At 39.2% G+C, this 56,177-nt stretch overlaps 2 protein-coding genes across 4 annotated transcripts; both read right to left on the reverse strand.

Annotated features, from left to right (window-relative positions):
* Nucleotides 1-554: 554 nt before the first annotated feature.
* On the reverse strand, nucleotides 555-4,910 carry c7hxorf56 (chromosome 7 CXorf56 homolog). The gene is made up of 7 exons (XM_010895405.3): nucleotides 4,726-4,910; nucleotides 3,788-3,905; nucleotides 3,519-3,560; nucleotides 3,053-3,197; nucleotides 2,774-2,863; nucleotides 1,383-1,475; nucleotides 555-917 (listed from the first exon to the last, which is right to left on the reverse strand). Exons 1-7 carry the CDS (start codon nucleotides 4,847-4,849, stop codon nucleotides 855-857), a joined length of 675 nt encoding a protein of 224 aa, XP_010893707.1. The 5' UTR covers nucleotides 4,850-4,910; the 3' UTR covers nucleotides 555-854.
* A 6,739-nt stretch (nucleotides 4,911-11,649) lies between these two features.
* stard8 (StAR-related lipid transfer (START) domain containing 8) lies at nucleotides 11,650-52,886 on the reverse strand. 3 transcript variants are annotated; one of them, XM_010895401.4, is made up of 15 exons: nucleotides 52,755-52,886; nucleotides 51,649-51,682; nucleotides 39,952-40,023; nucleotides 36,955-37,036; nucleotides 34,157-34,220; nucleotides 32,213-33,552; nucleotides 29,231-29,404; nucleotides 28,781-28,940; nucleotides 28,360-28,558; nucleotides 27,688-27,898; nucleotides 27,181-27,295; nucleotides 18,485-18,706; nucleotides 13,622-13,839; nucleotides 13,229-13,405; nucleotides 11,650-12,831 (listed from the first exon to the last, which is right to left on the reverse strand). In XM_010895401.4, the coding sequence occupies exons 1-15, from the start codon at nucleotides 52,797-52,799 to the stop codon at nucleotides 12,714-12,716; spliced, it is 3,231 nt and encodes a 1,076-aa protein (XP_010893703.1). In that variant the 5' UTR covers nucleotides 52,800-52,886; the 3' UTR covers nucleotides 11,650-12,713. The 3 variants fall into 3 exon arrangements, with proteins under 3 accessions (XP_010893703.1, XP_010893705.1, XP_010893706.1); XM_010895403.3 differs by lacking the exons at nucleotides 51,649-51,682; nucleotides 52,755-52,886 and adding an exon at nucleotides 48,589-48,873; XM_010895404.4 differs by lacking the exons at nucleotides 36,955-37,036; nucleotides 51,649-51,682; nucleotides 52,755-52,886 and having other exon boundaries at nucleotides 39,952-39,996.
* Between the last annotated feature and the right edge of the window lie 3,291 nt (nucleotides 52,887-56,177).

Raw genomic sequence — 56,177 nt, forward strand, 5'->3', positions numbered from 1 at the left:
CATTTGCGAATAATCGCACCAACTGTTGTCACCTTTTCACCAAGCTGCTTGGCGATGGTATTGTAGCACAATCCAGCCTTGTGTAGGTCTACAATCTGGTCCCTGACATCTTTGGACAGCTCTTTGGTCTTGGCCATGGTGGAGAGCTTGGAATCTGATTGATTGCTTGCTTCTGTGGAAAGGTGTCTTTTATACAGGTAACAAACTGAGATTAGGAGCACTCCCTTTTAAGAGCGTGCTCCTAATCTCAGTTCATTACCTGTATAAAAGACACCTGGGAGCCAGAAATCTGATTGAGAGGGGATCAAATACTTATTTCACTCATTAAAATGCAAATCAATTTAGAACATTTTGTACATGCATTTTTCTGAATCTTTTTGTTATTATTCTGTCTCTCACTGTTCCAATAAACCTACCATTAAAATTATAGACTGATCATTTCTTTGTCAGTGGGCAAATGTACAAAATCAGCAAGGGATCAAATACTTTTTCCCCTCACTGTATTCCAAGTAATGCAGCCCAGCCAACAAGACAAAACAAACACGAAAAACAAATATTGTTACAGTACATCATGTTTAATTATAAATCGACATACACATTATAAAGAAAATAAAACAGGCAAAATGCTTCATAATACATAAAGGAAGCAGCAGGCAGTTTAACCGGTAGAGCATTTGATTTGTAATTGACGGATTCCTAGATCAAATCCCTAAGCTCTCATTCTACTGTTGAGTAAGGCAGTTAAACTGAGTTTCTCCCAGGTAGTTGCTGTTAATGAGACTGTTGCAAAAAAATAATCAAAATCTATATACACATTTGATTATAAAAAGTATGTACAACTTTCCTACATCTCTCTATTTAAACTGGTTATCAATGAGGGTGCCTTTCATCTTGGCTTTCTTTGCCTCCAGTTCAGCCTGTGGATAGAAAAAAGTACATATTAATATGTAATATTTTAGCCAGTTGGATTTATTGTTCAGGACACTGCTTAGAGACACCAGAACCACAACTTACCAAAACATAATACAAAAATACATCAGCTGCCAGAACATGAATAATTATTTTATAGCTAGGTTCTGCGGTCAACTTCAAAAGACTCAGTGACTCGCAAAGGATGTGAGCACAAAGTACTGAAAACATGAATCTCAAAAAAACATACCCTTTTTGGAAAACAAAAATGTATAATTGTGCAATACTGGTTCATTATCTTAATCAGTAAAGAAGTAAAGGACCCCTTAGTAGCAGTTTTGTGACAAACATCTTTAGTAAGGGATTTTTCTTAATGTTAAGGATTTTGCGGTGGTAATTAAGACATAAACACTCACCCCCATCGGAAATCCTATCATAAAGCTCATGCAAATGACAGGAGTTGGAATACTCACCAGCTCTTGCAGTCTCTTTTTGCTCATCCCCTTTCTTTCCAACTGCTTCTCAATCACTTTAGCATTCTGGGCGTATGAGTCAGCAATTTCTCTCTAAAGAAAAGCAAACAAATTATAAAATGTTTTGGGTGTTTTTTTTTAATCCATGGTAAGGTGTAAATGCATTGTTCTCATGAAGGGGTAAATTGCTGAGAATAAGTCAATGCATTAACTGACATTAGTTAACTTGTTAAAAGCAGCAAACAGAATCTCTCCTGAATTTAAAACAATGACATTGCCTTCCTATATAACACACAATAATGATGTAAGAGTAGGCCTCATTTGTTTAATCTTGCATTATAATATTGACAGATTTGACAAGGCATTGTATTATCTTGCAACCTATAGATATAATTCCTTATTATTTTTATCAGCTTGAATAAGGCAAGGGGGGGGGCATACAAACACACTCCCTAGCCTGGCTGTTTGTTCCAAATGATAAAGGCAAGCCAGGAAATGTGAACTAAGGTGGTTGTACAAATGCAAGATTTGTTTTCAAGTACTATAGTTAGTACTACCTTGTTAGTTCCTGTGTTAATCCCAAAAAAAAAATATTATTCCATTAAGGCTAAGTTGTTATATTGAACAGTTATAACTAATACATAATCACCAATATTATTTGCATTATCGTTGTTGCCTTTATGAATGCATGTCTTTTTCTTAGCTGTACAAAAAAAAAAGTATTTGAGAGGCCACCAGACACAGCAGGGGCAGAAGGCAGGATTGTATGCACAGCGCAATTCAAGGACGTTAAACACTTCAACAAAATTACAAATAGCTGATTCTTAACGTATCGTGGTAAAATGTAATAACCAAAGCCTGTGGTTAGGTTCTTTGGGAAGGATTGATTTCCAAAAGCTCTCCGCAGTTGCTCTTCCTAAATTTTGTATTTTTCTGTTGCGGTATGTTGATAGTCAACCACATTGTGTATATTTTTTAACAATAAGTGTAAGGCCAATGGAAAACAGGGAAATACAGGAATAGACCATGTGGCATCAGGCCTGACTTTTTGCTCACAGCAGTGCATGGTTGTGAATGAAGTTCAAATATAGAAAACACATACACAAAAACAATGGCTGCCTAACATCTTCGATAGATGGTGTTACTACTCTACATAGGCGAGTCAAAGTTCAAGACGGGTCCTCCTATGCACTTCAAGAGGCTGATATCACACCTGCTGAACCAAGAAGTTCCTGAAAGGACATGAACTGGATCACCGTAAAACAATAGATTGAACTCCCATCCTACCACAAGGCGTCACTAGAGTCTGACGAGAGCCCTGATAAGAGAACCCTGTCTGACATCCACATGTTCAAGTGTGACACAAAGAAACACCATAACAGCCAACCCACCGCCTCAATTTCTTCTTCCTCCTCATCAATGGTAGACACTGTGACAGAGCTGAATTTTCCCATGTCTTTGGTCCTTTTTGTCATCATTACCTGAAAAAAGTAATAATGAAAATTTTAAATATCAAAGAAAGGATTTTTTATCAGATGTTTATCATTGAAGTCTTATAGCTGTTGGACTTTCAATGAAGCATGAAAACAAAATACACATGATTTCATCTTCTCCTTTAATTCGCTCTGAAATAGTGACAAAAAAAACTCTGGTATAATTTTGTTACACACCCTGACTTTTTTAGGAGGCTCAGGCTTCTGACTGTAGACACTGGTGTTTCCAATTCCAAGTCCAAATTTGACAACAGCTCCATCAACAATAAATGTAACCGGGGTATTTTTTATTTGGTGTTGATAGAAAAGAAGTAGACCACACCTGTTCAGAAGGAAATCAACAGAAGACAGGTAAATCGATAAATGTTTTCTCTCTTTTGTTCACTTCTACTGCATTTTTTACATTGTGACAAATAACAGTTGTAAATAAGTGATCTACTCAGACACTTTGGAAAACAACTAAAGAACTACAGGAGAAAAAAAATAAGCCACATAAAATCTCTTCTAAATACCAGTACAGCATCTATTTACATTAACATTAATCAATCGTGTTATAAGTCTTTTTCAAATAGCCTCTGCCGCCAGAGGTTCAACTGGGAGCGCTAAAAAAAAAGGTGAAATAATACTCTAATATTGTACTTACTTTCCACATTTCTTGCGATACTGCCGTTCAATTCCATCTGCCCTGTGATTAAATTTTTGCAAAATTTAACTACAAATCATATCAATCTACATGGCTACATTCCCATTTGCCATTTTCAGAAACATGTCCCTGTTCTAATTGAGCAATGTCAGCCTAATTTATCACATTTGGAGTCAAACTCATGCAGACTGGTTGTGCAAAAGGTGTTTAAGTAGCATTCTGGCTAATAGTTTTATATACCAGACAGAATAGTTGCGATTTTCCTGTACCTTTTAATGTATACATTCTCATCATCATCAACATTACAGAACTTATGTGCATGTTTGGCAGCATCTATTACTCTTGCTTTGTCTCTTGGTCGCATGGGAAGTTTCTCCAGTTGACAGTCTGCAAAAATAAGGGCAAATAACATCAGTTGTACAAATACAATTTCTTTTAACGTGACAACAAATTCATTCTTACTACCCAGTTAGCTGCAAATAATTTAACCAAAAGCTTCATTATAATAAACAAAGACCCTCCATATTGGAAGGCAGGGGATTCCAATCTAAAATGTAGTGCGCACAGGTCCATGTCTCTAACCACCAAGCTTGTGGTTAGGCACGCATAGGCACACAAACAGCCAACAGGCGTTTAGCATTTTCGTGTGCCTTCGCTTGCTTTGCCGTTGGCTGGGCGCTTATGTGTTTGTCTGTTCCTAAAAGGTTTTTGGTTCTTATCAACGAAGGAAGTTACATTAACTAGCTTATGTGGCTAGCAGTATTAGGTTATTGAAAATAGACCAAATAAACCATCATTCAAGTTCTTCTATAAGGGGAGAATGTAGCTACAGGGTAGTAACAGAGTAGCTACAGGGTAGTAACAGAGTAGCTACAGGGTAGTAACAGAGTAGCTACAGGGTAGTAACAGAGTAGCTACAGGGTAGTAACAGAGTAGCTACAGGGTAGTAACAGAGTAGCTACAGGGTAGTAACAGAGTAGCTACAGGGTAGTGTTTGTATTACGACGTAGTATATTAACTGCTCAGCAGTAGGCCTAGTATTCTCAACAAATGATACACCTTCCTGCTCATGTTCCAAATTTATGAAGGGAATACTTGCATTTAAAAGATCTCCATACCAAACATGGATAGCGAGAGAAACATGTTAGCTAGCACAGATGCTAACGTGGCTACATAGCTGCCACGCTAAATAGTTATAACTACTCACCGAGAACCAACACCATTTGACCGCACAAACAATAATAAACATGAAGGGGCTTTTCTCCGTCATCGTATTCCTCTCGATCTCGGGTGTCTGAACAAACAACACTTCGCGAAACAACCTTCGGCATAGTTCCTATACTATTAGCTAGATGGTTCAGTCCTGTTCTTCATCAGTGTCTTTTGAACAACATTAAAGAAACACCTCCGGGTCACAAAAATCTGGAATTTTTCAAAATAAAAGAGACCAACGTATTACTTCAAAATTTAGATAAATTGAGTTTATTCATTGTTTAAGAAAATGTACCTCTCAAAACATTGACAACAATTCAAATATGATCATATTCAAGAGTAATTTCGATAAAAAGTGGGTATTAAAACACGTTCCAGGGGCAAAATTCAGACAATACCAATGACTGAATATGGAATACATGCTTGTTCGCAACCAACTAAAAGGTGCATTTAACGCCACCTACTGTCACGGAGTTCATTGTCTGAATCTCAAATTGCATACTACACACTACGTATTACAAAAGTAACCTACGTACTGTTTAGTATAGTAAGGTAGAATGCCAGTATTGGGACCGATTGGGTAGTAAACTGACTATTTCCTATTAAGTTTACTTCCACCACAAATAGCATTTATATGTTAAGACGAACTTGACATTTCCAAATATATTTCATTTCATGGTACAATAACGTTCGTTTTTCTTTCATATGTGAATGACATTGATGCAATAACTATCAATATAGGTGATGGTAACTGACTTTTTCGTAAAAATGAAAAAACTAGACAATCGTGGAAACCCCTCCTCTTTTACTGTTCAATGGGTTGTGGACTACAGTACCCAAAAAGCATGTGGATGCATACTTTTTTCATACTATTTTCAGTGTACTATGGTTTGGGACATATTAACCCTCTTACATGCTAATCTGGCATACTATGTAGTATGCAACTATGTGATTTGAGAATTAAACAGTCTTTCTTCTGCTTCTGTTTTTGGATGGCAGATCACATCCAACTGAAGGTGCATATACCGCCAACTACTGCACTGGAGTGTGAAAACGGTTATGGCCTTCCTACTTCATACTTTTATAATAATTCCTGTATTCTTAAGAAAACTCCTTTATAACTACCTCCTTCCCTGTCCCACCCCCCAAGAACACTATTCATGTCCCACCCCTTCTTAGCCTCCAGAACTGTGTCATACATTTGCTCCTCATCTACATCAGAAAAAAACTAAACAAGCTCCAATGTTTCCAACACAAAACACTCATCACACAATCCTGTTTTCCCATAACTTTCAAAGTGACGTTCAAACGCGTGTGCCCATACCACAACATGCTCCATACCACTTCCTCTCTCCAACACTCCCCAGTTCCCATTTCTGCCCTCACAGACATATGTACTCTATAAAGAATTCTCCCTTTACTACCTTCACCCGTCTGTCTTTCCCTCAATCTTGTCCAGTATGCCAATGCTAATTTATCTCAACTCAATCTCAGTGGCTGTTCCCCCGTATCCACCTGCAACGCCACCCTCACACAACATCTAACCAAATACCAACCTGGTCCAGCCTCCATGGCTCTATTAACCAAGCACTCTTTCTACATCAAATGTATTTATTTATGGTTATTTATTTCACCTTTATTTTACCAGGCAGGTCGATTGAGAGCTATATCTCATTTGCAAAGACGACCTGCCCGAACCGTGGTGAAATCAGTTTTATATTTGAGATTCAAGACATTCATAATTCGTACCTCCGTTCAGGCTTCCTTCCACATTTAGGGACCATGGTAAAAAAGTAAACCAGGTACTTTGCAAAATGTCAGCAGAAGATCATAGTATTAAAAATAACACTCATCAACACCAATCCACATGCTAAATACTATACCACATATGGTCAAAAAGGTCTTTATTGATTTATTACTAATCAAACACGCTAAATTATATATTTAATCAATGGAAACATATTTAATTCTATATATCTTCAATATATTTTTCAAAAATGGTCATAGAAACTTCCAATCTGATTGAAATGTAATAATAATCAGTTTAATACAATGCTTAGTTGTGTATAGCTAAATATTCAAACTTGGTGTGATGCTAATGTGTGATTTTTTTTTCTAAGAGGTAGTATGTCCCAGTCAGTCCCTACAGTAATCTCTTTCTAATTTAACGAGTTGAATGTGATGTATCAACCCTGTTATACCTGTTGTTGGTTTGGATGTTAGCTAATGTAGGGAACTAGTTTCGAGAACCGTGGATTTTCGACTTATTGGATGCAGAACACTGAACACATAGTACTTTGTGGTGAAGCTGCTTAATGACACAGCCTGTCACACAGAAGACCCTGGGTCAAATCCAGCTGAGAGCACCAACATTCATTCCTTCTTATCGTGGGCTGGGCAAACTAGGCTTGCCTGGTTTATGTTCTTGTTTCTTCATCTTCTTCTGTGGTGTTTTAAAGCAGTTAGCATCCGACATTATTTGTGCATTACCCTTCCCTACTGAGCAGGAGTGTGGGCCAAATCCTGACAGACTAGATTATACCCTATACCTTTTTCAGACTAATGGAATGCGGTGCCTTGAAAGCAATTTGGTAACTGCAGATTTGTATATCTGTAAATGGCTCTGGCACATATAGGCACTTGGTTTACCCTCATAGTGAGAGCAGTTAGCACCTCTATTGCTTGGAAGACTTGATGTCGTCTCAATTGAATTCATCAAATTATATGCTTTTTATATTCTTACTTGAATGTGTATAGCCCATTACCTGTCACAGGACTCAATATTATTCTCTCATGGGAAGTAATTTAAAACCAATTTATTGACCAATGTTTTGTGTGAATACATAATGAAAAACACAGATGTTCAGGTGAACAAATGCTTTTGCATACATAAATGATATATAACACTATGTAATAAAAAGAAATAATCCTGGGTGGTATGTGTGGACGGTATAACGAGAACATGATGGGAGACTACATTTCAGGGCTAATTTGTGAAAGTAACTTACAGTATAATCGTAAATCTTGAAAAACTACTCATTTCAAAATCTTTTGTAGTCACTTTTGTATTACTTTAGTCGAAATACATGTTCATTTGGATTCATATGTTGTTTTGTTTCTGACTTTATGTGAATGAAAATACAACAATTTGCATTTTAAAATATAGGTACATTTTAAAATATCACTGTCCTGGTCACAAAAGCAAAGCTGGTCAGGAATAATAGACATTCTCTATACTTTTGAGGCATAAGAAATTAGGAAATAACACTTACTATCCAGGAACAAAAAAAATAAATAAACATTTGTTTCACAATGTAATTAAATGTATTGTACAAATATATTATAATTAAATAATGTTGAATAATTCAACAATATTTAAATGTTTATTAGTTGTGTACTCTTTACAGAATGAGCAGTATAATACAAATATGTAGTAAATTGAGAGTAAAGACTAAACAATGTGATTAAGTATATTAATTAATTAATATTTAAAATGGAAGTTAGGTATTATTGATTCTATGTAAATCCATCAGTACAATGGTTTGTTAAGTCTTGCGAGAATTCTAAACTACACTGTAGTTCAGAAAATATAGTTTTGTTTTGGTTTGTCTCTAAGCAGCTCAGCCAGCTAGTATTGGCTTGGGCTAGGCCTTATTGATATGAACAGACGGTATCTGCCATTGAAATGTATTGGACAGAATTTTTGAATTACTGCAGAATCAAAGAATTGCATTTTTCAAAGGTGGGATGGTTTTGGAGGGAAAATGATTAGGGCAATTAGTGCTCCTAGTAGGCTCACAGACATGTTTGACAGGGTTGCTTTCAAACTTTGCGTTTAACTTGAGAAAATATTTTAGCTATGGGAAATAATAGTTGAACAATGTCATTTGGAAATGTGTTTTGTTTTTGGAAATGTGTTTTGTGTATGGTCACTCTACCTTCATTTGTTGTGGTTAGGTTACTGCAAGAATACCATAGCTGGGTTGGTGGGCTGTGTGGATGTTGCTGCTATCACATTATTTTGAGCTGCTCAACTAATGTTCTGTGTCAGGACAAAGCCAGGCCAGATTATGTGAGTGAAGTTATGCTGTCTGTACTCCCACTCATCACTCAGCAATCGAAACAAATTAAGCACACTGCTCTCCAGATCCACTGCACGCCTACTCTGGCTAGGGCTTGTTTTATTAAAATGGGAGATCCTAAACCTATTTGATTCTCTTGCATTAGAGCTAGATTATATGTTGGGCATATTAAGTAAATTATGCTGTGAATGAAAAAAAAATATTACTCAGTTCAATATAGTGTTTTAGTAGATATTTTCTCACAATACCCACGGTTTTCAACAGTTCCTGCTGAAAGGAGAATTTCCTCCCATGCTTATGCTTTTTAGCGGACTGAAGCAGGTTTTCTCACAGTATTTAATGTATTTTTCTCCTTACATTCTTCCTTAAATTTTACCAAAATGCCCAGTCTTTGCTGATGAGAAAGATTCACACAGTATGACGCTGCGACCACCACCATACTGTATGGATCATGTGTCCTGAAGCATGGACAATGTGTGGTTAGTGCCACACACAGCCCTTAGAATTTAGGAAAAAATGTAGGAACATTTTCCCATATCGCAGCTTGGTCACTCTCAGTCCTTTTGCTAAACTCCAGATATGCTTTTAGATGGTCAATTTTGAGTAATGTATTTTTTTCCACACTCCCATGTATTCCAGTTTTACGTAAAGCCCTAGATATGTTTGGGTGGTGCACCATTACTCCACTTCCAGCCGCAGCCACTGAGCTCCTTAAAAGCGTTTTAAGGCCTCTCTGTGATTTCACTTACCTGCCTATTTGAGTGCTGAGTTTTGAGTGACGGCTATTTCTTAGCATTGCCTGGGTGGAGTGATAAAGCTTCCACTTTCTGACCTGAAGTGATCCAACTGTGCTCACTGAGATTTCCAAACACTTGGATATTATTTTGTTTCCCTAAAATATCCTTAATTTATACTAACTTAATCTCTAACATCTATACAATCCATCTGTAGAAAACATCTGTAAAAATGTCTGTAGAAAACTTTAAATAAATGAATAATAAATATTTTCCAACATATAACCAATGTCTCAATAGTTTATTTTCAATTTAAATGAAATCAAATGAAATATCAAACATAATGTAGTGCCAATATAACAGCCGTGTGAAAGAGTTGGTTAGAGCTCTGAGTACTATTCCAAGGCACTGAATATAACATATAACTTTTACTGTTATTGCATGGATAACCATTTTATTATAGCATCCTGTTTTTTTTTGGTGTATTCCTAATATAACATGGTTAAGTGTTGTGTCCAGGGACTCTGCAATGCATCAGAACCAAGAACAGCTCTTAGCAGTGGGATTTTGTCGATATACCACACCCCCTTGGGCCTTATAAGTCTGGGGTCACTTAGAAATGTCCTTGATTCTTAAAGATGTTTTCTTTTTTTTGCCCATTAAAATAAAATAAAATAGATCAGAAATACAGGGTAGACATTGTTACTGTTGTAAATTACTATTGTAGCTGGAAACGGCAGATTTTCAATGTAATATCTACATAGGCGTACAGAGGCCCATTATCAGCAACCATCACTCCGATATTCCAATGGCACGTTGTGTTTGCTAATCCAAGTTTAACATTTTAAAAGGCTAATTGATCATTAGAAAACCTTTTTGCAATTATGTTAGCACAGCTGAAAACTGCAGTGCTGATTAAAGAGGCAATAAAACTGTCCTTTAGACTATTTCAGTATCTACAGTATTAGCGTTTGTGGGTTTGATTACAGGCTCTAAATGACCAGAAACAAAGAACTTTCTTCTGAAATTAGTCAGTTTACGCCTACTTTCTGTTCGACCACCGTACAGGCCTTTTCACTTTTGAGAGGGACAAAACATTACTCTTTTATCACCTAGCCTAAGTCAGAACATTTGTAGAATCAGCATTCACTTTTGCATTATTTTATCTTCTTCAGCAATATAACCATGCACTAAACATTGTCAAATAGACAGAAACTATATTATGTGGAAATAAGATAACTGACTAAGTATGGATTTTAATTCATTAATTATGTTTGCACTAGAGAAAAAGTTGAACCCTCAAAAAAGTGAAGAATTGGGGGCAACTTTTCCTTGTAAGAAAATTATGAATATACAGTAGTAGGTCACCAGTGGACATTATGCATTCGGCTGGCACGGATTTACGTATACTATATTATGTATTCCCCTGAGACCAGGTTGATATATTATTAATACTATGCATGTCGTAGTTCAATTTACTTGTCTTTTCCCCTGTTATTCGCTGTAATTGCGAGACAGAAGAAAACTGTGTTGGTGGAAACACTAGTAGGCTACACTAAATCCTCCCCGCAATAGTGCCTCATCAAAGTCAATGGAAAATATTGCAAGATTGTTGGCTACATATAAAATTATTCTAATTAACAGAAAATATATTTGGAGAAGAAGATGGAGAGTTTAGCACATTAGGTGTATGCAACCTAGCGTCGCATGAATTACATAAATGTGTACTGTAACTTGTAAACTGCAATTATGTTCACATCAGCAGTGAAACTACACTGCTGATTTAAGCATACTTCTGAAGTACATCCAATGCCCTTCTAGTTCTCATTATGCTGCATGCTCAACAAGGAAATCAACACCTGAAATCTTACACACGGAAGGAACCCACTCTCCTGCCGTCTACCTTGATTGAGCACACAGGCACTCAAGCCGCCAAAGGTAGTCGCTAGAGTGCAACAAGGCAAGGCCACCATATTTGATTAGTAACCCTCCAATCCAGACAATGCTGGCCATTGTCTGTGGAACCTAAAATATTTTAAAAACATTAGGGGTGTTGGTGCGGAGATTACTTTTCAATAAAGCATTCGAGCTCTTGTTAATGGGTCAGTTTAGGGGATAGAATCCTGTGCGTACCACCTTTAATGTGAAATGGGGTCAACCATTCAGACTTTAAAAGATAGGAGCAAAAGGAAAAGATTGATTTACAGGAAGTCCGGAGTAGAGTCCATCGTTGATTGTTAAAATAGAGATAAACACTTCAGTAAAACAAACAGTGGATGAGGATACACAGCTGAAGCATGGCCAGGACATCATTTTAAGTCATACCCTAACCTACCACCCACTAAGGTGCCTAAGTCAATCAAATGTTTACAGAACAATGTGCTTTTTGACCATGGATTACAAGGTCTGCTCAAACAGTTTTTTATTTTCATTTTAAATGTATGTAAAGTCGATTTATCTATGTGCTGTGCTTGTCAATTAATGTCATTTTTTATGTCATGTTTGTGTCAATGTTTTTTGTGAATCCCACGAAGTGGACCACCTTGAAAGAAATACTAACTAAATCATAAATCCTGAGTATGTTATAAACACTATGGCTGGTTCTGAAATTTGAGACACATCTAATCACAATAGTCAATTATATATTAACTCTGAATTTATCATAAAAAAATAGCATATAGTACAAACATAGATGGTTGCAAAACACCTCTCCTGAGTCATTGTGTAAAGCAGGTTGCACCTTAAAACATTCCATGTGATTTTAGCATCCTCACTTTAGTCTGGCTCCTTTCACAGCAGCATTAAAACAGTAACTGATATGTAAGTATCATAAGCAAATTGTACTAAACTAAGCTTGCCTTTAACAACATTGGATTTTTTATAAAGAAATGTAATATTTTATTTTCATCTGAGCACTTTTGGATATGTTAGTGTTAGTTAATACATATGGTTTAGAATAGATTTCTAAATATTGCTAATAATTCCGCAATGTCTCCTAATGGGTCATCACTGTCACCTGCGATTCCACACCCTGACAGGCCCCTGTTGATTACACCTTGGAGTGTGTCACGGAAATGTAATATATTGCTAGAGGTGGCACTCTAAATTTGAGTCCTTGTTAGCCACTGGAAGCATGTCTGAGTTTGGCTGTCAGGCCGCCTCAGACCTTATAGTTTTGTCTCGGTTCCCACCGCTGTGAGCACACAGAAGGAGTCCCGTATCCGAGCTACTTCGACTGCACAGAGGTGGCCAAACACTTTGTTGTACCACTCAGGAGATCGTCCCCTGAAAAATCACAACACAAGGTCAAATAAGATATTCTGTCCCAATTATACACTTCTATAGACAAAGGATATTTAAAAGGCATTTACATTTAGAGTGTCCTTCTTTCAGCAAAACGATGTTGCATAATTATATATATTTCTTTATGAAAAGGTGTAAATAAATTACATGAGCTTTTGGTCAACATGTCGTGGATTTAATCAGTTAATTATCAAACTCTCCTTCAAGTATACACTTCTATAGACGAAGGACATTTCCATGGAATTTTATATTTTGATTCTCCTTCTTTCAGCAAAAGCATGTGAATAGGTGCAAATAAATTACTTGAGCGTTTAGCTATCAAACTAATAAAAAAGTGTGCAATTAATATGAATACATAGATTAATTCCTGGTTTCCTACCTGAGATCTGCTCTGCAGTAGTGTGTCAGCCTGGACCGACCAATCCCAGAGGACTCAATAAGGACACGTGAGGTCAGTAGCACTGCCCGTAGCCCTGCCTCCAGGTGATTGTTGTCGTGGTCCACAGAGGAAGACACTAACAGACACAAGCCACTAGACAGGTCACAACGCCACCGCCTAATTAGGAGAGAAATACAGCAAAATATAACATTCATTACATTTTTGGTGTCAGTTAACAGCATGAGACTTTCTTTTTCTCAATGAGCCAACATGTTGACTAACTCCTCAGAAAAGAGAAGAAACAGGTATGCTTGGCTTCTTCTTTTTACCCATGCCTCCCAAAAAAGCAAAACAAACAATTATGAAATAACTAATTTTGCCTGCCATATGTACCTCAGCACCATAAAGTCCCTGCGCGGATGAGGTGCCATGCAGTCTGTGACATAGTGATAAACCTCTGTGTTGTTCTCTAAAGCCTCGATAACACAGCTGTGTAACAGGTCGTCATCCCACAGGTGGCGCTCTCGCATTACTCTGTGCAACACAGTCTGAGGCGGTGCCTCAATCTCCGTGGTCGCTTTCCAAAGACGGATGGGATGGCCGTCACCTACCTGCGGAGAGCAAATGGACTGTGAGCTTATGGTTCAGGACTGACAAGCTAGCTAACATGCCTTCCCTTTCAAAATGGACAGAATTGATTTTGTTGTTTATAGAAACAAGATTCTTATCCAAGAAATAAGAATTCCTCAAAAAAGTATTATTATTAACCACAAACTCATTCAAGGTTATTACTTTCTTTTTACAATTTTCCACATTGTATAATATTATTGAATTATAATTCTGAAATAAGACATATGGAATCACGAAACAACCAAAAAAGTATTAGACAAATTGCCGATAATTTTAAGTAGATCACAGCTTTGCACAATCTCTCCATTCTCCCAACCAGCTTCATGGGGTATTTATTCATTTCATTTATTAGGTGTGTCTTGTTAAAAGTAAATTTGTGGAATTTCTTTCCTTCTTAATTAGCACTGACCGTTCAGACAGAAAACCAGGGTGTTCATTGATGAGTGATGTATCAGCTGACACCGGGGATCGCTCAAATCACAATATCAGATTTCATGCTGACTATTTAATAGTCAGGTTAGTCACTCAGTCTGATGTGCACTGGTCTTACTAGCATTCAGGTGCGAAACCATCCACCATCATATACCATCACCATCATATCATATACACCATCATGTGTTGGCAGTGAGTTACCCCAGGGGAGAACCTAAAGCCAAGACCTGTGAAATGATTGTGAATGTCTCCAATAAATGGTTAAACTAATACATGCCATTTTCTGTTTGAAATGCATTTGAGCCAAAAAGTTGTGTTGTGACAAGTTAGTGTTACACAGAAGCCCACCACTATGCCTATAGTGTAGTAGTTCATATTATGGCAAGAACAACTCAAATAAGCAAAGAGAAACTTAAGTCCAACTTTAAGACATGAAGGTCAGTCAGTACGGAAAAGTTTAAGAACTTTGAGGGCAGTCGGAAAAAACATCAAGCACTATGATTAAATTGTCTCTCATGAGAACTGCCACAGAGTTAGTTCTGCTGCAGAGGATAAGGTCATTAGAGTTACCATTCTCAGAAATTGGCAAGTAACTACACCTCAGATTGCAGCCTAAATAAATGGATCACAGAGTTCAAGCAACAGACCCATCGCAACATCAACTGTTCAGAAGAGACTGTGTGAATCAGTTTATGGCCTTAATGGTCAAATTCCTGCAAAGAAACCACTACTGAAGGACATCAACATTAAGAAGATATTTGTTTGGGCCAGACAATACAAGAAATTGACATTAGACATTTACATTCAATTTAGCATTCAAACCTTTTACAGTGTTTTAAAGGCATTTATGCCAGTGTCACAGAAGATGACAAAAATATACATTAAATCAAGTCACTTGATAGATCAACGTTAGTTTCACAAAAATGTACTAAGATTAGGAAAGGTTACATAGGTCGTCTTCTGAACCCAATGTATGTCATTTTAAATACAGTTAAATATAGTTGTATTTTTTGTGGATGGGGCAATACCAATCATACACTCACCTAAAGGATTATTAGGAACACCATACTAATACTGTGTTTGACCCCCTTTCGCCTTCAGAACTGCCTTAATTCTACGTGGCATTGATTCAACAAGGTGCTGAAAGCATTCTTTAGAAATGTTGGGCCATATTTATAGGATAGCATCTTGCAGTTGATGGAGATTTGTGGGATGCACATCCAGGGCACGAAGCTCCCGTTCCACCACATCCCAAAGATGCTCTATTGGGTTGAGAGCTGGTGACTGTGGGGGCCATTTCAGTACAGTGAACACATTGTCATGTTCAATAAACTAATTTGAAATGATTCGAGCTTTGTGAAATGGTGCATTATCCTGCTGGAAGTAGCCATCAGAGGATGGGTACATGGTGGTCATAAAGGGATGGACATGGTCAGAAACAATGCTCAGGTAGGCTGTGGCATTTAAACAATGCCCAATTGGCACTAAGGGGCCTAAAGTGTGCCAAGAAAACATCCCCCACACCATTACACCACCACCACCAGCCTGCACAGTGGTAACAAGGCATGATGGATCCATGTTCTCATTCTGTTTACGCCAAATTCTGACACTACCATCTGAATGTCTCAACAGAAATCGAGACTCATCAGACCAGGCAACATTCTTCCAGTCTTCAACTGTCCAATTTTGGTGAGCTCGTGCAAATTGTAGCCTCTTTTTCCTATTTGTAGTGGAGATGAGTGGTACCCGGTGGGGTCTTCTGTTGTTGTAGCCCATCCGCCTCAAGGTGGTGCGTGTTGTGGCTTCACAAATGCTTTGCTGCATACTTCGGTTGTAACGAGTGGTTATTTCAGTCAAAGTTGCTCTTCTATCAGCTTGAATCAGTCGGCCCATTCTCCTCTGACCTCTAGCATCAACAAGGCATTTTCGCCCACAGGACTGCCGCATACTGGATGTTTTTCCCTTTTCACACCATTCTTTGTAAACCCTAGAAATGGTTGTGTGTGAAAATCCCAGTAACTGAGCAGATTGTGAAATACTCAGACCGGCCCAACCATGCCACGCTCAAAATTGCTTAAATCACCTTTCTTTCCCATTCTGACATTCAGTTTGGAGTTCAGGAGATGACCAGGACCACACCCCTGAATGCATTGAAGCAACTGCTATGTGATTGGTTGATTAGATAATTGCATTAATGAGAAATTGAACAGGTGTTCCTAATAATCCTTTAGGTGAGTGTATATAGCAATACAAAACTATATGTTCTGTAGTAGAGCAGTACAGATTAAAACAACTAGATCAAAGCCATGTTAACGGTATTTCCACTTATGTGATGTGTTATATAACCATGGTTTAAATCTGTCAATTTCAAGCCACTTTTGGTCAAATTCAGACTGCCAAATGCTCGCTCTCTCCTCTCTTTCATTTCCTCATCGTTATGCTTTCCTCTCTCCTTTGTTCTATTCTGTTCCTCATTCTGTCTCACTATCAAGATTTTGCCTCTTCCCTGCCTGGTCAAATATATTCCTTAATTTAAATTTTATTAAGGTAATGAGATAGCTAAGGTTTATAGCTGCTTGTAAAATCACACACATTTTCCAGTGCTTAACTAGCACAGTAACAGCTGACATTGTAAGTATAGAAAACTTCATTTAATTGAGACTGTCATTAATCTTGTTGTAACATGACACTCTCTCCCATCTCCCCCTTTCACTGTGGCTGCTGCAGCTTTAAATACTTTTTTTTATGCCAGACAAAAACTGTTCATGTTGCATGAGCAACTTGCCAGCCTGGCAAAATAGTACTGTTGCTAGCTAGCTTGCTTTGCCTAACATCAGAGTTTCTATCTCAATAGAGCTGTAGATACAATTGTGGCAGCAGTATCGATACATCTAAATGTGGGGAGAATGTTGTGTTTGGTTGAATACCTAGCAATATAGCTAATTGATATCATCAAGCAAAACATACAACCAGTTCCTTGAACGTACATTTCTCCAATGACTGGCACACTCCCCTACAGTACCTCGGTGTGTACACTGAAGTGATTTATGTTTCGTGCAGCAGGAAGAACAAATGTTTCTTGCTCCGCTGGTCTGCATAGAGCATTCTGGATTCAACAGCTGGCTCCAACTATGAGGACAGGGCACTCAGTGTTTTTCAATTTACACTTGCAAAAAAGAGTACAATAGCTCAATAACATAAAGAACATTGTTGTACCACTGCCGATAACATACCAAGCAAATTAAATTCACGTCTAACACAACACTATTTCGTTTTTTCTTTTGCTGTGGTGACAATAATTTTGCTGTAATGGAGCACCCCTGAAAAAACAACGCAATGGAAACACTGGTTCCAATATTTGTCAAGGGGACATACTGTATATTTGACTGTATACCGTGTAATTTCTTTCTTCTTCCCTTTACATAATTTTCTGTAATGACTGTCTATTCCCTTTTTTCGTTTTGGTTGTTCTTTTTTTTTTTTTTATTGACGCTGAAGTGGAGCTTCAGCGTCATGCCACCATTCCCTTAGGGTACCTCATAGGAGAACAGTGGGGCTGTTTTCCCTAATCCCTAAACACAGCCCAAACCAAGAGTACCGACAAGCCACACCTGGAGTTCATAAGGGCTCGTCAGGGCAAGGATAAAAGGGACTCCCAGACAAATATAGAGAAGAGAGTCAGGAAATGCTGGCTGTGTTTCTGTATGTTCCAGAAAGAGAAGGCGATGCAGACTGAGCCGACTGCCAAAAGACAGGTTTCCCTTGCTGCGGCCTGCACTCAGCTACCCTCGTTGACCCCCTTGGTCGCTGCAAGTAATTCTTTTCCCTTTTTAGTTTGTGTTTAGATTTATAATAAACGCCCAAGGGCTTCCCAGCTGCTCCGCGTCAGGCCTCTTTGTTCTTCATAGTGCTGCAACCCGTACTGGTAACTTGATGCTATCACAACTGTACTAGGACATACATCTGTGTTAACCTCTGTATTGTATTAAAATTGACCAAAACTTGATATCAGTTTTTACCATGTTGTCTCTCTTTATACAGCCTTTGTGGCAAACAGAATTGCTATGGCTAGAAGCACTTCTGCCTGAGGCAAAACTAATATTGGTATCTATTGTTCTATAATTGATCTGAGTAGTACATAGGTTTTTTGAGAAAGCATTAGCATCACTATGTAGCAGCGTTACTAAGACATACCTTCTTGTATGTCAACTCTGTGTTCTCTGGGCTCTGGGCACTGTGCCATCCTTTGGTCTTTTCTGTTGCCTCCCTCAGAAGAGCCTGGATGTTATCCTCCAGGTAGGCTCTGTAATCAACAGGCTCACCCTTCATGTTCAGGCCCATGCCATGGAGAGGGAGTGGCTGGGCATCTGCTGCAACGTAGGAATTCCTTGACTGTAACATCATCTCATGAGGAATCTGTCACCAAATAACAGGGCAATTGGGTTATTTTTAGAATGAAATACAGAGATTTATATTTAGCAGTTGCCATGTACAGTATGTACAATACTGTGAGAAAGTCTTAGGCCATCTAAGAAAAGAGTTTCATGTTGGTGCAGTAAGTTGTTATTTGACAGTTAAACAACACTAGACGTCTTTAGAATAAATACAACCCTGTATTTATTCTAAAGTGCAATAATTTAAGAATAACATTTCTCAATGTAAAATTGCTAAGAGTTTGGGGATCTCATCAAATACAGTTTGGTCCGGAGATAATTGGACACTGACTGACACAAGTTTTGTTATTTTGGTAAACAGCCAAATAGTTAGAGGTAAATTAAATTGCAATCCCTCAGCTTTAATTTCAGGGAGCTGTCAAAGGAGCTCTCAATGCATGTGAAACAGGTCTTCCTTAGGCTGCAAAAGAAAAAACTTCAGAAAGAAAGCAGGAACAGTAGGAGTGGCCATATAAACTGTTTGGCACTAGGTCACTAGTGTTTATTGATGATGTGACAGAAGACAGAAGCAGCTGGATGAATTCTGAAGTGTATAGGGATATATTGTCTGTTCAGATTCAGCCAAATCCAGCGAAAATGATTGGATGGAGCATCACTTTACTGATGGACAATGAACCAAAACATACTGCGAAAGCAACTCAGGAGTTTTTTAAAGCAAAGAAGTTGAAAGTTCTGCAACAGCCAAGTCAGTCACCTGATCTCAACCTGATCAAGCATGCATTTCATTTGCTGAAGACAAAAATTAAGGCAGAAAGACCCACGAACAAACAACATCTGAAGACAGGTGCAGTAAAGGCCTGGCAAAGAATTGCAAAGGAGGAAACGCAACGTTTGGTGATGTCCATGCGTTCCAGACTACAAACAGTAATTGCCTGCAAAGGATTCTTGACAAAGTTTAAAAAATGAACATTTTATTTATGATTGTGTTAATTTGTGCAATTACATTTGATGCCCTGAAATAAGGGGACAGTGTATGAAAATGGTTGCAATTCTTAAACATTTCACACAATATTTTTGTTCAACCCCTTGAATTAAAGCTGAAAGTCTGCACTTCAATTGCATCTTGGTTGTTTCATTTCAAATCCATTGTGGTGGCTTACAGAGCCCAAATTATGAAAATTGTGTCAGAGTCCAAATATTTCCAGACCTGACTGTATGGTTAGGGATGGGCGGTACATGAGCATCTCAAAAAATTTGAATAACCTGAAATAAAAAATTGACCCTGTAATTCTAATCAAAAAGTGACACCTTATATTATAGATTACATATAAAGTGAAACATTTCAAGCCTTTTTTATTTCAGTCTTGATGATTTCAGGATTTCAGTATTTCAAATCCAATATTTCAAAATATTAGAATAGAAAATATAATACAGAAATGTTGACCTGAGAAGAGCTCTAATCAGCTAATTAACTGAAAACACCTGAAAAGATTTGTTCATTTATGAACAAGTATGTTCATTAATGCCTCAATACTTGGTTAGGGCTCCTTTTGCATGAATTACTGCATCAGTGCTGCGTGGCATGGAGGCAATTAGCCTGTGGCATCAGCCTGTGAGGTGTTATGGAAGCCCAGGTTGCTTTGAAAGCAGCCTTCAGCTCGTCTTTGTTGTTGGGTCTGGTGTATATCATTTTCCCCTTGACAATACCCCATAGTTCTCTATGGGGTTCAGGTCAGGCGAGTTGGCTGGCAAATCAAGCACAGTAATACCATGGGCAGCAAACCCGTTACCAGTCATATTGGCACTGTGGGGCAGGTGGCAAGTCCTGCTGGAAAAGGAATTCAGCATCTCCATAAAGCTTGTCAGCAGATGGAAGCATGAAGTGCTCTAAAATCTCCTGGTAGACAACTGTATTGACTCTGGACTCGATAAAACACAGTGGACCAACACCAGCAGATGACATGACACCCCAAACCATCACTGACTGTGGAAACTTCACACAGGACTTGAAGCAACTTGGATTCTGTGTCCTCCAGACTCTGGGACCTTGATATTCAAATTAAATGCATAATTTACTTTCATCTGAAGAGAGGACTTCGCACCACCTAGCAACGGTCCAGTTCATTTTCTCAGGTAAGACGCTTCTGACATTGTCTCTGTTCAGGAGTGGCTTGACACTAGGAATGCGTCACTTGCAGCAAATGTCCTGGTCACGTCTGTGTGTAATGGCTCTTGATACACTGACTCCAGCCTCAGTCCGCTCCTTTCGAAGCAACCAGACATTTTTGAATCAGCTTTGCTTGACAATCCTTTCAAGGCTGCAGTCATCCCTGTTGCTTGTGTACCTTTTCATAACACATCTTTTCCTTCCAGTCAATGTTCCATGAATATAATTTGTTACAGCACTCTGGGAACAGCCAGCCCTTTCAGCAATGATGTTCTGTGTCAATGAGTGTCTTCTGGACAACTGTCAAGTCAGCAGTCTTCCACATGATTGTGGTTGTGTGTACTGAAGGCTCAGGGAGTTAATTAGCTGATAAGAGCTCTTCTCAGGTTGACATTTCTATATTGTTTATTTTTTATTCTAATATTTTGAGATACTGGATTTTTTATTTCCATGAGCTGTAAGCAATAATCATCAAGACAGAAACAAAAAAGTCTTGAAACATTTCACTTGATCTGTAATGAATCTACAATATATTAAAGTGTCACTTGATTTGAATTAACTTTTCCACAGTATTCAAATGTATTCAAATGCACCTGTATTTATGACAAATGTATTTCAAATATGTATTTCAAATACAAAATAGGATTTTGTCATTTGTATTTGATAGGGTTTATGAAAATGGCTTCATATTTTGTATCAAAATACTTTTGTGTTTTGTATTTTGTAGTTTTAAAATACTGTAAAATACTTTGTGAGAAGTCTACTGTACCTGATGACATCATAAAAATGCTACCTCTGATTGGTGTCTACTCAGTAATTTGCCCAGATATGTTGAGATCAGAACAGAAAAGATCAAGGTGAAGAACTTGTAGGTTGCCAGCTTTCCATCAATTTTCAGCATACATTCAACAGTTCATGTTAAGTTTTGGTGTTTGTTTGAGTAGCCTAGGCTAAATCGTTTAACAATTTACGTAATGTTCTAGCTAGCTATTTGACCCTAGTTGCAGCCTTCACAGTTAGCTTGCTATTTTCAGCCTTTGTTAAGTTTTTATCAGTTGTGCATGAAGATACGAGATAAGGTACGAGATTGTACCCTAATTGAAGTAGCTGTTTAGTAGGATCATGATATTGCATACTATTGCATACTTATTACTTATTACTTATTATATTTATGATTAACAATCAAATTATTGATTACTTAGAAACTAGTTGCTATGAATAAACGTGCCATCAGTTGTCTTCTTATGAATTATTTGTTTGTCTTTGAGTCAGTGTTGCTGATGCAAAGTAGGCCCTTCATTACCAAAGACCAAGTAACTCAATTAGGATACAATTATGTATGTTTGCAAAATCCTTTGCAAACTGTTAGTTAAACATTAAACTGCTGGTTATTTTAAAGCTAACCTTCATCTGCGTGACCACAGGGATATGTGAATATCTGATCTGTTAACTGGCTACATATGTCAGATTTTTCGCATGACTCCTTAGGCACAGAAAAGCTGTTGCTATCAAACATTGTCTACTTAATCAACTGTACTGGTGAAGGGATAGATCAAATAGACCGATAGATGGAATCAACTGAGTCAGTGTACTGGTGAAGGGATAGATGAAATAGACCAATAGATGGAATCAACTGAGTCAGTATACTGGTGAAGGGATAGATGAAATAGACCAATAGATGGAATCAACTGAGTCAGTGTACTGGTGAAGGGATAGATCAAATAAGCAAATAGATGGAATCAACTGAGTCAGTGTACTGGTGAAGGGATAGATCAAATAGGCATCTTGAACTTCTTCCTCTCCTTGAACTGCCACCTTAACGTGGTGGAGGGGTTTGAGTACCCGAGTGACCCTAGGAGCTATGTTGTCTGGGGCTATATGCCCCTGGTAGGGTCTCCCAAGGCAAACAGGTCCTAGGCGATGGGTCAGACGAAGAGCGGTTCAAAAACCCCTTAATGAAGAAGAAAATTGTGTGTCCTGTGACGTCGCCCGGCATGGCGCAGCCGGGGCCCCACCCTGGAGCCAGGCCCGGGGTTGGGGCTCGTTCGCGAGCGCCTGGTGGCCGGGCCTTTCCCCATGGGGCCCGGCCGGGCCAAGCCCGAACGAGCGACATGGGGCCGCCCTCCCGTGGGCTCACCACCCACAGGAGGGACCATAAGGGGCCGGTGCAGAGAGGATCGGGCGGCAGTCGAAGGCGGGGGCCTAGACAACCCGATCCCCGGACACGGAAACTAGCTCTAGGGACGTGGAATGTCACCTCGCTGGCGGGGAAGGAGCCTGAGATGGTGCGTGAGGTTGAGAGGTTCCGACTAGAGGTAGTCGGGATCACCTCTACGCACGGCTTGGGCTCTGGAACCACACTCCTTGAGAGAGGATGGACTCTTCACCACTCTGGAGTTGCCCATGGTGAGAGGCGGCGGGCTGGTGTGGGTTTGCTTATAGCTCCCCAGCTCTGCCGCCATGTGTTGGAGTTTACCCCGGTGAACGAGAGGGTCGTTTCCCTGCGCCTACGGGTCGGGGATAGGTCTCTCACTGTTGTTTGTGCCTACGGGCCGAACGGCAGTGCAGAGTACCCGACCTTCTTGGAGTCTCTGGGAGGGGTGCTGGAAAGTGCTCCGACTGGGGACTCTATCGTTCTACTGGGGGACTTCAACGCCCACGTGGGCAACGACAGTGATACCTGGAGGGGCGTGATTGGGAGGAACGGCCCCCCTGATCTGAATCCGAGCGGTGTTCAGTTATTGGACTTCTGTGCTAGTCACAGTTTGTCCATAACGAACACCATTTTCAAGCATAAGGGTGTCCATCAGTGCACGTGGCACCAGGACACCCTAGGCCGCAGGTCGATGATCGACTTTGTTGTCGTTTCATCTGACCTGCGGCCATATGTCTTGGACACTCGGGTGAAGAGAGGGGCGGAGCTGTCAACTGATCACCACCTGGTTGTGAGTTGGATCCGATGGCGGGGGAGGAAGCTGGACAGACTCGGCAGGCCCAAGCGTACTGTAAGGGTCTGCTGGGAACGTCTGGCCGAGTCTCCTGTCAGAGAGATCTTTAACTCCCACCTCCGGCAGAGCTTTGACTGGATCCCGAGGGAGGTTGGAGATATTGAGTCCGAGTGGACCATGTTCTCCACCGCCATTGTTGAAGCGGCCGCTCGGAGCTGTGGCCGTAAGGTCTCCGGTGCCTGTCGAGGCGGCAATCCCCGAACCCGGTGGTGGACACCGGAAGTAAGGGATGCCGTCAAGCTGAAGAAGGAGTCCTATCAGGCCTGGTTGGCTTGTGGGACTCCAGAGGCAGCTGACGGGTACCGACAGGCCAAGCGGACTGCAGCCCGGGTGGTTGTGGAGGCAAAAACTCGGGCCTGGGAGGAGTTCGGTGAGGCCATGGAGAAGGACTATCGGCTGGCCTCGAAGAGATTCTGGCAAACCATCCGGCGCCTCAGGAGAGGGAAACAGTGCCCTACCAACGCTGTTTACAGTAGAGGTGGGCAGCTGTTGACCTCAACTGGGGATGTCGTCGGGCGGTGGAAGGAGTACTTCGAGGATCTCCTCAATCCCGCCGTCACGTCTTCCATTGAGGAAGCAGAGGATGAAGGCTCAGAGGTGGACTCGTCCATCACCCGGGCTGAAGTCACCGAGGTGGTTAAGAAACTCCTCGGTGGCAAGGCACCGGGGGTGGATGAGATCCGCCCTGAGTACCTCAAGTCTCTGGATGTTGTGGGGCTGTCTTGGCTGACACGCCTGTGCAACATCGCGTGGCAGTCGGGGACAGTGCCTCTGGGATGGCAGACCGGGGTGGTGGTCCCTCTTTATAAGAAGGGGGACCGGAGGGTGTGTTCCAACTATAGGGGGATCACACTTCTCAGCCTCCCCGGGAAAGTCTATGCCAGGGTTCTGGAGAGGAGAATACGGCCGATAGTAGAACCTCGGATTCAGGAGGAACAGTGTGGTTTTCGTCCAGGCCGTGGAACACTGGACCAGCTCTATACCCTCTACAGGGTGATGGAGGGTTCATGGGAGTTTGCCCAACCAGTCCACATGTGTTTTGTGGATTTGGAGAAGGCATTCGACTGTGTCCCTCGCGGCATCCTGTGGAGAGTGCTTCGGGAATATGGGGTCCTGGGTCCTTTGCTAAGGGCTGTCAGGTCCCTGTACGACCGAAGCAGGAGCTTGGTCCGCATTGCCGGCAGTAAGTCAGACTTGTTCCCTGTGCATGTTGGACTCCGGCAGGGCTGCCCTTTGTCACCGGTTCTGTTCGTAATTTTTATGGACAGAATTTCTAGGCGCAGCCAGGGGCCGGAGGGTGTCAGGTTTGGGGACCACACGATTTCGTCTCTGCTCTTTGCGGATGATGTTGTCGTGTTGGCCCCTTCAAGCCAGGACCTTCAGCATGCACTTGGACGGTTTGCAGCCGAGTGTGAAGCGGTGGGGATGAAAATCAGTACCTCCAAATCCGAGGCCATGGTCCTCAGTCGGAAAAGGGTGGCTTGCCCACTTCAGGTTGGTGGAGAGTGCCTGCCTCAAGTGGAGGAGTTTAAGTATCTAGGGGTCCTGTTCACGAGTGAGGGAAGGATGGAACGGGAGATTGACAGACGGATCGGTGCAGCTTCTGCAGTAATGCGGTCGATGTATCGGTCTGTCGTGGTGAAGAAAGAGCTGAGCCGCAAGGCGAAGCTCTCGATTTACCGGTCAATCTACGTTCCTACTCTCACCTATGGTCATGAGCTTTGGGTCATGACCGAAAGGACAAGATCCCGGATACAGGCGGCCGAAATGAGCTTTCTCCGCAGGGTGGCTGGGCGATCCCTTAGAGATAGGGTGAGAAGCTCGGTCACCTGGGAGGAGCTCAGAGTAGAGCCGCTGCTCCTCCACATCGAGAGGGATCAGCTGAGGTGGCTTGGGCATCTGTTTCGGATGCCTCCGGAACGCCTTCCTGGGAAGGTGTTCCGGTCCCGTCCCACCGGGAAGAGACCCCGGGGAAGACCTAGGACACGCTGGAGGGACTATGTCTCCCGGCTGGCCTGGGAACGCCTCGGTGTCCCCCCGGAAGAGCTGGAGGAAGTGTCTGGGGAGAGGGAAGTCTGGGCATCCCTGCTTAGACTGCTGCCCCCGCGACCCGGCCCCGGATAAGCGGAAGATGATGCAATGCAATCTTGAACTTCTTCCATTTTCTAATAATTGCGCCAACAGTTGTTTCCTTCTCACCAAAGCTGCTTGCCTATTGTCCTGTAGCCCATCCCAGCCTTGTGCAGGTCTACAATTTTTCCCCTGATGTCCTTGCACAGCTCTCTGGTCTTGGCCATTGTGGAGAGGTTGGAGTCTGTTTAATTGAGTGTGTGGACAGGTGTCTTTCATATAGGTAATGAGTTTAAACAGGTGCAGTTAATACAGGTAATGAGTGGAGAACAGGAGAGCTTCTTAAAGAAAAAATAAGTCTGTGAGAGCCGGAATTCTTACTGGTTGGTAGGTGATCAAATACTTGCATTGCAATAAAATGCTAATTAATTATTTAAAAATCATACAATGTTATTCTCTGGATTTTTGTTTTAGATTCTGTCTCTCACAGTTAAAGTGTACCTATGATAAAAATGACAGACCTCTACATGCTTTGTAAGTAGGAAAACCTGCAAAATCGGCAGTGTATCAAATATTTGTTCTCCCCACTGTATGCATTTTTCCAAAAACAATTTCTCAGTTTCAACAATTTATATGTTGTCTTTCTACCATTTTCTGTTAAATATAGGGATAAATGATTTGCACATGATTGCATTCTGTTATATTAGCATTTTACACAGCGTACCAACGTTTTTGGGAATGGGGTTGTTCAATAAAAAGGTAACTGATATCTCAAGAGATGAGTAGAAGCAATGTTAAACTTACTAAAAAAATTAAGTTAAAAAAATGTGGCAAGTTGGAGAGTTCACCATCTGGCCACCACTTCATTGAATTTCCTTGTGACCTGCAAGGACTTTACCTTTAATTATTGTTAATCAGATGTATTGTGTCTTCCACTGCGTTTTCTATCTTCAACATGCCCAGTTTCTTTACATTTCTTAAGGAGATTTCTTCTACCCATCTCCCAATATATCAATTACTTTTTGGACATCAGAACAAGTTATTTTTATTAATTAACGTGTATTCATTTTCTTTATTAAAGTTTATCAACTAACTATCTACCAACATTATCCCTAACACTAATTCTAATGCTATATTGTGTTTTTACAAGCAAATACAAATGTACTGCAGAGATAAAAGTTGCTCTGAAGGTTAATGCTCTTCAAAATAAAGATAAGTTATTTCAAAGACTGCATGTATTCAGAGCAATACCTGGAATAATTTTTTGCACTCCACAATCATGTGGCTGAGTCCTCGAGTGGCAGCCATGTTCTCACTCAGGTCTTTATGGTCTAGTTTTCCCCCTGCCCCCCTTCGGTGGATTAATCTGGCACAAAGATAGAATACAGCAAGCAAACATTACAATCATTTAGGCTTTGAGTTCAACCATGGTACAATGTTGTCAATATTGAGCATTTTGGTTAAGAAACAGTCAAGTGCCAAACATATTGTACCACACAGTCCTGAGACATTGTTTATAGTTTTGATTTGACACGTCCATGAGGATAACAACAGCAGAGCCACTAAAGGACAATTGTCTCCTAATAGTGATGAATGTAGGAGTATAAGAGAATAAACCAAATGTTGCAGTGAATATGACAGAGTCCAAAACACGGAGTACAATTTCTAAAGTATTCAAGTGCCATGCAGCACACAATTAAATACAACTATAAATGCAATGTCACACAAGTAGGTTGTTCCATGCATACCAATACATACCTAGGAGAGGTGCCCTCTTTCTTGGAGACATTAAGGTGCAGGATGGAGGGGGCCAGACACACAGCCAGGTTCCCAGCCGTCATCTGGTTCTCCTCAGCGGAGGCAATGTCACTAAGAAAGTAGAGCAGCGTCTGTAGTACCTCTCGGTTCTCGTCAGGCAGGAGGATGACAGCAGCTTGGGCTGCTTGAAGATGCATATCCTTAGGAACACCTAGAGCATATATACGAGATACATCACCACCGGTGGAATCTCTGTTGTTCTGATGTGTAAGATGGTAATGTGACACATACCTTACATGGAGTCTGAAAATCCTTATTTTGTTAGTTTTAAAATCTTAGCATAGTACTGATGAAAATAATTATGACATTTGAATGCACTAGGTAATCATAGCAGTAGACATTCCATACAGTATAACCAGACATAAAATCTAGAAGATTACTTAATGCCATGTTTGCAAAACCTACATAAATCCTAATTGTACCTGCAAAATCCCATCAGGAGTTTGTCATAGAGTACAGTATCATTACTGATACAGTTTCAAGCTGATTGACTTTTCAAAGGAGACTCTCTAGTCAATGGTAATGCACTGAGGAGCAACTTGAAGCAGACATGGGAGTTCAAAGCTTCCCAGAGTGGGTGGATGGGGAGCATTTTTTCCACTACTGACTCACACTGGTAGATCTGTAGGAAGGTTTCAGTGAGCTTGGTAGTGAGGACGGGTTCAGGCAGGTCTCTGAAGTATTGCTTCAGCAGGTCTGCCACGTCATAGGCTGACTGGCCCTCGTAGCTCACATGGTCTGGAGAGTTTTCATTCAACTGACGCAGAGTCTGGATCCTTGACTTCACCCCAGATTTACGGAAAATGCCAACCTTCACAGGAATCAGAGTGAAAGATAGTTGTAATTGTCCTTGATGTATTAGCATCATTCATTTTATTGTTTTATAATTCTTTATATAATGTATATATCATCAAGTACCTTAAATCTCATTACAAAGACATTTGGAGCGGAATACATATTAAACTAGTATGGTTATTCTTACACTGTAGCATGAGGCAACACAATCAATTGAAGGGGATGAGCGTGACTGTACCTTTTCTAGACACTGGCTTCGGAGGTAGCGCATGGCCTGCTGAATGCTTTGTGGTAGTGGTTGACCACTCCTTCGGACATTGATGATCGGTGGGACACCAAAAACCCGCTTGTCCCTGTAGTCAGAAACCTTACTCCTCTTCATAAACTTAGGAATTGACCTGCCCAAAAATTGGTAGAGATTAAATCTTTTGATGTGGAGATCAGTATATAGTATACATCTTCATTATATTTTACTTGGGACAAGAGTATCCATTTTGCCTGATGCTTATTCATATGTTTTTTTTTTTTCAAGTGAGAGTAGTTAAAATAAGCTGACTGTACATTGCTGATCAGGTGAGAGGAATTGTGCTAATTTACTTCTGGCATTTTAGACATGGCAACTGCAAAAATAGATAATATAAATATTTCATTAACCACTCTCAAGTTCCTTATAGGTCCTAGCACTCACCAGCTCCAGCCATGTTTGTTGGCTTCACAGTACTTCTCCATGATGGCAGTGAGTCGGAGCAGAGAGAACTTTTGCAGCAGGTTTAGTTGAGCGGCTGACTGGCGGTTAATCTCCTGGCATGCTGAAGTTAGGCTCGGTCTGTGAGAGTTCTGGAAACTATGCCACCGTAGCTTCCTAGAGAGAGGGGAAATGTATTGGTTAACACTGTTTTGGGAGAGTCCCAAAAGTGTTTCTGTAGATTCTCTACAGATTATCTACCGACTATCAATATCCTTTTAACTATTTACTAACACTAACCCCAACCTTAACCTTTATCCTAACCCTTACCTTAATCCTTATTCTAAACATAAACCTAACGTTAGCAAGCAGTTAGTTATCAACAGGTTTGTTGACAGGATAGCTATCAAGAGAACATACACAGATGGATATTGGGATTTTCAAAATAAAGTGTGACCATGTATGGGTAAGAAAGGTGAATGATAGAAATATGTGGTGTATATTAAATACAAACACATTGATTTATGGAATCATAATTTAATGGACCATGATTTATTATTTGAAACAGATTTTATTATTGTTTAACAAATCCCTCTCTGTTTTAACAGTGATGTTGATGATAGATTATTAATCTTTAACAAGGAATTTAATGTTGTATAAATTGTTTGTTTTTAAGACTAATCATATACATTTTGTCAACATGAAACTGTACTTCTACTATAGCCATTGTACCTTCTAAAGCTTATTTAATGGTCTTGAGGAGGATATGCTCTGGAGGACTTTTTATGTCTTTTTCATTTGGAGAAGGCAAGGACAATTGTATGTGAAAAGTAAGTACACCCCCTGGAGACTGGTCTTTTTTGTTATATATTTGGATATATAGACATTTGAGTGATATTTGAACTACATTCTTTGATAAAGGTATCCAAATGAACAAATCTTTCAAAATATTTTTACCTTCAAACCATTCATGCAATTACAATATACAGCAACTGAAATTTCTTTAAGCAGAAAAAGGTTAGTACACCCCAATCTTTACCATTACCATTACATTAAATGGCAAATATTTTAATCAGGTGCACCAAAACAAGCAAAAATTATTAGATTCAGAATAACTACAGAGGTTCCAGCTCTCCATAAAGTTAGAGTCTGTGAGGGTTTACAAAGTAATTTCCAAATAAGTACATCTACAAACTGGAGAAATGTCCAGACCACTGGCCATCTACAACCTTGTTTCCAAAAAAGTTGGGATGCTGTGTAAAATGCAAATAAAAACAGAATGCAATGATATGAAATAACGTATCCCTATATTTAATTGAGAGGTTGTACCACCAACTTCACAAAACTACTGGAACTACAGTGAGGGAAAAGGTTACCCTGCTCAAGAAAGCACATGTAAAGGCCCGTCTGAAATTTGCCAATGAACATCTGAATAATTCAAAGGAGAACTGGGTGAAAGTGTTGTGGTCAGATGAGACCAAAATCGAGCTCTTTGGCATCAACTCAACTCGCTGTGTTGGGAGGTGGAGGAATGCTGCCTATGACCCCAAGAACACCATCCCCACCATCAAACATGGAGGTGGAAACATGTTTGACATGTTTGCTTTGGGGGTGTTTTTCTGCTAAGGGGACAGGACAACTTCACTGCATCAAAGGGATGATGGATGGGGCCATGTACCATCAAATCTTGGGTGAGAACCTCCTTCCCTCAGCCAGGGCATTGAAAATGGGTCGTGGATGGGTATTCCAGCATGAAAATGACCCAAAACATAAGGCCAAGTCAACAAAGGAGTGGCTCAAGAAGAAGCACATTTAGATCCTGTAGTGGCCTAGCCAGTCTCCAGACCTTAATCCCATAGAAAATCTGTGGAGGGAGCTGAAGGTTTGAGTTGCCAAATGTCAACCTTGAAACCTTAATGACTTGGAGAAGATCTGCAAAGAGGACTGGGACAAAATTCCCTCCTGAGATGTCTGCAAATCTGGTGGCCAACTACAAGAAACATCTGACCTCTGTGATTGCCAACAAAGGTTTTGCCTTCAAGTACTAAGTCATATTTTACAGAGGGGCTGAAAACTTATTTTACTCATTAAAATGCGAATCAATTTATAAAAATTTTGACATGCGTTTTTCTGGATTTTTTGTTGTTATTCTGTCCCTCACTGTTCAAATAAACCTACAATTAAAATTATAGACTGATCATTTCTTTGTCAGTGGGCAAATGTACAAAATCACTAGGGGATCAAATATTTTTTTCCCTCACTGTATGTGCTCTGGACAGATTAGTCAAAGGTGGTGTTATTTGCTACAATGCCAGACACAATCTTTCATACACTGCCTTTGAACAGAAGAACTTCATACCAAAGCATGGAGACGGTGGCATTATGGTTTGGGGCTACTTTGCTGCCTCAGGGCCTGGCCAACTTGTCATCATTAAGTCAAATACATATTGCTGAATATTACATAGATAGTGCAAAAGAACATGATCCAAAACACACAAACAAAGATTTAAAAGAATGCCTCAAAAAGAAAAAAAATTGGGTTATGGAATGGTTAAGTCAAAGCCCAGATCTGCTGTGTGGGGTCTTTAAGCAGGCTATGCATGCAAGAAAGCTCTCAGAAATGACAGGTGAAGCAGAACTGTAAATAAGGGAGGGCCATAATTCTTCCCAGTTGATGTAGGATACTGATAGTCAGTTACAAGGAACAGCTACATGACATTATTTTCCCACCAGCTTTTGAAGCCAGGGGTGCTCTTACTATTACCAAACTATACAAATGCATTTATTTTTATTTTTGAAGAATAAATTATCACAGTATATCAGTATAATCTTATAGTATAATTTGGTAAATTAAGTTACCTTAATATTTCAGTAATGTAGAAAAGAAGATCACTTTTCATGTCCAAATAAAAAAAGACCAGGGGGTTTCCAGGGGGTTTACTATTCTTTCACATGAATGTATATATTGCAATAATGTATGTTTACCTGCTTGGTCTGGTTAAGGAAGCACCAACTCCGGAGTCCCTCCTTTCTCTTGACTCCTCATCCTCGACTTCATTCATGGAGTTCCCTGTGCTGTCGTAGTCACTGACTGTTGTGCCTACATCTGAAATAGACTGCTCCTCAAAATGGAGGCTAGAGGAGAATGTTGTTTCCTTGGTCTGAACAGTGTCCTCCTCCTCCCTATCATGCCTGTCACTGAGTTCTTGACACAACATCTTGGACCACTGGTCAATATTCTTTTGAAGGCCATGGACATGCTGAAGGATATCATCCAGATGCTCAAAGGTATTTTCTCTCAACTCATCTGTACTGCCACTAGCCTCAGGCACATTGTCATAGATACTTCCCATGGAGGAACATGAGTTCCTTATTCTTGGAAACATGTTGAATTCTTCAGATTCATGACTGCTGCCCAGGGAGAGGTTGACATCCTCTGTTTGCCACTCGTCCAGCTTGTGAGGTGTTGAAGTAGTGCACAGGCTCTCAATGGAGAGGGACTTGGGGAATGTGCCTGGCTTGTGGTCCACTGGCAGATGAACGAGACAATCTACTCCATTTTTGTAGCCACTTTTCTGACAAACCTGCTTACAGCCCTTCAACTCTGCCATGTCATAGTCCTCTAGATAGAGCCAACTTTTCTTAGCCTTAGCTCTGTCCACTACTGGGGACCTACGGGCTGTACTCCGACATATAGTATGGGCCTTTCTGCTGTAATTCACACTGCTCTCTTCTGTATTGTTATTTTTCAAACCAGGTAAACTTTCATTAGGAGTGCAATGCAAACTACCACGAGTTAGAGGGCGCTGAAGTTGAAAGGTCATAACTTGGCCATCAGTCTCTTCCCTCTCTTTATCCTTTTGCTTGAACGACTCCATTTTCCTCAAGAAGGTCTTGGAACACCTCTTGGTCTTCTCTCTGCTGACAGGAAGGGTAACCAGGTCTTTGGGAGACGCAGGCTGGTCCTCACCACTCGGCGTCCGGGATCCATGGGAGTCATGGTGAGAGGTGAGTGTATGGGGCTCTGCCGTGCTGGTGGACTGACTACAGGGGCTCCCCCAGCTAGATGTGGTTCCTCTGGCACTTTCCACACTCAGGCTACTGCTGCTGTGGGTGGAGCCGGCCTCCAGGTTGCTGACGTCACTCAGAATGCTTTCACTGCTGGCTGACGCCTTCATGGGGAGCAGGGTGGTGGAAGAGAGGATCTCTACATCTGGGGAGATGTGTGGGGAGAGGGTACGCAGTCGTGACCACGTCTTACTCTCTCGCTGGAACGCCCAGTGGTCACTGATGGCACACAGATCATCCTCCTCAGAGTCTTCACTCTGCAGCAGATGGGAAACAAATCAGAGACAATTTTAAAATTGTTAGTGAAGAATTGTCTTCACCGTGTACAAAGAAATATTCCAGGGCCCTGTATTGCATCTTTAACTGTAATTTCCAGATTTTGAAAACATTTTCAACTACAGCGGTTAATACATTTTTCACAGATGACTGCTTGACCACGTAGAGTTCTCTGAATCTCATGCAGCAGATATGTTACAATTGGCGTAACAGGGTTTTCAAAAACATATTTTATTCTTCAACAAATTAATTAATTATTAATTATATATGGGGACTTATGATAAATATATTACTGTGTAACTTATAATTGTACTTAAAGGAATCTAGCTTTGAAGTGGAAATAATTTTAATTCTGCACATATACATCTATTCATAAACTACTAGTTTTTAAAAAGAGTTTAAACTACTTAGGCACACACATTCTCCTTGTAAAAAAGGTCAGCTTAGTGCCCTGTATAAAACAATGATAATATACAAGGTTTATCCAGTACACTCAGATTAACTGAGTCAGAGACATAACAATTTTCAGTGGATCCCATGCTTGACCTGAACAAAAAAAGAGGCAGACAGATCATGTCTTATCACCTGTTTGCACTGAAAATGGACCTTCAGTCTCATAGAAGCACTCTTGTTCAAGATTAACAGCCTCCTACATGGAAATGAAAGAGAATAAATTAAAACACAAGGGAAATATCCATGGCTTTGGTTAGTTTACAAGAGGAGTGCTAATTAAGGTTGCCATCTATAAAAACAGTTTATCTCTGATAACAGCTAAATTGCAAAGTCACCCAATTCTTAACAATGTCAACAAGAAAGAGGGACATGTCATTGGTTAGATAGGCCTTTCAGCTTGTAGGTGTTGATAAGGGGAGTAGGCCTACCGGTTTGACCTTCCAGTTTGGATCTCACATATATATTTCAGGTGAGGACTATAATTTTTTTGGCATAACACACATTATGCCAAAAAAGTATAATTAAAGAAGGCAAAAATACTGTATAGTAATATTATGTAGGCATGCAGGCTTTGTGGGCAGTCAGTTTTAACATTATTCCATCACTGAGCGATTTTCACAGCAAATCAGTAGCTGCACAGGGTTGAAGGACTATATTTTACGAATTTTACAAAAACAAGGTAATTTAGGAAGAATTTGTCAAACTAACTGTATCACATTTCACTTGAGTTTCAGTAGTCTAAAATTTAGGACAGAAATGTGTGCACCTCTTCACTTTCTGAACATATATTTGTATACTAAGAACATACACATACACCTCCAAAAGGATGTTACTCTTTAAAAGCAAAAACAATAATAGTATAAATAACTAAAATCCTGTGCTGTATTCACATACAGAAAAAATAATTATTGTAACAGATTTTATTATATATTGCAACCTGATAAGAAAAGGTTGCATGAATTCATAAAGGGAATGCACTGAAGATGTATTAATTAGTATTCTCACACATACAGTATCTCACAAAAGTGAGTACACCCCTCACATTTATGTAAATATTTGATTATATCTTTTCATGTGACAACACTGAAGAAATGACACTTTGCAAGTAGTGAGTGTACAGCTTGTATAACAGTGTAAATTTGCTGCCCCCTCAAAATAACTCAACACACAAATGTCAACCCATTACTGTTTAAACCACTGGCAACAAAATTGAGTACACCCCTAAGTGAAAATGTCCAAATTGGGCTCAATTAGCCATGTGACTCGGTGTAATGATACTCGTTAGTGTTAGTGTAGGTCTCAGGTGTAAATGGGGAGTAGGTGTGTTAAATTTTGTGTTATCGCTCTCACACTCCCTCATACTGGTTACTGGAAGTTCAACATGGCACCTCATGGCAAAGAACTCTCTGAGGATCTGACATTTTTTGGCTTTACATAAAGATAACCTAGGCTGTAAGAAAATTGCCAAGACCCTGAAACTGAGCTGCAGCACGGTGGCCAAGGCCATACAGCGGTTTAACAGGACAGGTTCCACTCAGAACAGGCCTTGCCATGGTCGACAAAAGAAGTTGAGTGCACATGCTCAGCGTCATATCCAGAGGTTGTCTTTGAGAAATAGACGTATGAGTGCTGCCAGCATTGCTGCAGAGGTTGAAGGGGTGGGGGGTCAGCCTGTCAGTGCTCAGACCATAAGCCGCACATTGCATCAAATTGGTCCACATGGCTGTCATCCCAGAAGGCTGCCTCCTCTAAAGATGATGCACAAGAAAGCCCACAAACAGTTTGCTGAAGACAAGCAGACTAAGGACATGGATTACTGGAACCATGTCCTGTGGTCTGATGAGACCAAGATAAACTTATTTGGTTCAGAAGAGTGTGAGGCAGCAACCAGGAGAGGAGTACAAAGACAAGAGTGTCTTGCCTACAGTTAAGCATGGTGGTGGGAGTGTCTGGGGCTGCATGAGTGCTGCTGGCACTGGGGAGCTACAGTTCATTGAGGGAACCATGAATGCCATATACTGTGACATACTGAAGCAGAGCATGATCACCTCCCTTCGGAGACTGGGCCGCAGGGCAGTATTCCAACATTATAATGACCCCAAACACACCTCCAAGACTACCACTGCCTTGCTGAGGGTAAAGGTGATGGACTGGCCAAACATGTCTCCAGACCTAAACTCTATTGAGCATCTGTAGGGCATCCTCAAATGGAAGGTGGGGGAGCACAAGGTCTCTAACATCCACCAGCTCCGTGATGTTGTTATGGAGGAGTGGAAGAGGACTCCTGTGGCAACCTGTGAAGCTCTGATGAACTCCATCCCCAAGAGGATTAAGGCAGTGCTGGAAAATAATGGCCCAATTTGGACATTTTCACTTAGCGGGTGTACTCACTTTTGTTGCCAGCGGTTTAGACATTAATGGCTGTGTGTTGAGTTTGAGGGGACAGCAAATGTACACTGTTAACAAGCTGTACACTCACTACTTTACATTATAGCAAAGTGTAATTTCTTCAGTGTTGTCACATGAAAAGATATAATCAAATATTTACAAAAATGTGAAGGGTGTACTCACTTTTGTGAGATACTGCACATTCCCACATTTTAAAATTATATTTCCCCTATTCATTAGGCTAACAGTTTCCTTATTCCACTGTGTCATGCATTTATGAATACACTCAAAATGAAGTTCATAATTGGCAAAACTAACAATGCATGGTTTCCCCACAGATGTGTGCTCAGGATGGATTGGTTAATGAGACCCCTTACGAAATGACTTTTTTGGCAATTACTTTTTGGAAAATTGAACATTTAAAAGTCTTGTATGTTAACTTTGGTGGTGGTATATTGAGGGCCATGGCTGCAATAATGCATGGCATATCTTATTCTATTATAGGATGCAGACTTGTCAAAGGTACTAGGCATTTGTTCTACCTGCATAGTGACTTCAGTGAATCCTGGTCCAGAAACACATGGTCTTTCTTCACAGAGGAGATGTCTAACGGAAACAGTGCCGCTGCAGAGCAACAGAGATGGATATGTTAACAGGGGTGATTTGATACCAATGTGCTCTTTCAGGCACATTAGAAATGATTGGCAATGGAGACTAAATTATGGCTACTGCTACTTAGCTCTTTATTCAAAAACCGAACTCCATTCGTCAAATAACCTGATGCCCTCAGACATGCACTGTAACCCACCAGCTCAATAGTAAATTTGAGATAGAGATTGGTTTTCACCATTGTTTAGTCTAGGACTATCCTATTAAAGCAGTATAGCTCCATATACTACAGATACTATCAGAACAGGAACTTGACTCCCTCTGCACCAACATCTGTAGAATAACAGCAAATGGCCATGTGAAAGTATATTACTGTATGATATTAGGGTAGGTTTTTCTGTTTAGTGATTTGATCAGGTTCTAGTAAAACATGACCAACGTTTGAGATTAGATACATTTCTCTCTTTGGAAGGAAGATCTCTTTGGTTGAGGCCTGTTAATGCCAAGAGGGCATTATGTGAAGATATTCATTTTGAGAGACACACTGACCTTGGCAATCCATAGTGTATTAAGTAGTTATGACTAAATCAGTAAAATACGATTTTACAAGTAATCTCCAAATCAAATGTATTTTAGGAAAACAGCAGTTGGCTATATAAGGGGTAAATTTGTGTGCGTAGGGATATTAGAGAAAGAAAACTGTTTGTCACACAACATTCCAAAGGCTTCCCATTTCCAGCTTTTGTTTCTCTCTACTTCCCTTTTGCAAATGCTACAATGTTAGGTGAGGGTGCTTTCCTTACATCTGCTGTCTGTTAGCTGAAGGTACTGTAGCAACATGTTACATACTGTAAAATAGCCAATTCAACCAATTGCCTTATCTGTTTCAAAAGTTTTTAATACAAAAATAGACCAATAGGAGCAAAGGTTAAGGAACAGAGCAAAGCTTTGAAGCCATGTGCCCTTTTTAATATAAAATGTGCCACATAAAAGAGAGGATTCTGGGAAAATCCTATGATCCTGAAAATCCTATTTGGTTTTAGAATCTGTGTAGACTCTTGAATGGTATAATGCTGTGTCAGGATTTGGCTGAGCAGGTACGGATGTATTCCAGGCTGTACAGTAAGTCAGTAGGAGTGTCTCTAATTTCAACAGGTAACTGTTAGTGTATTCATTTTTGCAGTTTTAAAGAGTAAAAGAGTAAAAAACGATTTAATATTTACAGCAAATTATTATGGCACATTGGTATTTACATCAACTACTGTGTTCTCAAGGTTAGCATTTTATTTACTTTAGTGTATGTAAAATGATACTCAATTTAAATATAAAAATTTTGAAAAAGCTTTAAACATTTAAGTAGCCTGATAGCCTGCATATATAAATGTTGGTTTTGTGTATTTAGCTTTAGAAACTGTTGAATAGCTAGTATTTGTGGTATTGTTTATGAATTATAGTTAGTAGGTAAAGTGGATATCAAGATTCTACACAGCCCTATTGAAAATGCATATTTTGAGCTAATATGTTGAGGTAAAGACTAAAATTGAGAGACATTATGTCAAGCCTTTTTTACTGCACTCCACACAGCCATCCATGCTGACAGTCTGACTGAACAATTTGTCACTTCCAGAGTATGTGTGTGGAGTGGAAACCGAATGGAGTGAGGAGCTGAGCATTTGTAATATGGCTTAAGTACAGAGCAGGTTTCCAATATCTTGGCAGCTATTTGTCCAGTTTTGCTCTGGTAGAACTCAGCTGTTATTTTTAGTTTTCTTCATCACCCTTTAGATTTAGGTACATGCCATGCTATTTAATGTTGAGTGCATCTTGGATAGCCTAATAGTAAACAAAATTGTAGCCTACATAAGCACAAAATTCAATGGGGTATTTCTTAAATAATTCATGTAAACAAAACAATGGAGCAATATGCTGAGGCAGTTTCTTTTCTGTGAGAATAGAGCAAATCTTTTGCGTAGCAAGAAAAATAACATTGAGTGTTGTAAGGACTGCTCAGTTGGCGAGTGGAATTTTCCCGACACTCAGCTATGCACATATAGTCACTGCCCTCAATTGATGGGTAAAATACATTGTTATTAAGCATTTGCAGACTAAAATTACAATGCAGTATGTCTCCTATGTGAAGAGTGGCCTAAGCACATTGTAAAATGTAATAATCAGTAATAATATAGCTTTGCGTTCTTCCCAAAAATGTGCCGCTCTTGAGATTATAAATAGGAGGAAATAGCTGCCTATTACAATTTAAAATCAAGCTGATAGACAAACAAAACTGTAGACAAGACTGTTAGGATTAACCATGTCATGCCAGGTTTAAAACATTTCAATATAGACTGCAATATTTTTTGCTTTGTAAAGCTGCTGACTGTATTTCTCACCTCCCATTATTAAGGAAATAACACCCTGTTAAGATGCATTGGTTTCGGTATAGTGAGTTGAGATAGCCAAAACATGAATACTTGTAACACAGCAAATATGTGATTTGTGCACAAAAAACATTTGACACGTCTCAGACTTCCCGTCTACCACAATCTGTATAAATTGCACATGGCACAAACATTGGATTCAACATTTCTGTTTAAAGGGTAACCATATATACATTGTTACATTTGTTTGAAAAAGAATACCACCACAATGCTGCAATTCCTATCTGAATGTGAAATGTCAGTGTGAATTGTCTTGCAGAAAAGTACACATGGCTTACTGACATTGGAAGTGGTATAACCATATATTCATACTGCTTCTCTAGTATGACCCATATAGCATCCAATGCACCTCATTTCATTTCACTATACGTATACCAGGACATCCCTGTAATCGCCTGTAATGAGGTGCTAACCAAACACAGGTTTCACAGGGGTATTCATTTTGTGGAAATTAGTAAAGTCTATATATTCCATTGATTATCTTTTGATTACCTTCATAGAGCTGGGCATATTGTGGAAATCCAGCCGCCCGCAGCCAATTACAAGCTTCTTTAGCCTCCAGTTCTGAAAAGGAAAAAAGGGAACACTTAAAGATGCCTAGACAAATATTGTTACAATGTACAGGTAACAACAAAACAAAATACATGCTAGTACAGCATCTTATACCATTGGGCCAAGACGAGACACCAGAACAGCTTCAATGCACCTTAGAAAATATTCTACAAGTGTCTGGTTGGAGGGGTGCATCGTCATTCATCTACAAGAAATTTTCCAGCCACTGTCTTAGAATCCCCATATTTGTTCATTTGCATGGTACCCATGGCATGTGGTGAAACATCAACAAGTTGAGCCGTCTTGGTCACAGAACGACCTGTCAAACATGTCCCAACTATCAACCCTTTTTAAAGTCAGTAACATCCCTTTCAGACATAATAGTCAAAATAATGGCAAACTAAACACAGACTTTCTTTTGCAAAACTATTTTTTAAAACCTCCACCAGTGATGACCCGCTGATGATATCTCTGCTGCTTTGTTGGTTTAAAATGAAGTGATAAATAGTCTGGAGAACAGGAAACACTGTGCAGCAATTTTTATTCATCAATCAAAAGCTGTTAACACTGTTGATCACTCATTGCTCATACATAAATGATCATCAATAAGTCTAGATCAGGCTGCTTGTAGCTGGTTTAAAAATTGGTTACATGACAGATCTCAGTGTGTACTTGCAGAAGGAGTAAAATGTTTACAGGGGTCCCACAAGCATCGATGCAATTTTATTATCCCTTTACATAAATGTCTGTAGAAGGTTGTACCCTGTTTCCCCATTGCAGATTACATTGTGTTATATGCTATGCAATTGCTCCCTTGTTTGACCAGGCTCTTTGTGGGCTACGGTCTACAATATATGCCCTGCAGAGATCTCTTTTTGATTTCATGTTGGTCTTCAATTATAAAAAAGGAGCAACCAAAAGGAGTCTGTAATTTTGGATTTCATAAATTTCAATGGTGCTCATATTGAATGTGTCCCTGCGTACAAATACCTTGGCATATAGATAGATAAAAAAATCTTTACTTTAAAAAAACATTAACCTGTTAGAAAACTGTGGATGAAAATGTACTTTCCATTTATTAATTTCTTACATTATCAAGAAATGAAATTTAGTTGACTCTCATGCCAGTTATTGATTATAGCAATATCATTCATATGAATGCTTCTACCTCTCAACACAGTTTATCATATTTCACTATGCTTTATTACAGGTGATTGTTTCAGTACACACCATTGTTCTTTAAAAGGGTCATGTAAATGTATTTTTGTTTTTATTTAACCTTTATTTTAGCAGGGGAGGTCATATTAAGACCAAAGGTCTCTCTTTTGCGATGAGCCCTGCAGATAGTAGGGTGGCCCTCTTTAAAGTCTCATAGATTCATGCATTCCACACTTTTTGTTTTTAAAGTTCTCCTGCACAAACTACCACCATGGATTACTTTTCTGATGAAATACAAAAATACAAACTTTAAAACACGGTCCAGGGATTGTTAACTGTAGAAATACAGTATTTTCAATCTCCACTGAGTTAGGTAGATAACTTTTTTGTTTTTCAGCACCTCACATTTGTAATGTTAAGTTACTTCCAATTTAATTTTAAACTTAATTGATTAGTGTCTCTAGGGCAATTCAAAAGGATGCTAGATGAAATTAGTCTTATGAATTGTGTGTTCATGTTTTAATTTTTTTCATACTTGGTATCACTAATTTAAAAAACCTTTTCTTGTATTTATGCAGTTACCAGTAATATGTCTTCTAGTTAGAAATTACTAATAGATTCAGACAGTTCTAACAGAACAGATTCATGAACAGAAAATGTACTGTGATAAATGTGGTTTGTAAAAATGTACTTGTGTGGAAAGAAAACTCTTCACATGCATTAACTAGTCAGCCTTTCACACAAAGGAACCTTGCATCAGTTTACTCTACTATAGCCTACTGTAGGCTTGACCCATGTCTAAATTGTCTTTCTTCTTTCACTGTAGGACTCTGCATTCTTACGACATTCCTTAAGTCCCCTGCTCCCCAAGCTCCGACTGGATATCATAACTGCAGACCTGTGTTCCCAAGCACCATTAATTTATTTGTACTGTGTTCTCCACCAGGGTAAGCATGAATCTCCAGCAGTAACAGGGATATTGTGAAACAGGTCTTCGCAAAAATGTTCTTTCTGAAAAAAGAGATCTCTGAAAAACTGCCAAAGTAATTACTATAAAATCTATCCATATCCTATCATGTAATAAACTTTCAGTTGGTTTATAAGCATTCATTCAGCTCTCACATCTTACATATTTAGTTCAAACATGTGTAAATTCCATGCATTTTTATTGCATTTTAATGCTCATGTATTTCTGTTTGTATCGACTGCTATCTGAGTGGAATAAAACTTGGTTCTAAGTTGATAGCCATGATGAGTGAGCTTTGCGAGTCCCTGGGGAAGCCATGCTTCCTTCCCATGTATATCTCTCTTTCCTTACTGCCTTGCCCTACAGCAAACTGGCTCCAGGAAAAAGCATGTTGTACATGCAGTCTTATTAAGTTAACACTTTGAACACATACTAAACCAGTACAAGCCAACCAAGAAACTAAAATAGCTACGGAATACATATTTCCATTATTCAGACTTGGTTTGCTTCAAGTCCTCATGAGTAATGGTTTTCTAGCACATATTTTTGCCAAACCAATTCAATCCTCTCTGCTTTGGGGTCAGTAAGAAACATTAAGCTTTTCCAATGGGGAAGTCAAAATCTAAGACATTGAAGAACAAACCTCAGTGACTGCCATTTACACTAATCTCCCATTGGTGTGTCATAAAGTTCCCTCACTGCAGAAAATCATACAATATATATCATACAATGTCATGCATCTCATTCGTAAAGATCTACTGTCTCTTCTCTGTAATCAGTCAAAGAAGCAGCTGGTAGGCTGTTTAAACTTGTTGTCTTGAGGCATGTGTAGTATCCTGCTTAGCGCTAGCATCTGTTTTTTTGTTCTCTACGGTGTTAATTTACACCACCTCTCAGTTTGAGTCTGTGGACAATTCCATTGTAATAGAGACACAGAGACTGATATTTTTCCCTTAAAAATGTAGGTCTAACAAAAAAACAATTACTGCCAAGTTAAACAAAACACACAACTCTATTTACCATAACCAATAAGTTTTACTGACCTTGACAAAATTCCATTTACACAACATGATAACTTGCTTAAAAACTATAGCTTAAAGATGACTTTTAACTACAGCTTAAAGATGTTGAACATCTAACATTATCACATCTCAAATGTCCAGTTTCAGGAATTTTTCTTCATTTCCAAATGAGGAAAAAGGAAAGAGATGGGAGACAAATAATAGAAAATAATAGAACGGGACAGAAATAAAATGAGAAAGAGATTAAAAACAATAAGAAAAAGAGAAACAGAAAAGAGAAAGATGAGAAGGAAAGCAGGTAAAGTGACCGAAAACTTAGTATGCTAATCGCATAACACAAAATTGACTACTCACTCTGCATTGGAAAGTATAGGCCTAGGTATACTTTCAATCCCCTTTAATTCATACCAAAAATCCACGAAACAAATTTTCTCTTGTAAACCTTGAACTGGATAGCGTATCATGCGATAAATGAAAGGAGTCTTATGTTGAACTTAATTAAAATAATGTATGTGTCTGGTGCTTGGAACACTGGTTTCTATTTCTGTGAACTTCCTCATAGCTCACTTGCTGGCTTAAATCACTCTTCTTTAAAGTCAACAATGTTATGTAGTGAGAGGTTCAAAAAGGTTATAGATGATCCCTAACATTTGAAACTCAGCTGTGAAGTTGGCTTAAGTAAGTCTTCTAGATTGTTGCTGCACTGCAGAATTTCAGTACATGCTGTATCCATGTTTAAAAGTTGTATGATCAGTATGCTTAGTTGTTTGGAAGGGAGAAGGGATTAGGTGAATGAGATATGATATTACTGGGTGGGGAGTTGCTGTATGCAATGCATTTAACATAACAGAACAACATGTTCTCATTGATACAATTGTATATATGTTTATTTCTGCCTAAATAAAACCTATTTGAAAATGGAATGACACATCTCCCGAAAATATATTGTATGTGATGCTCCAGTACCTGTGTATTTAACGCCTGTGGCAATATTTGTGAAATAATTTGAAAGCTGTTTATATCACTTAACTCAGAGTTGTGAAGATGTAACCAGTTAGGATGTTTCATTTTTGTATATTTTGTGAATTGTGAGTAACTGGTCACAGTGAAAGGTTTTGTAATCACTTGCTATGTTCCACCTGGTTCAGGATTTTTTCAAAGTGTGAGGCAGTGGGCCTCCCTTCAAATAAATTGACTTTTAGTCGTATGAACACAATGCACTAGACATGAAAACATCATGATAAATCTATATTCAGTTTATGATCAAGCTAAATGCATACTTCTGATACATCCTGGCAATCCTTTGGATTTTCATACTGGCTTCACACAATGATCTTCAATGGAGCGAGAAGCTTGCTATTAATGTAACTGCTTTAAATACGTTTTCCTCTGCCACCTTAAAAGATTCGATATGCCTTAGTTAGACCCCATGTGCCTTAGGTAGAGCAGTATCTATTCAATTCTAAAGGTGTGTAGCAAAACATGAACTGTAGCTGTTCCACGCTTGCCACCAACAAAGGCTGATCCCCAGGATGCCAACACAAACTCTGGGTGTCTAAAAGCTTTTACATGTGAAATACAACAAATGAGAAGTAAATGTGAATAAATACCAAAACCTCCTTAATAGTATTTTAAAATGCATTCAAATACTCAACTACCTTTCAATCAACTGAAGAGGGTCTGAATATTTACCTGACATTTAATTAAAAGTTATTGAAATACCTTCAACAGTATAAATAGTGTAAAATGTATATGCTAACCACTGGAAGTTGCTCAAGTAAAAGACTAAATTGTAAAAAGATATTTGACCCTGTGTCTATCAATATGCAGTTAGGTCGGGAAATATTTGGACACTGACACAATTTTCATAATTTTGGCTCTGTACACCACCACAATGGATTTGAAATGACAAAACCAAGCTACATTTGAAGTACAGACTTTCAGCTTTAATTCAAGGCGTAGAACAAAAATATTGTAGGAATTGCAACCATTTTCATACACACTCCCCTTATTACAGGGGCTCAGATGTAATTGGACAAATTAACACAATCATAAATACAATTTTCATTTTTAAAACTTTGTCGAGAATCCTTTGCAGGCAATGACTGCTTGAAGTCTGGAATGCATGGATATCACCAAACGTTGGGTTTCCTCCTTTGTGATGCTTTGCTAGGCCTTTACTGCGCCTGTGTTCAGTTATTGTTTGTTCGTGGGTCGTTCTGCCTTACGTTTTGTCTTCAGCAAGAGAAATGCATGCTTGATCAGGTTGAGATCAGGTGATTGACTCAGCCATTGTGGAATTTTCCACTTCTTTGCCTTAGAAAACTCCTTGGGTGCTTTTGCAGTGTTGTCCATCTGTAAAGTGAAGTGCCATCCAATCATCTTCGCTGAATTTGGATGAATCCGAGCAGACAATATATCCCTATACAATTCATTCGGCTGCTTATGTCTTCTGTCACATCATCAATTAACACTAGTGACCCAGTGCCATTGGAAGCCATGCATGCCCATGCCATCACACGGCCTTCACCATGTTTTACAGATGATGTGGTATGCTTCCGATCATGAGCCGTTCCAAGCCTTCTCCATATTTTATTCTTTCCATCATTCTGGTACAGGTTGATCTTAGTTTCATCTGTCCAAAGAATGCTGTTCCAGAACTGGGCTAATCTGGCATTTTATTCTTGAGCCTTATGAATGGTTTGGATCTTGTGGTGAACCCTTGATTTGCTCTTGTGAAGTATTCTATGGTAGACTTGGATAATGATATGCCTACCTCCTGGAGAGTGTTCTTCACTTGGCAGGATGTTGTGAAGGTGTTTTTCTATACCATGGAAAGGATCATACAATCATCCACCACTGTTTTCTTCCATTGACTTCCAGGCCTTTTTGTGTTGCAGAGCTCACCAGTGCATTCTTTTTTTCTCAGAATGTAACAAACTATTCATTTGGCCACTCCTAATGCTCCTGCTATCTCTCTGATGGATTTTTTTTTTTCAGCCTAAGGATGGCCTGTTTCACTTGCATTGAGAGCTCCTTTGACCGCATGTTGTGGGTTCACAGCAACAGCTTCCAAATGTGAATGCCACACCTGGAATCAACTCCAGACCTTTTACCTGCTTATTTGATGAAGAAATATAATGAAGGAATAGCCCACACCTATCCATGAAACAGCTTTTGAGTCAATTGTCCAATTACTTTTGGTCCCTTGAAAAAGAGGGTAATTCCTAAACCCTTCCTCCAATTTGGATGTGAATACCCTCAAATTAAAGCTGAGAAACTGCACTTTAAGCCCATGTTCCTTATTTAATTGTAACCTGAATATATACTAGGAAACAGCCAAAATAACAAAACTTGTGTGTCAGTATCCAATTATTTTCTGGACCTAACTATACATATATACACAGTTAAGCCCAAAAGTATTCCTACCCATGCCAAATTTTGAGCCATAGTGAATTTTTTATTTGACCAATAGGTTTCATCTGGCTGGAAATGACATAAACAAGTAACAAAACACAGTAAGACATTGTGCTGGAGATATATATGAATAACATAACTATATGTTATTACTGATGTAATTAAATTGGCAGCTGATTTTACATTGAAAGCATTGTTTCATATCACAGTTATATCACAGTTTCACCAGTTTATTCATAAACAATATACAGATTATGGTGTTACTGGCTGAAATTATTATATGATTTTCAGTTGTCATCATATTGAGTATGAACTGCTTTTCGAAGTGAAAAATATCCAATATATTGGGTTATAAAGGACTTAGAAACTCATTTTCAAGAGACTTGCTGTGCTTGATGTGTTTTGCTTTTCTTGAGTTTTGACCAGGCATGTCCCATTGATTTTATGACTGTTGTGTCAGAATGTAAATGTGGTTGTCTATTCAGGGGTTGTGCATGAAAAAAGAGAAGCCTGTCATTCTGGGGGTGAGAGGTGAGCAAACCTATCTTTCTCAAGTTGACTAGAAAGTTATACAGAGGAAATTTGATTCTCCATAACAGAGCCAAATGCAGTCTACCTAAAGTGAAGCGAAGATTAGCCACAGAGCAAACTGCTGTTTCCCTCTCTAGAGTAATATGGTTGATATACATCTCAGTGTTGGGTTAAAGGAGTAGGAGCACTGATCAGGAAAGTTGTCTCTGTTAATTGAGTTGCTGCTTCTGTTTAAACTCCTAAATTGAGAACCAGATGATTTGATACCACGGAAAAGTAGAGAGCCATAGTGGAGCAGGGTGGGTCAGTGTAGATGAGAGGCTAATGGCTGACAGGAAATCCCAAGCTCTGGGAGGGAGTGTTGACACAAAGGGAGACGTTTATACCAGAGTGTCCCAAGGGGCTCTGCTTATTTTATCATAGTGTGTTCTCTGTGCTGCTGAGAGCATCAATTACTACATATCCCACTCTTTACGTGCAATCTTATGACGATGTTCATCTCAGACTACTGTATAGATATGTTTATTAAGATGATTAAAACAAGGAAACAAAATACCCATGGCCTAAAAAGCCTTGCATTTGTGACTAGTTCCATGGTGTATTAGAAATACATTTTGAACTAGAATAATTTACACATTTCTTTCATAAAATGTGTCAACAAAATCCAACTTTCCATTTCAAACTTTATCATCAACACAGTAATAACACTGACTTTTTACTCTCTCAATAACCACTATTCCCTGTGTTCCAATTTCTCTTTAAAAACTGAATCATTGCTATTGTTAACAGGAATAGTAAGGCTATCATTGTTTCAAACCCTACTTAGTAATGTAAGGCCAAAGTACTACAATGTGAGCCATTGATTACAAATGGTTTAAAGCCCACACAACTGACTTTTCTTACTGTACATTTCTATTTGATTAAAATTCCATCGGGATTGGGCGTGTGTGGTTACATCAGGGAACAGACGCTGAGTTCAAAGGTCCCATTCTCTCTACACAGTGGATGGTTTTAATATTAGAGTTAGTCATACAACATTATAAAATACCACCAACAAAGTTAAAGCTTCATGATGTATAATTTCAAATGGATTTAAAAGAACTATGAATATATTGAAATTACTGACAAATATAGATAATGTTAAATTAATCTAAAAATAGACAATTTTGTACAAGACAGAAAATTTTATTTTTGCAAAGCACATCATAAGCGCCATAAAATACCTTTTATTCTTCAAATTGTTAATAAGCAGAATTTTCCTTATCACAGATTTTTTGTTATAGATATATAGGTTGGTGTAAGTTGTCTCTCTATCTAATGGAATTAGCTAAAAATAACTTAATTTCTCAATGAGACTTACATTCATATATACATACATTTGTCATAGGAGGTGTCAGGAATCAAACACACCACACTCGCAATATAAGAGCCATGCTCTACCAACTGTGCTACAATGGACAAGAGGGGATGTTTCATACTCACCATTTTTTCCAAGCAGCTGCTGAAACTTAGTCCGACAACTCATTAACAAATAGAAAGGGCATTGAAGCCCAGATTGCCCAACAAAAGCCTGGTGGTGGATGTCAAAACAGTACAGATTCCATAAGTGATTGAGAGTTAGAATTACACAAAATCATGAATAGAAAGTTTCAAACAGGCAAACGAAAACCAAGTCGGAACAGAAGACATGTACTCCAAAATTATGGGCACTTTCTATTTGCGAACAACTGTACCAGCCTAACAGAACCTGCCCTTCCTGACCCCATTCATGCCGAAAACCATCTGGTTCCTCTTGAACAAATTTCCCACCTCAGACACCCCTCCCCCTCCAGGAAGGCCATACCATTTGAGTAAGTGAGGGGGTGAATTACAAGCATTCACAAACTTTAACAGAGCCTTAAAACAATATTTTATATTCTTAGCTTCCTTTCTATCTCTAAGTGACAGTGCAATTGTTTATTCTTCATACTTAAAATGCCTTAATTTAGAAGTTATAATGTTTTACTGAAGTCATTCAGAGCTTCAGTATATAGCTACTTAGTAAATGTAGGACACCTCTGAAATAGCTATTACACTCTTTAAACGTACTGTATCTCTTAAGCTTGCTGACTCAAAATAATTATTGATTCATATAGTTACTTAAAAGAGAAGAACAGGAGCGCACCCCATAAATAGTGGGACAATATACAATTGGTTTAATTTTAGCACATGTGAAAATAGACACTAACCTAGCACTAGCAAGCATTCATCAATATAAAAAGACATGCTAAGTCTGTACGTACAGTGCCTTCAGAAAGCATTCAGACCTCTTCACTTTCTCCACATTTAGGTATGTTTTTGATTTAAGTTATAATAGATGACATGCCATAATTTTGAAATTCTTTTAATTGGTTTTATTGAACAAACTACTGAAATATGCCATGTACATAAGCACACCCCTTACAGAGCTCAGCCAATTTATTGAGGTTGGAAGGATGTCTGGAATGTACTGCCAGTTTCAGGTTCTACCACAGCATTTCAATTGGAATCAGGTCAGGACTGACTTTGGCATTTCAAAACATACATCTTCTTTATCCTGAGCCATTCTAGATTTGCCGGAGAATGTTTCTGAATGCTTTGAGTTGTTATTTTATTGGAAGACCCATTTTCTGTCCAGATTTAGCTCCTTGACTGATCTCCTGATTCTGATTTTCTGTTCTCCTGGTCTATCTGACGTGCAGTCAACCAGGTCCAGAGGAGGAAAAGCAGCCCTACATCTTGACATTCCCACCACCATGCTTGACTGTTTTTGCCGGACCATGTAAGCGGAGCTGGTCTCTTCAGTCTCATTAGGAATTGCTCAATTCTTATGACAATAACAAGTAGTTAGTTAGTAAATACTAGTAAGATTCTTACTGGCTAACAAGCGGTTAAAATGGCCAGTGGCAAAAGCCATACAGTTCATAGATGCTATTTGTGGTAGAGGTAAACTTAATAACTAACTTTAGTCAGTTTAACTGTGCTTAATGGTCTCTAACAAAATAATCAAACTTGGCGTGATGTTAATGCGTGACAAAATTATCTAATGTTGAGATGCTATACTGACACTTGGCAAATATATAGCATTGTGGTATAGTGGTTAAAGACACAGCCTTTCATGCAGAAGATCTGGGTTTGAATCCCATGAGGAAACAATTAGGCTTGCCTGGTTCCTTTTCTGGTTTGCCAAACATAGCAGTTTTGATAAAACAAGGACTTTTGGACTATTTTGGTCTATATCGATCCTGAGAATGGACTTCCAGAAACCTTCAGGTTCAGACAAGCAGTTTGGTTTCTTGCTGTCAAGATGTTTCTTGCTATCAACCCTCTCATGAATGCCATTTTCATTAAATATTTGTCTTATTGTTGAAGTATGCACAGTAACTTGAGATTCAGGAATCTCAAGTTATTCAGGAATACAAATCTTTAGATGTTGTATTTGGGTTGGCATTTACCTCATTTACTACTTTTCTTGTGGCTCTTGGAGATATTTTGCAAGGGCATCTACTTCTAGGCTGAGTTGCTGTCATGTTAAATGCTCTCCATTTGTAAATGATTTGCCTAACAGTGTACTGATGGAGCTCAAATCATTTTGAGATTATTGAATTGCCTTCCCCGGACTGATTACTACATTCTTCCTGATGTCCTCTGAGAACTCCTTCCCTCTTGGCAGGGTGTGTTTTGAATTCACGTGAATGGGAAACACCAAATAGACCAGGACTTTTAACTCTATTTATCAGAGCCCCACTCAAACTCTTTCCTATAGATCGCTCCTGTGATTGGTTAACTTACTACCCAATTATTTACCCACCTGATTCTACTGATCTACATTAAACCAATGTAAATTGAGTTCACTTACTTTTGCACCTGCACCGATTCCTTTTTAATTTAGTTTTTTTTATTTTGAAATGCACAATTTCCTCTAAACCAAGAAATGGAAATGGTAACTATTAACCTGATATGTCAGATAAAAAAAGACTGGTTTTGATTAAACATTTCATGGTGAACACTATAAAAATCTGTAAATGTCAGCAGCAGCCCAGGTCACCAGCCCGGATGCCGGGCACTTGGATTGGACTATATGGGATGGCAGCATCAATGATATCGTAGGTAATTGATCTTATAAAAATAGTCAGTTAATGTTGTCATGGCAAACTGCACAGCTTTATTGTTATTGTTTTTATAAAGTACATTCTAATAAAATCTCAGTCACATTTATTTTTTTTGGGATACCAATGTAGGTCTTAAACTCAATATCAACTTGTTAAACTGTTTATGGTATCTTAATCTTTATATATATATATATATATATATATATATATATATATATATATATATATATATATATATATATATATAAATTGTAATTTAATAGAAAAGGGCAAAGACTTATGTGATTTAAATGTAAAGGTTTTCTTTCAATCAAAAAGGGAATGAAGCCTTATGGAATGAGCAAATACAGTTGGCTTCCAATGCTGAGTTCCTAAATAATTTACTGAATTATAGTCATTCTCTTGACCTTACCTGCATTCTTGAAGCCACAAGATGAGGACAGCACCTGAAAAAGAAGAATTGTCCATATTTAAGATGCTTGGTCATGTTTTGCTATATGAAATACAGTAAATTATTTGTATAAGTGTGATATTATGTAGGCTTTTAATACATTGTTAGATATAATGGCATAGCCATAATTTGCTTCCACCTTGTGGCAGTTAGCTTTAGTACAGCAACAGCACATTCAAAACTACTCTCCCCTCCAGTTCAACTTTTACTTTCCTCTTTGTTTGACCAGCTTAGAAAACTATGAAAATATACTATTTAGACGTCACATTGATTGCCTTAACTATTCATTATTTGTTGTCTCATTTTACCAGAACTTGAGTGAACTGTCTAGAGTGAGCAACTGCACTTTCTGTTAACCAATGGAAATTTGGCATTTTACAATACGCTTCTGTATGCACCCACCCATATTACTTTCCAGTGATAAATGTTGTAAAACACATTCCACTATTATAGCAGTTGTATTTTGGACATTTTATTATACTCCATGCAAGATTTCTACATAATGCACTTTTAAGTAAAAACGTTGTGGTAAATCATAGTTTCAACACTGTTGGAGTGAAATGTATAAGAAAAATTCAAACTTAAGACATGTAGGGAAATTTATTTAATAAATTATGTCATTATCTAATTTTCAAGCAAAAATGTCTTACTTCAAGTGGATACTTCTAAAAGGCTATACTTTTGAATCCTGTTGCTGCGGTAACTATGATATAACTCCTAGAGAGCACGCGCCCTGAGAACAAGCCAGCATTCACTTCATTCCTACACCCACTACCAACTGCCTGGAATGTCCGTTACTTTGGGAGTCATTTAAATGCAGCACAGACCACTACTATGAAACTGTAGCAAGTTACTATTACTTTAATGTTTCTGTATGAAAATTACAACCTCAACACGGGTGCCTAAAAAAAACAATTTGCAATGTTTCAGCTTACTGGGAGTTGATTTCTTAAAGAGAAGAGGATTTTAATAGACAACATATTTGGATGGTCATAAATACGTAGCGTATCCTCATTTCAAAACTGTTTAGATTGCAGTCATTGTATCTTTAAGAAAAAAAATCTTACTTTTGCCTTTCCAAACAATGAGCATAAACAGCTGAAGAAGGCCATATTCAAGTGGCCTATGAAAGATCCAAAGTCCTGGAGCCAGGTTCAACCTGGGGCCTAAAGTCCTGGGTCCTGCATCGCTGTTCAGTAACCATTACAACCAGCACTGGTGTAGCTGGGAGGCAGAGTGTTGAGAGGCAGGCTAAGGGAAATGGGCAGGGCTTGGAACAGTAAATCACAGCAGTAGCATAAACCAATTCCAAAGGATGCTTTGTGCATACTATTCAACTTAAGCACTGGACTGTGACTTAGAATGATGGGAAAAAACAGCTTACAGTATAACGTAGCTATGGTATACATTTGTTATTTATTTGTTGTTTACATTTGGAATTTATCAGGTTTCACCGTGTATTTGTTTGGCACTGACATTTTACAGCTTTTGTTACTATTTTCACGTTATGTAATTTTTAACAACTCCTAATACAAAATCATAACAGATCATCAAAAAAAGCCCTTTTTTTTCTAAACTAAGCACATTTTACATGAATATTACAAACAAGATGAAATAATCCATATTTCAAAAGTAAGATGGGCCATTGTGGACAACAATGATACCTTTGCCAATGTGGCCTCGGTAAGTCCACAGGCTATCTATGAAGCATAGAATGTAACTATGAAGCATAGAACTTTGCACACCTCATTGAGTTCCTCAATGACATTGAGCTGGTCTGTCAAAGAGAAGGGGTCATCTATGTCAATGCGTGGGACAATGTTAGGTTTGAACATCCTGAGGTGGTTCAGGAATGGTTTCGGGTGAGTCACGATTCCTGCCCCTCTACCTGCCCCCATACTCTTCTTTCCTCAACCACAGAGGATCTATTTTTAGAATGAAGGTCAGCCACCATCCCAATGAGCAGGCCACCCTTCCTCAGGCCATGGACCCGGCATGGATCAGTGCATCTATAGTGACTGATAGATGAGAAGAGCCAAATGCCTAAGAGAGAATTGAACTTAGTGTAGTGCATGCTAAACACCTTTTTCTTTAATTTCTTTCTTATACTATTTGTTACATTTCATTAGAAAGAAAAACGATGTTGATCACATTTGATTTTGGGATAGTGATTATGGAAGTACTAGATATTTGGTCAGTTATGATGGGTAGTGTGAAGTAAGAGTTGCGTAATGTGAAAAAAGTAATATACTGTAATATACTGTAGCATAGTAGGTCCCAACCACGGGTGCTAGGAACCCTGGGTTTACTTGGGATATCTGTAGGGGGTACCTCAGGAGACTCATGAGAACATAGGATAACTGGTAAAATGATCATAGTGGCATTTCAGGGGCAGTCTGGGGAGAGAAAAATTATATTGGTGGTACAGTAACCAAAAAAGGTCAGGAACCAGCACTGTAGCGGATTACATACAGCATTCTGTGAGTTATAACATAAAACAATGCAATCCTGCCAATTTAGTCATTGTAGCTATAAGTTAATCCAAAAGCAAGCAATACGTATTTGGAAATAATAATGACTTAGTCAAAGCATTCTTTGTTTTTCCATTCAAAAATGTGTGGTTGAATCAATTGAATCAATTATCTTATTGCAAAAGATGTTTACAAATCAAATCAAAGCACAGTAATTTATTTTGAATGGAAGACCAGCTGGGAATGTGATCAGTTTCGAGTTTTTACTAAGGTTTTGATTCCCACATAGCCTACTTACAGTGATTAAGTGAAATAGTGATTAAGTGATACAGAAATGTTATACAATACTATTTCTTTATATTATAAGCACTGCAACACACACAGAGCAGGGGGCTACATATAGTATTTATATGGACTGCCTCTGTAAAGATTTAAAGGGAGATGATGTGGGCAGAGCTTAATAGGAACTGGGTTTTCTCTCTGAGACAAGTTATTAACATAAAAAACTGTTTTCCCAATGTGCTCTGGGCCTGGCCAAGGAATGTTATGTGGGATAATGCTATACCCACACAGTGTGTAATACATGACAACAGAACAATGTACAGTATTGTTACATTTCTATCTCCAGTACTGCAAGTGGGAGCTGAACATCACCACTCACCACAAAAAAGCACAGCAGAGGATGTACTTCCGGTGACAGCTGAAGAAGTTCAACCTGCCAACAGCTATGCATTTTTACACTGTCACCATAGAATCCATCCTGACCTCCTCCATCACTGCTCTGCAGTGAGGGTGATTGGCTGCAATATGCCGTCTCTACACAACTTCCACACCTCCAGGACACGGAGGCGAGTGGCAATGATTGGGGCTGATCCCTCTCACCCTGGAAATTTACTATTAACAGCTCTCCCCTCTGGGAGAAGGCTGAGGTCTATCAGGACCAAAACCTCTCGCCCTAAGAACAGTTCTTTCCTACAGCAGTAGGCCTCATAAACATGCCCCCGAAACCAAATTGACTATAGCCCACTCCCCACATACACACACAACTTTCATCGGACAAATTTATAACCCTTTCCCACGTATACACACCCTCAGCTAGATGAATCTATAACCCTCTCCCACATACACACGCAACCCTCAGCTAGATGAATCTATAACCCACTCCCACATACACACGCAACCCTCAGCTAGATGAATCTATAACCCTCTCACACATACACACACAACCCTCAGCTAGATGAATCTATAACCCACTCCCACATACACACGCAACCCTCAGCTAGATGAATCTATAACCCTCTCCCACATACACACGCAACCCTCAGCTAGATGAATCTATAACCCTCTCCCACATACACACGCAACCCTCAGCTAGATGAATCTATAACCCACTCCCACATACACACACAACCCTCAGCTAGATGAATCTATAACCCTCTCCCACATACACACGCAACCCTCAGCTAGATGAATCTATAACCCACTCCCACATACACACACAACCCTCAGCTAGATGAATCTATAACCCACTCCCACATACACACACAACCCTCAGCTAGATGAATCTATAACCCACTCCCACATACACACACATCCCTCAGCTAGATGAATCTATAACCCACTCCCACATACACACACAACCCTCAGCTAGATTAATCTATAACCCTCTCCCACATACACACGCAACCCTCAGCTAGATTAATCTATAACCCTCTCCCACATACACACACATCCCTCAGCTAGATGAATCTATAACCCTCTCCCACATACACAAAAACCCTCAGCTAGATGAATCTATAACCCTCTCCCACATACACACACAACCCTCAACTAGATGAATCTATAACCCTCTCCCACATACACACACAACCCTCAGCTAGATGAATCTATAACCCACTCCCACATACACACGCAACCCTCAGCTAGATGAATCTATAACCCACTCCCACATACACACACAACCCTCAGCTAGATGAGTCTAGCCCCCCTTTTTGTCATTTATTAATGCACATATTTTGT

This window comes from Esox lucius, chromosome 7 (assembly GCF_011004845.1).
Source record: "Esox lucius isolate fEsoLuc1 chromosome 7, fEsoLuc1.pri, whole genome shotgun sequence".
NCBI lineage: Eukaryota > Metazoa > Chordata > Actinopteri > Esociformes > Esocidae > Esox > Esox lucius.

Coding starts and splice junctions, on each gene's coding strand:
- c7hxorf56 (XM_010895405.3), bottom strand. CDS start 4,849: ATGCCGAAGGTTGTTTCGCGAAGTGTTGTTTGTTCAGACACCCGAGAT. Junction 3,906..4,725: donor TCAAATGGTGTTGGTTCTCG/GTGAGTAGTTAT, acceptor TTATTTTTGCAG/ACTGTCAACTGGAGAAACTT. Junction 918..1,382: donor AAAAGAGACTGCAAGAGCTG/GTGAGTATTCCA, acceptor TTCTATCCACAG/GCTGAACTGGAGGCAAAGAA.
- stard8 (XM_010895401.4), bottom strand. CDS start 52,799: ATGGCCTTCTTCAGCTGTTTATGCTCATTGTTTGGAAAGGCAAAA. Junction 33,553..34,156: donor TCCATTTTCAGTGCAAACAG/GTGATAAGACAT, acceptor CATCTGCTGCAG/AGTGAAGACTCTGAGGAGGA. Junction 27,899..28,359: donor CTTCCTACAGATCTACCAGT/GTGAGTCAGTAG, acceptor TATATGCTCTAG/GTGTTCCTAAGGATATGCAT.